At 41.6% G+C, this 70,882-nt stretch overlaps 6 protein-coding genes across 6 annotated transcripts in view; 2 read left to right on the top strand and 4 right to left on the bottom strand.

Annotated features, from left to right (window-relative positions):
• Positions 1-10,992: 10,992 nt before the first annotated feature.
• On the bottom strand, positions 10,993-13,661 carry LOC133712438 (IAA-amino acid hydrolase ILR1-like 4). Its single transcript, XM_062138545.1, has 5 exons — positions 13,189-13,661; positions 12,901-13,026; positions 12,362-12,676; positions 11,746-11,874; positions 10,993-11,634 (listed from the first exon to the last, which is right to left on the bottom strand). The coding sequence occupies exons 1-5, from the start codon at positions 13,549-13,551 to the stop codon at positions 11,197-11,199; spliced, it is 1,371 nt and encodes a 456-aa protein (XP_061994529.1). The 5' UTR covers positions 13,552-13,661; the 3' UTR covers positions 10,993-11,196.
• Positions 13,662-24,937: 11,276 nt separating this feature from the next.
• On the top strand, positions 24,938-27,932 carry LOC133712423 (vacuolar protein sorting-associated protein 32 homolog 2). The gene is made up of 8 exons (XM_062138527.1): positions 24,938-25,101; positions 25,240-25,348; positions 25,632-25,731; positions 26,412-26,497; positions 26,631-26,722; positions 27,085-27,199; positions 27,329-27,524; positions 27,648-27,932. Exons 2-7 carry the CDS (start codon positions 25,277-25,279, stop codon positions 27,518-27,520), a joined length of 657 nt encoding a protein of 218 aa, XP_061994511.1. The 5' UTR covers positions 24,938-25,101; positions 25,240-25,276; the 3' UTR covers positions 27,521-27,524; positions 27,648-27,932.
• A 1,736-nt stretch (positions 27,933-29,668) lies between these two features.
• LOC133712431 (meiotic nuclear division protein 1 homolog) lies at positions 29,669-31,791 on the bottom strand. The gene is made up of 10 exons (XM_062138536.1): positions 31,718-31,791; positions 31,402-31,482; positions 31,151-31,267; positions 30,974-31,012; positions 30,764-30,871; positions 30,592-30,654; positions 30,450-30,501; positions 30,280-30,324; positions 30,089-30,168; positions 29,669-29,955 (listed from the first exon to the last, which is right to left on the bottom strand). Exons 1-10 carry the CDS (start codon positions 31,718-31,720, stop codon positions 29,887-29,889), a joined length of 657 nt encoding a protein of 218 aa, XP_061994520.1. The 5' UTR covers positions 31,721-31,791; the 3' UTR covers positions 29,669-29,886.
• Positions 31,792-32,716: 925 nt separating this feature from the next.
• Positions 32,717-37,243, top strand: LOC133727050 (probable LRR receptor-like serine/threonine-protein kinase At4g29180). Its single transcript, XM_062154677.1, has 12 exons — positions 32,717-33,065; positions 33,297-34,328; positions 34,441-34,576; positions 34,664-34,735; positions 34,813-34,884; positions 34,959-35,039; positions 35,420-35,565; positions 35,725-35,945; positions 36,036-36,162; positions 36,249-36,308; positions 36,392-36,581; positions 36,666-37,243. Exons 1-12 carry the CDS (start codon positions 32,975-32,977, stop codon positions 37,123-37,125), a joined length of 2,688 nt encoding a protein of 895 aa, XP_062010661.1. The 5' UTR covers positions 32,717-32,974; the 3' UTR covers positions 37,126-37,243.
• Positions 37,244-46,590: 9,347 nt separating this feature from the next.
• On the bottom strand, positions 46,591-47,593 carry LOC133731618 (uncharacterized). Its single transcript, XM_062159028.1, has 2 exons — positions 47,539-47,593; positions 46,591-47,276 (listed from the first exon to the last, which is right to left on the bottom strand). The coding sequence occupies exons 1-2, from the start codon at positions 47,591-47,593 to the stop codon at positions 46,591-46,593; spliced, it is 741 nt and encodes a 246-aa protein (XP_062015012.1).
• A 22,661-nt stretch (positions 47,594-70,254) lies between these two features.
• LOC133731534 (transcription factor RAX1-like) overlaps positions 70,255-70,882 on the bottom strand; it is a 935-nt gene continuing 307 nt past the window's right edge. The window contains exon 2 of the mRNA XM_062158932.1: positions 70,255-70,882. This exon is cut by the window's right edge and continues 43 nt beyond it. Coding sequence (XP_062014916.1) covers positions 70,373-70,882 — 510 coding nt within the window. The 3' untranslated portion in view covers positions 70,255-70,372.

Here is a 70,882-nt window from a genome sequence, read left to right as displayed (position 1 = left end):
AGAAGAAGAAGAAGAAACTAGTGAAGAAGAAGAAGCTAGTTTCATTCATGAGCATAACCTCAAGCACTTTCAGAATAAGCTTGAGTCTCAGAAAATTCTCACTCTTGAGAAAATCAAGAAACTACTCAAGCAAAACATCGATGTAGACCCTCAGAAGTTTTGGGAAAAAGACCCAGTGGTCTGTGAATTAAGATTGTATGACATGAATGCCATCTGTCATGTCAAAGCTATTCCTCACTACAAAGAGGAAGACCAAAAAGAATTCAGAAAAGATATTAAAGATCTCCTGAACAAGAGATTAATTCAACCTTCCACTAGCCCTCATCATGCTCCAGCCTTCTACGTGAGAAATCATGCAGAAACTATAAGAGGAAAAGCTAGAATGGTGATTGACTATAGAGATGTCAACAAGAAGACTGTCAAAGACGGTTATCAAATTGCTCAAGTAAGAGTACTGATCAATCAGCTCAGAGGAGCCAAAGTCTTTTCGAAATTCGATGCAAAGTCGGGTTTCTGGCAGGTCAAAATGCATCCTAAGAGTATACCTCTCACTGCATTTGGAACACCACAAGGACATTACGAATGGTTAGTAATGCCTTTTGGTTTAAAGCAAGCTCCCTCAATCTTCCAGAGAAAAATGGATAATATCTTCAAACATGTTGCGGAGTTTTGCGTCGTCTACATAGATGACATTCTGGTCTTCTCCAAAAACAGAGAAGAACATATGAAACACCTCCATGAGGTTGTAAAGCTGATAGTTCAGCATGGAATCATCCTAGGTGAAAAGAAAATCTTCTTTATCCTTGATGAAGTTGATTTCCTAGGAATAAATATTAAAAATGGAGTAATAAAACTCCAACCTCATATCCTTGAGAAGATCTGGAAATTCCCAGATAGAATTCCTGATGCTAAGAGTCTAGAGAGATTCCTTGGTGTCATAAATTATGGGAGAGATTTTATCCCAAAAATATCAGGGTTAACAGCAATGTTATCTCCTAAAACAAGTTCTAAAAGAAAATGGAACTTCACAGAAGACGATGAGAAAATTATGAAGCAGATAAAAAATCTCTGCAAAAACCTCCCTCCTCTTCAACAACCAGAAGAGAATGATGAAATTATCCTCCAAACAGATGCGAGTGATAATTACTGGTCCGGTGTTGTTCTGGCAAAAACGCCTGGAACTAACATTGAAAAGATCTGTAAATTTTGTAGTGGCAAGTTCAGCCCTGCAGAACTGAATTATCCCACAGGGGAAAAAGAAATTTTGGCTGTCAAGAAAACAATTTTAAATTCTCCAGCTTTCCTTGGAAAACCCTTTACTGTCCGCACCGATTGTGCCAGAGTAAAGAATTTCAAAAATTTCAAACTTGATAAAGCTGTTGATAGAGGAAGACTAGCTAACTGGCAATTATTCATTAACCAATATGATTATGTTGCCGAATTAATTGCAGGAAACAAGAACTATCTTCCAGACGCCTTAACAAGAGAATTAGCCATGTTCAGCAAAAGAAATGATGACGACGACAAATGTCGCAATCCCAGAAGCAGAAGAGCTGGGAAAGAACATGAAACCAATGAGGATCCCAAAGAAAAAATCCTCAAGAGATTCCTGCTAAGTCCAAAAGGCTTAGCCACAACTGATCAATCCCAGGGTAAATGATTGACTAGCCCGTCTCAAACGGCAGACGGTAAAGGCTCATCAAGACCGTTGACGGCTGTTGCTTTGCCAAAAAGCAAACCTACTCCAACTGGAGTAATAAATGTTTTCAATTATGAACTTCGAACGTTCGATACTCCTGTGTTCAGAACTGGCAGGAGATTAGCTTACCACCAGAAGGCAATTCTGGATAATCTTTTATTTGCCTTTCAGGAAAGAAGCAGTGGTCTAATGTTTCCAGCTCTCTTTGCATTAGCTGAAGAACTATACCAGAATGCAAGACCACAGTTCGAAGAATTACAGCAGAGTGCTGTCAAGAAAGAAAAAATTCACTTCCTAGAAGATCCTGAAAGTGCTAGAGTCTCTATCATGGCACTCACTGAAGCAGACTGGTATAAATTCCACCATCTCATAGGAAGGCATAATTCAGAAGACCTTGTTCCTCCAACCCTCTTCATCATAGCAGGGCCATATGTTGGAAGATACTTGGTAAATGTTCAAAGTGAACATCCACAAGAACACAAGCTTTGGCTTGTTGAAAATGGTTTTGTCCATAATCTGTGTTAACGTTAGTGATCCGTGGGACCTCTAGTTAGCTATAAATAAAGAGAGAGAGAGATTGACACAAGATGTATAGTGGTTCGTCTCCGCATGAGCGGGAGACTACGTCCACTTGAAAGCTATACTAGTGTGTCGAGCCTTGCGGCCTAACAAGATTACAAGAGATGTAATGAATGTGTTGAGTTGTGGGAGGAGGCATTCCTTTTATAGATCAAGGAAGCCATCTCCTCTACTTATTCTTCGATATGGGACAAGCAAAGTTACTATTCTAGTCTATTTAACATGTAGAAAGCCATGTTGTGGAGTCATCTTGGCAAGGGCGGGAAGGTGGCTTCCCGGTGGCGGATTTGCGACTTCCGGATACCGATGCGTAGCCTGAACATAGGGCTACACGATGCATGTCTCGGTTGGGCCTTGCCATGTCTTGTGGATGTCCCAAAGTGGGTGTTACTTATGCTTGGTGACGTAGTAAATACTCCATATTATTGGAGGTATGTACAAGTCCCCGAAGTCCCCAAGTAAGAGGAGCTTCTTGGTTGGGGAGTTCAAATCATGAAGTCATCAAGCATAAGTAACCGGGCGGTACGGAGCCCCTACAAGTCCCCGAACTCCGTAAGCAAGAAGGGACTCGTTAACCTGCACAACAAAAAACAAAAAGCAGGCATACGTAGAATGCTCGTTGCATTGGGCAACAAATGTGAGTTGCATTGGTATGCGTTGGCATATATAAACGTATGAGGTGCGTGATACCTGTTGATGTATACACGCGAATGGCGAGGACGATCGATTTATGACGTACAAGCTCGAGAGCACGCATGGTCGTGTGAGCATATGGATTGCATATGATAAATGTAAGTTGTATGAGCGCTGCGAAGGTAAGCGTTTGTTTGGTTGTCGCTTGTATTAATGGAACGCGAAAAGAATTCAATTTGTCGGGAGCGACAAATGGTAGAAGAATTCCATGTTCCATTAACGTGTGGTGTGTCGAGTAGAATGCCGGGAAGGCGTGAGCGGGAAGCTCAAGGGGGATGAGCGGAAGCTCAATGGGATGCCGGGAAGGCATGAGCGGGAAGCTCGTGAGCGGAAGCTCAAGGGTTGCCGGGAAGGCATGAGCGGGAAGCTCGTGAACGGAAGCTCAAGGGGGTGCCGGGAAGGCATGAGCGGGAAGCTCGTGAGCGGAAGCTCAAGGGTTGCCGGGAAGGCATGAGCGGGAAGCTCGTGAGCGGAAGCTCAAGGGTTGCCGGGAAGGCATGAGCGGGAAGCTCGTGAACGGAAGCTCAAGGGGGTGCCGGGAAGGCATGAGCGGGAAGCTCGTGAGCGGAAGCTCAAGGGGGTGCCGGGAAGGCATGAGCGGGAAGCTCGTGAGCGGAAGCTCAAGGGGGTGCCGGGAAGGCATGAGCGGGAAGCTCGTGAGCGGAAGCTCAAGGGTTGGGCCCCTGCTAGGCCCGCTAGAGAGTCCCCGACTCCCCAGCCATGTTTGTTGAGGGGGAGCTGCACGGAGCAGAGGGTGTTGGGAAGCGATCCCAATCTTTGGTACCCAAGAGTCAGGGGTTAACTGCCGGATCAATGGCTGCCGTAGGCTGTGTTAACTAGTCCCTTGCTGCCGGATCAATGGCTATTATGAGGCGTTGCCTGACCGCTTGGCGGTTTTGGTCGTAGACCGTGGATGTGTACAGTATGTATTTGCATGAAAAAATGACAAACACATAGAGCAAGCATGTACAAGTAGTAAAGTGGCCAAGAACATGTCGTAGGCATGCTTAAGGGTCATGGAGACATGTATAGACATGGCAATAGCTCTAATTGAAAGAGCGTAAGAGATAAGATGTAGTTACTTATCTTATGCCGATTTGGAGCGAATTGGAGGCGGCCGAGCGTGACGCTCCATTGCGCCGGCGAAGTGCCTTAGTAGAAGCCGCGTTAATTGATGCGGTACTAAGTGACGGCGTCCCCTTAACAGAAGGTAAATGATTAGCATTCGTTCCATATGATTAAATTGATTAAACATGGGCCATAGATATGTAATGTACACATGTGTAGGACGTCACAGTAGGGATCATAGTGATATTGTTGCGTCGTATATATGCATGGCATCAATTGACATGTAAAGTCTAGAATTTCATGCGCATGTGCAGATGCAGGTTTGATTGAGTTGATCATTTGGAAAGGGAAATGACCCAATATGAAGAAAGGTACAATATAATTGTACAATTAAAGCAGCACAGTGTATGTGTACTAGTAATATATGCAGGATATAATAATAAGTGGAAATGGCAGTGACGTGCATGTGGGGAGCCAACTGATGATTGCAGAAATCATGCTAGTGAGCTACGCAGTTGGACAGTAGAAACTTAGTGAAATAAGTTTTAAATGAGGCCCATGTGCGTCACAGCCAGCTAAGCTAGCTGTACGGTGTCTATCATATAATGCGCATGTGTCAAACAATCAAGTGTGTATTTGACTAGTGTTGAGCGGCAGACGTGAAGCCAGTCGAAGAGCACATAGAAGAAACAAACCGTATAGAGAAAAGAACTTATCTTTCCAGAACTCAGAGGTTGGGCGTTCAAGCGTGCAGAGAGCGGTGAAGCTCGGAAGCCGAAGCTTGTTGTGCCGTTTAAAGGAAGTTAGCGGCGCCGTTTAATGGCAGCTAGCTGGCGGAAGCCATGGCAGCTAGGCCGGCCGGGAATGGCCGAAGTCGCCGCTGGTTTGTGGCTGAGTGGAGCTTTGGTGAAGCTCGGAGTAGCGGTAAACTCGGCAGAGATATGCTCGGCGGAGGAGGCTAGCGGTGCACAGTGTGGCGGAGCCTGCAGTGGGTGGAGAGCGCAACAGTGAGCTAGCGGAGACATGCCGGAAGAGTTCGGCGGAGATGGTATTTGTGTCCGGCGGAAGCTGGAGTTCGGCGGAAGCTGGAGCTTGGTGGCGAACGCTTCCGGCGGAGGAATGGGTCAGCGGAGGATCTGGGCAATGGCTGGCTGCCATACACAGCGGCAGTTTTGAGTCGGCGGTGGGGATAGGCTGCCCAGCAATGGGGCCTAGCGGAGGCAGCTCAGCGGTAGTGCTCGGAGGCCAGCGGTGGAGGTTGACGGTACCCTAGTCGGCTGGAGAAGAACTGTGGCCAGCGGTGGACGGTCTGGCGGTGTGCAGTCCGAAGGAAAAGAAGTGCAGCGCGGGGGTGGAAGCCCGCTGGAGGCCTGGAGCTTGCCCGGACGTGAAGCTCAGCGGAGGTTCGTCGTAGCGGGGCGGAGCTGTGTCTGTAGCGGACCAAATTCGAAGTCCGGCGGAGCGGTTCTGCCAGCGGCCCAGCGGAGGAGCGCTTCCTCGCAGCGAGCTGGGTGCAGCGGAGAGCTGAGGTGGTGCCTGACGTTGCCAGGCGCTGGGGTTGACTGGCGGAGCCTTGGCAGCGGAGCTGCAGGTCAAGCAGTGCAGCGGAGAAGAAGCTGTTGGCGCGCATGCAAATTTTGAAACTGGACATGGGTGCCCAGAAATTTTTTTTTTTTTTTTTTTTGGTGGTGCCAGCGTTGACTTTTGCGAGTTGGGCGTTGACCAAAAGTTTGATCAAGCCTGATGGGCGTTGACCGAGCTTTGACCGGGTGTTTTTGCAAGTTTTGACCACTCCATGGGCGTTGACTAACTCTGCTGGGCGTTGACCACGTGTTGACCAGCCTGCAAGGTGCAAATTTCTGCACACTCTGCTCTAGTTGCCGCCAAGAAACATTAATTCAAACATAAACTCAAAGAAGGAAGGAATTTCTTCAAGCTCCGCTGAGCAGACTTAGCTCATGGTAGGTGACGAAGCCATTGTGTTGGCTTCCCACAGACGGCGCCAATGTTAACGTTAGTGATCCGTGGGACCTCTAGTTAGCTATAAATAAAGAGAGAGAGAGATTGACACAAGATGTATAGTGGTTCGCCTCCGCATGAGCGGGAGACTACGTCCACTTGAAAGCTATACTAGTGTGTCGAGCCTTGCGGCCTAACAAGATTACAAGAGATGTAATGAATGTGTTGAGTTGTGGGAGGAGGCATTCCTTTTATAGATCAAGGAAGCCATCTCCTCTACTTATTCTTCGATATGGGACAAGCAAAGTTACTATTCTAGTCTATTTAACATGTAGAAAGCCATGTTGTGGAGTCATCTTGGCAAGGGCGGGAAGGTGGCTTCCCGGTGGCGGATTTGCGACTTCCGGATACCGATGCGTAGCCTGAACATAGGGCTACACGATGCATGTCTCGGTTGGGCCTTGCCATGTCTTGTGGATGTCCCAAAGTGGGTGTTACTTATGCTTGGTGACGTAGTAAATACTCCATATTATTGGAGGTATGTACAATCTGTGGACCAAAACTAATGATGATCTAAAAGGCTTGCCACCCATCATCGTTAATACAGTCAAGAATGTCAGAAAAACAGACTGTACGCTTCGTCTGAAGTTCAGATCCACTCCTCCAGAATGGATCCAGCAAGCAAATGGTGAGGTTGAATATATTGCTCCATATCACTATGTGAGAATTATTCCAAGACAATATCTGCAACCTGCCTGTGTTGGGTATAATGGCCAACCAAACTCTAGCATCCCATGGATGAAGGCCATGGCTCTGGAGTACATGAAGAAGATCATCTCTGAAGACCTCAGCAATACCTTCCTGGCAGCAGGAGAAAAGATTATTGTCACTGCTTACGATCACCCTGATGTAGTCAGCAGTGACCTATTCCTATCTCTCACCAGAAAAGAGATAGACTCAACAATGGCATGCATGCAGTGGATGGACAAACTTGAAAACGACAACCACTACAAGATGTATGTCGACACAGATGTTGAAGATAATGCTACAACAGTAAGGATGGCGCAGACCGACAACAACTCATTTGTCTTTGGCCACCACTCAGAGACTGATGACAATATGTAGCAGCTGGTGAAAGAAAAGCACCAAAACAAAAAAGCATTTGTTCCCTTTTCAAAAAGAGACTTTGCTTTTCAGAAAAGAAGAAGGTGAAAAACATTTCACCCAAATACTTTTGCTTTTCCCTGTCCGACCTCCATCATCAGGAGCACTCAGAAAAGCAGAAGATCACGGAGTTATCCTGTACATTGTATTGTTTTGAATTCTAGTTTGAGTTCCGCTCTCTATATAAAGAGCTTTAGTTTCATTTGTAAGGCATTCGAAAACGGAAACATCACTCCGATATTCGAAGAGAGCCATAGTAGTGTGCTTCCATTCCTATCTAGAAGTGAAGTAGTATGCTCCAGTACAAGTAAGTACTTGTTCTCATTCTTATGGATAGCTAAAACAGCTTTTGCTGTTTACCTAAGAATGAGGCTCTGAATGCTTAACATGTATATTATTTGAATAAATAAATTCGTGTGGTTGCTCACCCACTTCTTCAATTGTTATCAGTCAAATTTTGTTGTCATTATTTATCATTGTCATCATGTTCCTTCATGTTTCTTCATATGTATGTCATTATCCTAGATGTCTGTGTCTTATGGAAACCCAAAGTCATGTTTATATGATTTACCCAGAAAAAAAAAACCAGTTTTAGAACCAAAAATTAAGACAAAACAGCAGTGATTCCGCCTGTTAAAGTATCCGTTAGGCAAGTGGCCGTTAGGAGAAAAACTTAGGCATGTTGAAGGCTAGGTTTGTCTTGTTTTTGTCGTTTAAAATAATTTTTTTTTCTTGGTCAAATACTATTAGCATAACCACGGGTTATTATAGGATACAAATGACATTTAGATAAAGACCTATACCTTTTAGTATTTCCCCAAAGCTAATAGTGAAATACATAAGTGTTGGGCAGTTGGGAAAAATACAAGAGCTTTTTGGGTAAACTGGAAAAACCCCTTTTTTTTAATTGCTTTATCAGTATTTCATTATTTAGTATGATAACCTTCAAATGTTAAAAATTAATTATGACATCCATGTCCAAATTATATGCACAAAGAAAAAGAGAATCCTCTATTTCCGTTCCCAGTAAAAAAATCGAAATTTTCATTCGCTAGGGTTCATTTTATTTTATTTTTTTGATCGCATAGGGTTCATTCGCTAGTTCTTAATGTTTCAAAATATAGATGAAGAAGTATTGGGAGAAATATGAGAGCTTCTTAAGCCGATCATGTATACAGTAGACGACTGTATCATTCAAGAAGGTGAACCACTTGAGAAAATGCTATTCATCACGCGAAGGCACAGTTTGGTCTTGCACAACTGGTTCTAATACTGCTAATGGGGGAAGTGCAACTAAGGTTTCAGCAATAGTTACTTGTCTTCAATGAGGTGACTTATGCGGAGAAGAACTCTTAGATTGGGCTTCCATAAGAGGTGCCCCTTTGTATGAGTTTCCCATCTCCACCGCAGTTGTCAAGGCGCAGACCAAAGTTGAAGGGTTTGCTATAAGGGCCAACTCGATCCTGGCGCCATTTTCCTAACACGGAGCTCCGTCGAAATTGGGCACCTTTTTACATACAAGCAATGTGGCGCATACATCAAGCAAGGGTGGCTTCCTCGTCCAACTGATCGGATGGTACTTGGCTGCCCATGGCTCGATCAGCAGCCTTGCCTAACAAAGTTTATTTGTGACGAAACATGTCTCATGCTTCAAATCCTACTGCCAGTAATTCTATGCCCATGAGACATCGTGTTTGCTCAAACTGCTCTCTCTTGGTTCTCTATGATTTTTGTTTTCCAGAAGTACTGTTCACGACGGTTTCGCGTTGGGCTCCTCCTCCAATAGATCTCTTTGTTAAAAGTAGTAAAATACTCTATCTTTTTATTATTTTTGCGTTGATTCGTTGTTCATTTCATATTTCTGAATTTTACATCTAAAATTATTTGTGTGCTGTATTGGAGTTTTAGTTTGATCACATATGCTCTTATACTATTCAATTTATGTAAACTAGTGTTTCATCAATTGTTGACGTGACGAGTCCACTTAGACCAATCTTTAGTCTTGATGATGTAAAATAATGTGTTTCTTGGGTGATATATGTCCAAACTAGTTTAAGTGAGCTCGTCATGTCAATAATTTATGAAGAAATTGATGGATTAAATAAGAGTCGGCTATGCTTGATAAAATTGGAGAGTACAAGGCATATGCGATCAAATTAGAAGTTGAGAGACATAAACGATTTTGTGCGTAAAGTTTAAGGAGGTAAAATGAATTTGATGGGGTTAACAGGTTGACTATAATGAGGACTCTATGAAAACGTTTAAATCAACAGTTAGATAACTTATTGTAGAGCACTCATCCAATAGTTGACTTAAAAGCTAGAGTCCTCAAACAGTAATTTTTTTAAGTTCTCACTAGACATTCTTCCAAACTTAACATTCATTCTTATGATATACAGCTAATAATCGAGGGTATGTTGGACTATAATATAAAAAAAAACCGCCAAAAGATGTAAAATTTTATCAACATCAGGATACACTAGATACAAGTGCGAGAGGCCGCGAGCCAATATTTGACCCATACATAACCTAAGATAAAAGCCAGGAGACGAACAACTTTTTGTGCCCGACAGTATACGATCGAACCCTTAAATCAAAACTCGATGGAGATTTTACAATGCCTCCAACATTAGGCTCCTATGACATCATTACCCACCACGTACCCTGCAAAGTTATATAAATAATATCATGCCCCCGATATTGTATCTAAATCACTATGAAGAGTTGAAGACACAGTCAACAGATTTTCGCCTTAACTCGGAAGTTGCAATGTTAATCCACTGATTTTCCAGACTTATTGCAGTAGAGGATGGCCTCTTTTAGATATTCATCGCGTACATCTGGACTCATTGCAGAATTGGGAGAAGTCGGTACGCGTTGTGGTGAATGCACAAGCCTTGTAGTTCTTCTCTTGGTTGAGCCGGCATCATGTGGCGCCTTCCCTCCTTGTTTCTGTTCTTTTGCTGCAGGTGGCCTTAAATCTGAATCATCTAACATCCTTGGCTTGACGCATGTCCAAAAATGCTTGAAAATCTTCGTAAGACTTCCATGATTAGGCTTTGCCAAAGTGAGAGAACGTTGCAAAAAGCCGTGTTTTGGAACTGGTTGGTGAGATAGTGCTCCAGAAGAAGAATAAGAATAGCTATTTGATAATAACGAAAAGGTAATAACAGTATTAGTAGTAGTCGTACCAGAAGTAGAGGTAGTTTTGCTTCTCAAGGCTTCAGTGGGTTCGTATACCCCGCAATCCCATGTACTATCAAACGTCAACTTTATATCGCCCATGATCACCAGTATTATTTCACCCTTCAGATTTAACTTTTTACTTCTCTATCAGGGAGGGAACCAATGTGTTTGTTCATACATATATGCGCAAGCTCCAGAGTACTAGGTTAAGTCTAATTATTTACTGATGTAAATCTGGTAAGAAATCGAACAGTAATCAGTTACTTTATATTAATTGGAGATTTAGCAGCAATCTTGACAATTCATATGAAGTCCCTTGAGCTTTTCATGGTTGGGATATTGCTTGGAAACAGAATCTACTTCCATGGATTGATTAGCATGTGATTTTGTTTCCTTTCAGAGCTTCAATGCCACCAATTTTAGGAATGATTATGATATGCATCCAATTACAATTATTAAAGATTGAATATCAATAATTAGTGTGAAATCTTTTCATAAAAGACCTCATGTTTATTTCTTTTCTTCAATAAGATAGACTAGAATATCTCAAATCCTTGTGGGAAAGTTCAATCTTAAATAACGTGCATCTGATGTGGTAAATAGAGTGCCATTGGATCTTTGGTGATGTATCGGGACAGAATCTATTGAAGTAGAACTTGGGAAAATATAAAAGCATTCCTCAATTTTTCAAGATTGATGACTGCAATTGTGCGCATATAATCACTTCTAACATCAACAGGTTAGCTGAAATTATTTATACCAAGTCAGCTTTACATGCAAAAAAATGCACATAAAAATGGTTTTACATGAATAGAACCTTTACTACCGATACTAATCATCCTATCACTTCATAGCTCATCATGAAAGTTCCCTTTCATTGAAGTGGATTTCGTTTTTTGGTCTGCTGTTGAGGTAGATTTCGGTTGCTTTTCCAGGAGGTACCTGGCGGCCAGTGATGCATGGAATGCAGCTCCATAAGGAAGCACGTCTTCGTTTACTCTGAAATATGGTGAATGCATTGGTTTGAACTGTCCTTGAGAGTCATTCTTCATACCAAGAAAGAAGAAGTACCCTGGAATTACTTCTTGATAGAATGAGAAGTCTTCCGCCCCCATCAGTGGTTGCTTCTCAAATACATTCTGAGGGCCCACCAAATCGACTGCAACTTTCCGGAAGTACTCGTGCAAATCTTTGTCATTTACAGTTGCAGGGTAAAAGGGCTGCGCAATTTCATTGAATAAGACAGTTGCATTGCACCTCTGAACACTGGCTTGTCTAGTAATAACCTGCAACTCGATTTTATAGAATAACATTTATGAGGAACATTTCGTAATGAGAAAAATACCAGCACAGAATAATCTCAAGTTCAGCAGCCAGGATGTTTGATAAAAGCGTACCTCTTCGATTCTTTGTTTAAGTTGGATAAAGCTCTCCATTGAAAATGCCCTGAAAGTACCACCAATTGTAACAGAATCTGGAATAACATTAAATGCACCACCTCCGTGGAATTTTCCAACAGTCACAACCTGCAAGATATGCTTTCATGTAACCAGATGGATACAGAGTAAATAGCGCTCTGCTGGCAAAGAGGGGCCTAAGAAGCATATGAATAACAGTTGACATATAGCACGCTTTAAGGTTTAGGGTGGTGGGAAAGTGAATTGCTTTTCATTGCTTTCTATATTGGAAAAAGGAACTTGATCTGGGTAGAACTTTTACTTCAGAGATGAAATTAAAAATTTGGAAAGTCTAGAAAAGATCACATAGATTCTTCATATCACGACAGCATCCTAAGGACAATTATCTAAATGGGATGCTGGTTTCACAGGCAGACATGAAAAAACGTAAAGGGATCAAGGTTTCACATGCTACTTGCTAAGTGAAACAAGATGTTGCAGACTAACAATAACACACATGGAACTACACATAAAGGTATTTGAATCAAGCTGCAATTGGAGGGGAACAGAGACATGACAATGGCCTTGCGAGAATAGAGAGAAAGGGAGAGCAAACCTGTGAATCCAAGGGGTCGGCTTCACGTGAAACAAGATGTTGCAGACTAACAATAACATTGGAAGCAGCCAAGATTGGGTCTATTGTGTGCTGTGGAATTGCAGCATGACCCCCCTTCCCACTTATTACGGCTTCAAAAAATCCACTCGCAGCCAAAATAGGGCCAGGTCTGGAGGCCACTGAACCAATGGGGTGCTCAGCAGCGACATGTAACCCAAAGATGGCACTGACATGCTCCACTGCACCTTCATCTATCATTTTCTTTGCTCCTGAGCCTCCTTCCTCAGCTGGTTGGAAAACAAGAAGAACAGTCCCCTATATGAAAACAAGAAACAACTGAGAGAACTTTCATTGGGAGATGAGAACATACACTCCAGGACATTGATACGAGTATACCATATGAACAGGAACAGACTCAACACATGAAATTAGCTAGTAAAGCAAACATTCAGCCTAATGTGAAAACCAACTAGACAATGAAATCAATCTTCCAAAGAAAATGTATGAATTCATTTGATTTCAAACCCGCAAAAAGAGACCTGTAATTTGTGGCGATACTCCTGAAGTATACTTGCAGCTCCAAGAAGCATGGCAACATGAGCATCATGTCCACATCCATGCATCTTCCCTGGAATTTTACTCTTGTGCTCCCACTCCACACTCTCCTGCAACAGTAAACATTATTCCCATCTAGCTGAACCTCGAACCAATAGTAGCTAACAAAATTAGAACTGTTTAAGACACTAACCAATTGACAATAGCAAGCAACAGTAAATAGAAAAAAGAAAAGAAAAAGATGGTCAAAAAGCTTCAAACTTGCACTAAACCTGCATAGCCAAAGCATCCATGTCTGCTCTGATTGCAACAAAGGGTGGACCACCCGTCCCAACAAGGCCAACAACGCCGGTTTCAGCCAAAGGGTATCTGTAAGGGATGCCCAGCCGGTCAAGTTCAGCTCTGACAAGCTTACTGGTTTCAAATTCCTCATAACAAAGCTCTGGGTTTTCATGGATTTTCCTTCTGATACTCACCATACGATCGAAAAGCTCGTTTCTTTTAGCATGTTCAAGAAACAAGACTGGGATTTGAGCCAGCTCCACTTCTGGGCTCGAAGATTGGTTTGAGGAAATGGGCAGTGGCGTAATCATACAGAGTATGAAAATCAAAGAAACCCATTTGGGGAAAGCCATTGATGTTAAGAATGAATGATTGAATTTCAAGATTGGAGGGGTTGAATATTTATATCAGAATCAGAATCAGAATCAGACAGGGGGCTCTGAGACGAAAGGTAGCGGGTGAGTGAGTGGTGACCATGGGAGGGTATATTGCACGTGTTCTACTTCCAGAAAACGACTGTCGTTTCGTAGAGAACAATGTTGTTATTATGGATAGGTTGTCATCAAGGGTTACATCAAAAGTTTCAGCGATCGATACATTCTCTGAAAATTCAGAGGAAAAGTGGAATCCATCCCAATGTTTTTCAATTGAATGAAAATTTCATTTTTTCTCTAAATTTAGATTATTAAGAAAATAAATCATACAGTTGTGAATCAAACTTTTTCGAGAACTCGCTACAATAATTGAATAAGAAAACAGAAAATTAAGATCTATGGTCGTAGTTGTTTGGACCCAAAATGAACATTTTGGCCTGACAAGGCATGTGTTGGAGAAATTGAGCCAATGTCAGTGGCTCAAGCTATATATTGTCGACAAGTTCGAAATATATATTTAGAGGCTAAATAAAGCCTACTATGGAAGCATGAAAGCATGAAAAGTCAACTTTAGCACATTTTCCTACTTCGGCTAGGATAAACCGAGCTAAACAAGGAAGGAGGGGCGACAGACTAACCAAACGAAATTCAAATGCGCTGAAACTTTCCAGATTAAATCTAGAAAGCCCAAGGATCATTTCTTATGAAGAGTACCAGAGCTAGTTTTGAGTGGAAGGCCTTCAAACAATCAGTCCAATTTTCTACAGAAGCAAAACTGGAAAACTGGACCTGTAAGAGGTCCAGCAGCATTTCCGGCCCAACCGCATGGAATAAAGCTCTGAAACTTTGTCAGGATGATCTACACTCATAGTGGAACATTTTTTATGAAGAAGTTGAAGGCTCATTCTGAAGTCTTGTTGGAGAAATAATTGAAGGAATAAAGGGGCAGAAACTGACCTAAAACCAGCTTAATATTCACATGTTCATGTTTCCTACCCACATGAAGAAAGCTAGATGCTTTTCTTTTTTTCCTTGGATATATTTTTCTACTACAATCTCTTTAATAGATCATCATCACTTCCATGTTTCTGCACCTTCATGCTTTGCTTTCATTTCATCATTTCTCTATCTTTTCCATATTTTACAAATCACTTTCATACTCCACTTTCATTATTTTTCTTCCACTCATCATTTCACTCTTCTTTTTCTTCCCTATATAAACACCTTCTCCTCTCATTCTAGACACACATTCACAACATCAAAACATCTCTAAGATGATCTAAGTTCTCTCTAGAGCAACCTCTCTAAGAGCAACTCCTCTCCTTCTCTTTCTCTTACCGGTGATCACACTCCTAGTCCTAGTCTTCTCAGAAGCCGACTTTCAGTGCCACCAAACCCTCTGCCAACGTACTTCGGTCCTAGTCTCCTCGGGAGCCGACGGTAGTGCCGCAACCACAACGGTTACAGAACCAGCCAAGCAAGGGTAACGCCCTAGCAACCCAGCCAAGCTAAAGTCACGCTTTAGCAAGTTCTCCTCACTTCCCAGTGGTTCTCGCTCTGCTCGATCTACAACATCGAGTATCGATTGTGATTTTCAAGAAGCTCAACAAAAGTCCTCGCCACGAGGCACAAAGAATCCCGCGACGAGGTTGGTGCTCTCCTCGTCTACAATCGCTCAACAGAAGTCAGGTCAAGGGACACCCCCGACGACCGCACCCGACGGTGCTGGCACGCCCGCGCAAGAAAAGAGACTGTTGACCAGCTGCAACAAAATTGGAGCCAAACAGTAGTACGTACGAAGCCAATATGACGAGCCGGTGTTAGAGTTGAAATTGTCGACCCCTACATGCAAGATCAGATATAAAGAAACAGAAGAAAAGAAAATAGAGAACTATATTCTACATTATATATAGGGTAATTATCACAAATGGTACCTGAACTTATCATCTATTTTATCGATGATACCTGAACTTCAATTTAAATCACAATTAGTACCTGAACTTTTCGATTTTATTTCAAATGGTACCTATCACTAACTTCCGTTAATGTTCCATTAAAAACTGACATGTGCCAAACATGTGACTAATTTTTCAAGGATAAATTTGTAAAATTACATTTTTTTTTTTGTAATATCACTTATTTTCACTCATATTGTGGCAATATGGCTATAAAAAATGAGACTATCAAAAGAAAAAACTTTCAACTTCAATTAAAAATATATATGAATGACAGGAAAAAAAAAAGAATTACGAAAGTTTTGATAAGCTTTTGGTTTTAAATGTTTTATAGTTTGTCCAAAAAAAAAAAAGTTTTATAGTTTTATTTGAAATGTTTTGTCTGTATCTATAAAACAAATTAATTTTTGTTGAGATCTTGTTTTTAAATTTTAGGGGAAATGATCATTTACCCAATTTCAGCTTAAAAATTGCCCACTTGCTCCACCAACAGTTTTTTAACCTCATTTACCCAAAACACTCTAAGGGATTATTTCCCTAATACCCAATTAATTCTTTTTTTATTCTTTTTATTTATTTTTGGGACTTTTTTGCCCTTTCCTTCTTTCTCACTTAGAGAGAGAAGTCATCCTCCACCTTGCTGTGCACCGGTGACCAGTGGCCGGCCGCGGTCTCCGGTGACCGGTGACCGGAGTCCGGCGTCCAGTGACCGGAATCCGACAACCAGTCACCGGAATCCCGAATCCGACTGCCGGACTGGTGACCGGATCTCGTCGTCTGATTTTACTACCCCCCAATAATCATATTATTGCCCCCCAATAAACTTTTTATGACCCCCCAATAAACCTAATTATTTTGGTTGAATCTAGCAGCATTTTGTTGAAATGACCTGTAATAAATGAACCACAGTTAAGACATTATTGCGGGGCAATAATCTGTCTATTGCCTCCCAATAGACCACCCCAAAAATCACCAGTTTCTATCATTGATAGATTATTGTACTTTAATAAACTCAAAACAACATAAGACTTATTAAAACTCTAATTTCAGTGATTAATTAACCACAGTTAATAAATTATTGGGGGGCAATAATCTGTCTATTGCCCCCCAATAGACCACCGGTTTGACGTTGTCCGAGACCTGCACGCAAGCGAAGCCCAGACCCAATTCCGGCGTGGAGTTTCGGAGCTTCCCGAACTTCTGATAAACAAAACTGGCGAAGCCTAGACCCGATTCAGGCGTGGAGAGCTTCCCGGACATCTGACGAACAAAACCGACAAAGCCCAGAGGGGCTGGGATCGTGGAGTTGGATGGCGTCATCCTTTGGTGGTCCGACAGTGGGACAGAGCGGCGGCGGTGGAGGCCGACATCGACGGTGGAGTGGTGGGCGTGGTGGCTTAGAGAGAGAGAGAGCCTGAGACGAGGTTAGAGAAAGAGAAATCGATGAGGGGGATGAGAGAGAGATATGAGTGTAATTTGTTAATTAAAATGAGGGCAATACTGTCAAACACTGTTAGATTGGGTAAATGAGGTTAAAAAACTCTTGGTGGAGTAAGTGGGCAATTTTTGGGCTAAAATTGGGTAAGTGGTCACGGCCCCTAAATTTTATTTTCATAAGAGCGTAGAGATACGTACATTTTTAATTTTATTTTTAATTGAACTTATATTTTTATTAACATATTAATTGATCAAAATATCTAGTAAACAAAATTATTTTAATGGGTATTTTAGTCAAACTACTCTTGAATATAGGTCATGTGTTTTGCACATGTTAGCTTTTAACGGAACATTAACAGAAGTTAGTGATAGGTACCACTTGAAATGAAATCGAAAAACAACTTCAAGTTTTTGCAAGTTGCTTCACGTTGTTTTCAAACTTTTCCCTGGTATATGTTCGATGAAAAGAAACCCAAAGAGGTAATTGGTCGAAGTATTCATAAGATTCTTGAATGTGTAGGTGAGGCCAAAACTCTATGTGTACCTGAAAGGTTGCTTGAGGTAATTCAGAACTGATTATTACTACTCATTCGATTTCATGTCCCTTAACTAATTAACTCATAATTTATTGGAATTTTACGAATGTTAATGCAGATTCTTGACGATAATAAGAAGCTGCAACTTGTTGGTGTACAGGACTTGTTTGTAGATGCCAGAATTGCAAATTCCCAAACAATGGCCTCATACCTTGGAAGATTTCCCAATTTACAATTTCTTTCAATTAGATCGTTTTTGGAGAAAAGTCTTATTGATATAGAAGTAAGTTTCATCAGGTTCACAGCTGTATTCTTTAGTATGCTAATTATATATCATGATTCCATTGTTCTGACCAATTTCTTTTCATCTTATATGTTGACAGTTCAGAAGGTTGGAGGAGAACTCTAGATACTCAGAAAAGTACTTGAAATCCCAAGAGCTGGATTTTTTTCATCAAATAAAGACTTTGCACATAGGTCTTCATAAACGAGATCGATATGATGAAATTGGGATCATTCGTCAAATATTTACTCAAGTGTGCAGCAGTATTAGATGAAATAACCATCTACTATTCGCCTCAAGAGTTTCCTCAGCAATCAGAGATTGCTAGGGAGTTCATAGATGATCAGCAGCACTGCTCAACAAGGCTTATTCTGGAACCTACTTCATACATGTTCATTCGAGAAAGTTATCATTATCGGATGAAAAAAATAGTTGATTTCCTCACACTATTATACATCAAGAAGAACTCCCTATATTGATACCCCAAATGCGGTCTTTAATTAATTTGTTCTACTTTTAGGATATTTTTTCTTAATTGATTTGGTGACCAACATAATAAGGAAGATAATCTGATTATGGTGATTCAATTCCGTAAATATGAGCACTAGAGAATTTGTGCTGATTGCAAGTGACAATTGCCGCATCAAAGTAAACGGCTTCTGGTGAGTTGTGAAAAATGGAGCTCGCTGAATCAAAAATTCAAGGTGACTAACTCTTCAGGTGTTGGACCAACACTGATTGTGTTACAAGCTATCAGAAGAGCCTTGATCTCCTCCACCACGTAACCTTCTTCTCCCCAACACTGTTCAGTATTATTAGAGAAGCCACCTCTGAGCTGTTAACCTCTACCATCAGTGAGTTCTGTAGCTGGGGCCTGGGGGGAAATAACCATTTGCTTGTTGAGCAGAGGCTCCCCTGAGCTCCCCCTTGTTATTGCGGATAGCCGCTCCAAAACCTCTTCTTCCACTTCTAGGATCAATAGCCCCATCCGTTTTAAGTTTGTACATACCTGCCTGCAACAAATTAGCATTAATTATTATATCATTTGCTTATGCTAAGCATCAGATCGAGAAAGTACATGCATGCTAGATGGAGTAATCAGAAGAAATATCTGCTCCTACATCATCTGAACTTACTTGTTGAATGCCACTTCCATGCCTGAACCAGATTATGTGTGCAATATCTTGTTCCTTTCCTTCCTCTTCCATCGGTAATTACGTCAAACCCTTTAAAGTTTAGATCCATTCATCTCACAATTATATTAGAAAACACAAGCACCAATACTGTAGGAACAGACTACTAAAATTATCACTCCCTAAACAAGAAAGTTAATATGTCCAGAGAAATTCCAATAGAGCAAAGAAGGGGTTACCTTGGACCTAGCCTTTTGTGTGTCATCAAGATAAGCACCTCTATCTCAGTAAACTCAGGATCTCGATCAAATTCCTTTCCTTCTCTCCTCTACAAACCCACTCCTACTTGAACATCCATCATGAGCTCATCATCTTCATCTCTGTCATAACCAACTTCTCCTTCTCTCTCTTTAGACCGATTCACATGCATTATCGATCTAGTCTATTGGTTGATTATTTCTGGGTCTTCAACTTTATACCCCAACCAGCTTTTTGCGCTGACCACGCTCTGAAATGAAACTCCAAAGGCCCAAAATGGAGGGGAGCAGTTTGCATGGCTGGAAAGTAATGATAAGGGCTGCGACTTTGAAGAAAAGGTGAGCAGGTGTGTGGTATCACCATGTGTTGCCTATACCCGGCGGGTACGTTTCAGAAAAAAAGTATTGAAGATTCCTGGCAAAGAGTGGGGTTGTCAAGCCAGCGTAAATTTGTAACCAACAGAATGAACTGCTTCCAAAACCAAGCCTCAGGGATTTTTTAGGCTTCCACTATATTGTCTTTCACCCTGTGAATCTACACATGATGATACCAATATGATTTGTAAAGCAAGCAACTTCTCAGCAGACGCATAGCTTGCCTCCTCATTCCAGGAAAACAGGATTTCGTGATCGAACCAAGTCAAAAAGCAGCTCTAGCTACCATTTTCAATAAGGTAAGTCTTCAGAGAACTAATGGTGTAACTCATCTGCTCCCGAGAAGCTGAGGCTTGCACAGTGCCCCCAATTACCTCTACCTCATGATTGCACAATACGCAAATGGCTGCGGTTCTTGTGGTCTTGAAATCCATATGCCCCAGCAGGTGTGAGGCCCCAGATCTAGCTAGATTACTCTGGTGTCCCGATAGACTGAACCACAATTGATAAATAGACCTATATATGGAATCTGTACAACCGCAATATAGCAGTGATCAGTTTAAATTCTCCTGGGCCGTTGTCCCATCAGCCAGCCAAATAGACCATCCAAAGGAGACCAACAAGGCTTTGTCCAGCCCTGACGATTCAAAACGTACCCAAGCATAAAAAGTTACATTCTGCCAGATTACATACTGTATATGTTCTACGAGTTTCCTATAATTTTGAAATCACAAAAATGGCAGTGAGCTCATTAGTTTACTAAACTAGCAAATTGAACTTCACTCTTTCGGCGTTTCGGTTTCAATTATACAACATGTTTTCGGCATCAGAACAACTAGTAATTACAATGAATGGTAGACAGACGATACCGTTAATTATGAATCAGATGGTTGAGAAAGTTACTGACCTTGAGAGCCCTAACATGGCAGTCGGGGCTATGTGAGTGTGGCAGATGCAGTGTGGAGGAAGAATTTTAGTCAAGGATACAAACTAATGGCACATTTACTTACTTGGAATGAGAATGAAAATGGAGAGAATGGTTTCAGGGTAAAAGTATTCATGCATTTACTAACACATAAAGGAATCGGAATAGTTTTAGTGTAAAAGTACTCATACATTTACTAACACATAAGGAATCGGATAAAACGAAAACGCAATCTTAACTAGGAAAACAATAACGTTCCAGGTCTGAGGAGCTCTCTCTCCTCGTGTTTTTCTACGGTGGCCGCAAGGCTGAGTTTTCAAATCAAAATCACAGATCGTCCTTCCCTGATCTCCTTCCAATCATTTTCCATCTTTTCACTCATTTGGATCCCATCTCCCTTACCTTCTTCAACCCATTTCATCTCGAGCATCCACATGGGCGCCTTTGTTGATGAGATAGAGGTCTCGCAGCGGGTGGTGGATTTAATGCCAGCCTTCCCTTGGCTGGGTGGGCGTTTTGCTTCAGATGAGAAGATGGTGGCTGCTTTGGGTCAGATTGTGCAACTCTGCTCTTGCTCTTGGTTTCTTGATCCAGGAGGAGGCGGTGATGCTGGTGGAGGTGGTGCTGTCGGCGGCGGCGATGCTGATGGAGGTGCTCCTAGCCATTTTGTTCCAATGGTGGTTAGGGTTGTTTTGGGGCCCCGAGTTGTCTCAGCCCTAGTGATGGTGATGTTAGCCATGGCGGCATTCCAGGCTATGGCAATGGCAACGCAGAAGGTGTTGGTCAAGCCGGTGGTGTCGGCACTGTTGCTAACGGCGGCAGCGCTAAAGTCAATCTGCTTCTAGGGTGGCTAGGGTTTGATTCATGCCCTAGGATTATATTTGGGCTTGAATGTGGGCTTAGTAGCCCACTCTTGCTTTTATTTTAGTATTTTTGTTTTTCTTTTATTTTTCTTTTCATTGTGTTTTAATAACGAAACGGAGCTCGGTAGGGAGGGTTTAGGGTCCAATTGAGGCATGTTTTGAGTATTTCCCTACTCTCTTTCCCTACCGTTTGAGCGTGTTGTGTATGTCAGTACAAGGTTACGTTTAGGTACTCATTTTATCGGGGCCACACACGTGGCGGGTTCCTTTGTAACTTTGTTGGCCGGAGTAATGAAAAGTGTTCATGTTTCTTCTCAAAAAAAAAAGAAAGGAATTGGAATGATTTCAGGATAAAAGTGTTTATGCTTTTACTAACACATAAAGGAATCGAAATGGGTGTCGGTCTCACCTCCTTGTCAAGAATCGATTCCTGAATACTCAAAAATTTGATTACGAACGGGAGAGATGGGTTTAGGAACCAAAGCCTCCGGAATCAAGACCGATTCATTTCTTCTCCCATTCCAGTTGTCTCCGATTAATGATTTTTTTTTTCATTCCAAGTGGTGTTAGCTCAGTGGTTAGAGCACCCACTACCTAGGATCCAAGTCCTGGATTCGAGTCACTATGAGGGTAGGAGTGAAATCATTTGATCATCATTTAAAATATAAAAAAAAAAAAGTAAACGTACCATAAATGCTCACATGAATAGCCCGAGTGGTGCCACGTGTACGGGCCTTACTCTTCAAAATAGAAGAGGTGTTTTTAGTAGAAAGTAGATCATGTACTCCCTAGGGTTGGGCAAAGAACCCAAAAAATCGAACCGAGCAGATTTAGTCTGGTCTTTTTTTGTCAAAAATCTTTATTTCTGCCCTAGTTGGTCTACATCAATGAGTCTCGGTTCAATTCTCGAGCCTCATCATTAAAATCTTCGCTTAACTTACCAAATCAGCTGTTTGATCATATTTAGTCTTTTTCCTTTTCATCAAGAATTTATGTTTCGGTTTGCATCAATAAATCTCGGGTCGGTTCTTCAGCCTCGTCATCAAAATCTTTGTTTGACCGAAAGGCCCAAACAATACATGTTCAATTAAAAAAAAACTTACATATGTATCACATTTTAGGGTTGCTCAAAATTTATAAAAAATGTCAAAGTTTTATTTCGGAATTGACACAGAGTTGCTCACCTAAGGGGCAGTTTTTGATGGCTGAAAATAATTGCATAGTTTTTAAGTTGTTATAATTTTAGGCTTTAACTTGGTGTGTGTGTGTGTGTGTGTATACTATTATTAAGAGAAGAGGGTTTGTTAGCCAAAATCAAAAATTTTGACAGAAATGACCTTACAAGATTAAAAAACTTTGAGAATTAATTAAATCACAAGGACAATTATGACATTTACAAAATATACTTTTATTATAAAACAAAAAAAACAAAAAAAAAAAAACCCGCAACCCGCTTTTTACTTCCACTATCTCCTCTCTGTAATGACAGTTTTCTTTTTTATTTCTGAAAAAATAAAATAAAAAATACTTGCACATGCAGAGCATGTGTGGAGAATGACTAGTATATATAGGGTAGTGCTATTCACACACCTTTTTTCTCTATTCACACACCCTCTTTATTTTTCTATTACTTTAATTCAATTTTCTTTTAAAATTACCCTAATTACCCTTCCTTATAATTATGTTTCTTTTTCTTTTTTTCTATTTGGTAAGTCAATCATTCTCAAATCATAAACCCTTATTTTCCCGCAAACACAGAGGACTTTAAAACTCTTTTCGATTCCCTCTTTTCTTTTTCATCAAAAACTGCTCTAGCATAGTCATTATATCTCTCTATTATGATGCCTTGAAGTTTAATCATGATAGAACAAGAAACTTTAGACCCATCTTTTGAGAAAATTTTACATTTGATTTGCAATGGAGTCATGGAAAAAAAAAATGAGTTCAGTGATCATTCGAGCCCCGTTGAATCCATTATTCCTGGTAAGATTCTAACTGAAATTATTTGGTATATTCGAATCCATTGAGCAACTATAGAACTTTACAACAGCCTAATAATGATGGCCTTATGATTATAAACATAATTTGTTCTACTATATTATGCTAGTAGAACATAATTTTTTCCCGACACGAAGATTGCAACTCATTGCATTCAATATTATGTAGAGCATCTCCAAATTTTTGTGTACATTATCAGCTGCAATGTGGAAGCTTGTGGCTGAAGTGGATAAAACGCTGATTCCATATTTTTTTTTTGATTTGAGGTTGATGAACCTGGATTAAGAGTCATAAACAAACAAGCATTGAGTTTGGTACTTTGCAAAGTATGAGAACAAACTTTACAATTTGGATTCAGTTGGGTGAAGGTGATTACCTAGGAAGCATATTCTTTGTCTAATAATACAGGTCCTCTACTTAATGAACGTATTATTTTTCCTTCATTTATAGGTTAAAACAAATTGAATTATTGTATAATGATGTTTGATTTATGATTGAATTGCCAAATAGAAAAAAGAAAAAAGAAAAAAGAAAAAGAAACATATTTACAAGGGAGGATAGTTAGGGTAATTTATAAAAAAGATTGAATTAAAGTAATAGAAAATTAAAAGGGGTGTGTGAATAGAGAAAAAAGGTGTGTGAATAGCACCACCCTATATATATATATATATATATATATATATATATATATATATATATATATATATATATATATATATATATATACCCCGAGCCGTTGTCGCCGTACTTCGCTAAAGTGCAGACGTCGACGGTTCTGCTGCGTTTCAGGCGGTGACGGCGGCTCGGGGTATATATATATATATATATATATATGATCTATTTATCCCTTACAGTCTCTTAAAATTGTATCTTATTGGAGCTAAGATTTTTTTGAGGAGAATGAAAATTCATATATTCTCACGATATTACATACACCAGAGCCTAAACTCCTGAGTGCCGAAACACATTAAACATTGCTTTTGCCTCTTCGGCCTAACTTGAAAATTTGTCCTTAACAAATAACGTTCATTCTAAAATTGTCATGCACACTTATTAAAATGAATATTAACTGGGTTAACTAACTCTTGACCTAGAGGAAGCTACATGATCTTACCAATTGAACTAGTACATCTGCCTAAGACCGTAATTGGTGTACATCTAATTGATAATTAATATACACAACAATGATCGAAAAATCAAACACTACGAGTTTTCACAACGTTCAACATAGTTCTTCATCCAACTTCAAAATATGATACATTGACTTAAAAAGTTGAAATTTACAACAAGGTGAGAGAATATGACTGCCACAAATAACTCTCTTGTTATCTTTTTATTTGGTCAATAAATAACATTCTAAGTGTCGAATAAAATCAGAGGCAAACAATTGATACTCCTTCCACATCGACTCTACCAAAATGCAAAATCGTCGACACGGCAAATTTGGACGACCTTACGACGTCGTCTCGGCCTAAGACGCACTCAGCCGTCCACTACATGGTGATTGGTCCCCACACACCCCATCACGCCGCCACGTGGAAATTCATTACCCCAATCAAACAATTTAGAGAGAGAGAAAAGAAAAGGGAAAAGCAGCTTCCCTTCTCCTTCTTCCAACCCAACGCGGCTAAGAAATCCCAATTTCCCCTCAAAATTAACCCGAAAGCCCAATTCAATTCAGAGGCCTCTTTCTCTTCTTCTCTCTCAAAGTCCTAATCTTTCCCCAATCCGATCCCTCTTCCTCAACGTTGAGGCGTAAATTCCCAGGTACGGTTATGCATACGCCCAATCACGCATCACCTGTTGTTGTTGATTTCAATCTTTACTGCGGGATCTTGATTCGGCGGAATTGATTTCCGGATTAGGGTTTTTGCGCCGCGTTGACGTTTCTTTTTTTTTGTGCAGGAGATTGAGAGGGGTCGATAATCCAAGGGAAGCAACCATGTTTACCAGGCTTTTTGGAAAACCGAAAACGGAATCCAGTGCCCTAACCACCTTAGACAAGTTAAATGAGGTGTGGTGATCATCATCACTCGTCTCTTCTTTGTAATTCGAACAATTTTGTGGTTTCTTTTATTGATTGGATTGTTGATGCAATCGGATTATATGAGCGAAGTGAACTATTGATGTGAAGTAATTTTTTTTGGAACAAATGGGATTAGTTATTATGTTGAGAGACTTGGTGTCATGATGAACTTTGATTTTGGTTGGATTTGTTTACGGCTGTTATTTGTTTCTGTTTAGAAGTTGCTGATTGGTGGAAACGAATTGTGATTCTGTGGTTTGTACTTGTGCAGACGCTTGAAATGCTTGAGAAAAAGGAGAAAGTACTACAGAAGAAGGCTGCCGCTGAAGTTGAGAGGGCCAAGGAGTTCACCAGAGCAAAGAATAAACGATGTATGGATGCTACGTAATCTTCTTTTTCGTTTTGTTTTTTAATATGGTTGGTTATCATGTAATTATTGAATCACTTTTCTAAGTAATTTTTTTAATCTTTCCAGACAGAGGGACTTATATACACTATACACATCCTATTCGGTATAAAAGTTTTACTTTCTACACCTAGCTTTGAGGACATTAATATCTCTGCTGTAACATAGCCATTTTGTGGCGATGTTATGCTTATTCATGCTACAACATCTTGTTCGCTTTTACTGATTTTTAGTTTTGTCTAAATTCTAAAAATTGTTTCTTCTGTTATAAGGCATATTTTCTTACGGTAATCTGAGTAACAAACTTTTTCCGGAGTTCTTTTTTAGTTTTAACACTGTTTTTCACCACTAAAATAGTTTTTTAGCACTGGAGACTATCTTGTGATGTTAATGTTGTATTCAGTGCCGAAATCTTGTTTGTGGCCTGAAAGTAATGTTATGAAATTTAACATTCTAATTATAGATTTTAGATTGGTCAAATATGAATACTGATACTAGAACCTTTCTAGATTGTGTCTGCAAGGTTTAAGATCAGGAAGAAGGGCCATAGACTTTGATTTGGAGTCAAACTAAAGATGTCTACTCTGTAACTTCTCAATTTCTAGCTGTCTTTGACTGATACATTTAACCTTTTTCTTTTTGCAGCTGCTATACAATGTTTGAAGAGGAAGAAGCTGTACGAACAGCAAATAGAGCAGCTTGGAAACTTCCAACTCCGAATCCATGATCAGGTGATGTTGGAAATTGGAACTACAATTTCTTATGCTCTCAGTTATCTTTCGAAGAATTTATATTATCTGGACTTTTTGTTTTCGATTGATGGAATTTTGCTGTATTAACATAGGACGTGTATTGATTTTGCAGATGATAATGCTAGAAGGTGCAAAAGCCACTACTGAAACTGTAGATGCCTTGAGAACTGGAGCAGCTGCCATGAAGGCAATGCAGAAAGCAACGTATGTAGCATTTTTTTTATTTTGCCATATTTTGCACATACAAGATTTGGCTCTGATAATATGCTTAACTTTACACTTTCTAATCTACTCCAAATTCTTATATTCAACAACAAAACCTAATGTGTGATCTGCATTACATAGATCTGAACATAAAAATAGTGTTATTGCAAACCTAACTCTTACATATGTAAATGGAAGAACAAAAAGCCTCTAATCACACTAATCTCTTCGTTTGGATAACATTGTTGTTCCTGGATTTGGTAATCAAGATTTACTCCTTCACCTGGTTAGGATAGAAAACAAAACATGATTTGAGAATTATAGGTTTTACTGACATACAAAAATGGGTTACTTATATACAGGAACATAGATGACGTGGACAAGACCATGGATGAGATTAATGAGCAGACCGAGAACATGAAACAGATCCAGGAAGCTTTGTCAACTCCAATTGGTTCAGCTGCTGATTTTGATGAGGTTTGTATTATCTTAATGCCTTTCTTTATCTATGAAGGATCTGGCCTTTTTAGGACATATTGTTTTGTTTTCGTTGTATGTATTCAATATGTAGACCTACAGAAGTTGAGACCATTTTTGCTGTTGCAGGATGAATTGGAAGCAGAACTTGAAGAGCTGGAAGGTGCTGAGTTGGAAGAACAACTTCTTCAGCCTGCAACTACAGCGCCTGCAGCTCCAGTGCATGTCCCAGAAGGAAGGCAACCAACACGTCCTGTTCCCCAGAAGCGCACTGCCGAAGAAGATGAACTGGCTGCTTTGCAGGCTGAGATGGCACTATAAGCAGGTCCCTTTCTCAGTTTTATTATGAACTTTCCACGTCATCGATGTATTATTAAGATTTTCACATTTATGCAGTTCATCTTCTTTTGTATTGAGTTAAAGAGTTGATTTTGTTTTGTTTCTGCAGGTGCGTCTTCTGCAGAATGGAACCGAACGAATCTATGTAAAGAATTGGTCTGATTTTATGATGGAGTTATCTGCTCCTCTCGTGCATCCATATTGCTTTGTGGCTTCATTATTAAACAGATTGTATATAAAGGTGGGCATAAATTCAAACCGTGTCCCCTTTGCAACTTGTATTCTGAGTTTCCGAATTTTCTCCTTCCTTTTTCTTCTTACCTTTTTCAACTTTTCTCTTGGAACATATGTTCAATGTTCTGTCAAAGCATTAATGAATAGCTATTTTGTGATATTACCAAGTCGATAGTTCTAAATGATCTTTGAATTCTAGTTCTACATCAAGAAGACTCTGCTATCTTGCAGTTTCCCATTGGACTTGACTATTAAGTCTTGGTCTTTTGAGTTGGTGACCAGGTGACCCAAGTCAATAATGAGGAAAAAGATGCTTACAATAAATCATCACCTTGAGGTGGTGAAGTAACAGGCTTCAATTCTGAGTAGTTGATGAGATCCCCACTACAACGTAAGTCATTAACTTTCCATTGTTGAACGGTTGAACCTAAACTCTTTCTAAAAGAAGTCCCCATCTTAAGAGCATCTTGCATTGTTGAACCTAAACTCTTTCTAGATGGAAGTTTTCATCTTTAGAGCATCTCTTTCTTTACGTCTTCATTCAAGGATCATCTGGTTATGACCGTTCTCGGAAGCCAGTATGACGATCGTGAAGATAATTACATGGTCAATTTGAAATACATAGACCACATTCGGCTAGTTAATCAAGAAGGCGTCGGTTCTAGCATTGAAACGTAATCCTAGATGCTCAGGTGCAAGAAGAAAACAGCACAGTTCCATAGTTCGTAGTTGAAGTGCAGTGACAAACACGTTTTTTGGTTAGTTGGGAAGAGGATGCCCACACGTTATTAGTCTGGTTATTTTTTTGGCGAAATTGATATGCAAGTGCGTTATGCAGAAATGAATAAATTATCCTTTAATTTAAAAAGAATGGGAATTGATAAAATGGTAATAACAAATCAACAAGAATTAGACATAGCTAGCAACAGCATGAATGAACAGTCTTCTATAATTTGATTCTCCAAAAGAAGCTCCATCAGTGAATGATATAGGTGAGCACCAGAGCAAATGCCATTAGGGCATATGCAATTCCTTGATCAACTGCTACCCCTGCAAAGCATAAGTACAAAATCGATATCAAACACACAATCCATGTTTCTGTTTTCTAGCTCTTAGTGACTGACAGACGACTAACAGATCATGTAATCAGAGAAAACGAAAGAGAAAGAGAACGAACCATCACTCGTGGGGGCGGGAGCTGGTGCGAGGCTCTGAGCATTGATGGAAGGTAGTAGAAGAGAAATGGTGACTGCAGAGAGAATCGCCATGACAAAAAAGTGAAGTCTCAGCATCTCCATTCTTGATTCTATATAAGACACAATGGGGAAACGGGTTTTCACTTTCTTCTTCTTCGACACAATGTCTCTACGAAGATGTGGATGGGTGCAACTCTATATACCTCTCAAATTTATAAGGAGAAAGACTCGAGGAGGAAGACAAGGGACGCACTGGCTTATAATTAGTGCTAAATTAATGCTAATTAACATGGAAACTCTACAACCAATGGTGTTGATGGGTGCCACGTTTACGGCCGAGATCAACTGCACGTTAAAACTCCAGGTATTGTCGAGCTGTTTAAGCTGGACCTCAACAAATGAAACGGTATCCCTCACATGGATCAATCCTGGTTCCTAGTTGTAAATGAATGATATGACTCCAGTCGTACATATTCTCTATTATTTTGAATTTTAAAGTTCAAGAAAATGATTGAGCCGTTGGCATGGTGTAAATAAATTAATAGACACAGAGAATAAAGCTGACACAAATCCCATATCCAACAGCTAGAAGTTGGAATAAACAGATTTCAAAGCTTACCCTCTTCATAATAGATGGTTCTAAACTTTTGAATTCCTGTAAAATGACACAAATATAATAGAATATGTTCAAATCCATCTGTAAACCAACAGTTCAGGATTCCTACTAAGCATTCAAATATGCGCCTTTCTTACATGAACGATTTATAAGCCTGACCGATACAGCAGCATTCAAGATTTCAAGTGCAAACTCGGAATTATACTACGAACATCAGTAGAAATTCTGCTTGATTATTATGTCAACATCCTAAGAAAGCATAAGCCACGCTATATAATCCATAAGATTGGCTCTCTCAGCATCTAATCACCAACTGAGCTCAGTGGAACTGGTGACATCTCCAGATAGTCAAAGTCTTCTGTTATTCCAACCTGCATTCAAAATTAGAAAGCAATGTCTTAGAGGATAGAGAGAAAACGGGAAACTAGACAGAGATTCAATTGGGGCATGTGCTTTCAGTTGACAATACCAATGAGAGAATCATGTTTTTTAAGTTTGGTTTACCTCCTTGTACATATTTTCAAGCTGCTCTTTGGCTGACTGGAAGTTATTTGAGCACCACTGACGCACCGTGAAAATGTTGTCTGCAAAGTTATAAAACCATTGTTAGTAAAGACTTTAGAATACCTACTAGAGTCAAAGTCTCTGGATTAAAATCTGTGACCCAAAATATATATATGTCAAGGTCGTCATACCTGTCCATCGATTAGCTGCTGCATGGGCAACTTCAATTGCATTCTCTGCCAAACAAAATTCTAACACGGTCAGTAACTGCCAGTAGCTGTAACACCGAAAGTAGTTGGATGTTAAGAGAGCGACTCTCTGTGACTCTAATATCGTTGAAGGAATCAAAAGCAATCCTTACTCATTGCTTCCAAGGCAGCTGGATCATTATCTGCATACTGCCCCATCTCTTCCTGAGAATTACAACAGACTCCAGTCACAAAGTTGATCAAATTATTCATATTATTACTCAATGCATCACAAAGTTCAGAAAAGACTCCAACCTTCAGCTTATTGTACTTGAGCTCAATCTCTTTTAGCTCCGCTAAGGCCTCCTCTCGTTCATCCTGTAAAAAACTTGAGATTCATATCCATGATAGCCACACAAAACCACTCTTATATACAATGTAAATTATAGTTCAAGCTTTAGAAAAGATACAGCTTAAAACAACTCACAGATTCCTCTCGTCCCTTCTTCAGCGCATTACACTGGTCAACAAGTTCTACATGCCGCTTCTTACTGCTCTGCAGATCAGATTCAAGTCTGCTATACACAGTCCTTAGCTGCCCAAAAACACAACACATTAGCCTAAATATAGTGGTACAAATTTAAGCACAATCCTACGGGTATATTATTAAGATTGAAATCCAAGCCATCAAGTCCACCTGATTCCCAGCAGAGCTAGGGAGACTCCAAAAGTACACCTGAAACGTTAAAACCATATACATTACAAAACGCCGAGATAAACAAAAGAAGCATAATGTACAACTTGTTCAAATCAAACAAGCTCTGCAAATTTGCGCGGCACGCAAGAAAGAAGCCCTCAATTCAAATCTACTCACAGAGGTTCCAATCTTGTCTTTGAAAACGAGGTCATCATCCACCAAGCTTTGGATCACATCTTTCACAGACTGAGAAATAACACCTTTCTTCGGGCCCGACTTCTCAAGCTCCTTCAGCTAAAACCATCAACATCAACATCAACACGCAGTTACGCAATATATGAGATCCAAAACCAAATTTTCAAAACAAACACAACTGAAATCACAAAAGAATCGTAAACTTGGAGTCTTCCGAGGACAATTAAACTCACAAGAAAGAAATCCTGAGAATCGTAGAAGATCTGGAGCATCTTCTCACGCTTCTCCTCCAGCGAAAGTCCTCTTTTCTTCGACTGACCAGAAATTTCAGAAAAACGCTAAGATATTCAAAATTCATAGTTTCTATTTGAGAAAATAGCTAAATTTCATATGGAATTAGGAATCAAACAGATTCGTGTTGTTTGGGGCATTTTCTCAGTAACCTAATGAGCGAAATCAGGTACGAAACTGAGAGATCTGAGCCTAGTGATTACTGATTAAGAAAGAATAGTACGGCGGAATCGAAATTAAAGGAGAATTAGGGTTTACCATTGAAGCGAGCTGGATCTAGAAGACGACTCACTCACTCACGGCTTGTTTCTCCCCAATTCTGGAGACTGGCGGGAAATATTTATATCAGTTTCGAAAGTGGCCGCGTTTTTGCCAAAATTACTGCCATGCCCTTGTTGCTAAACGACATGCCGTTTTCATGGAAATACCGAAATGCCGTGCCCTTCCCTTCGAGAGTCTCTTAAGGAAAATTTTACAATACATTAATGTAGCGATTAGACTATATTTGATATAGAGGTAGATTGCACTCTATGCATAAGTAGACTAGCTTGACTTGATCTCAAATTAGTTTGCACTCCCCTATATCGAGCTAGTCTCTACCTCTATATGAAATTAGCTAGTTTACTTAATGTATGTATAGGTAACTTGTGTAACGTCGTAGGCGAATTTATTATAGAGATTACTAGGTAATCGGAGGACCTGGGAGCTTATTCTGTTGGGTGGTATAACGTTGTTCATGTAATGAGACAATTATGATAAGACAATCCACGTCTCTCGAAATCAATACCGGAGGTAGAATAATGGTTTTGACGTCAAGTTCTCATCCAACGGCCAATGTTCATTTCAAAGATGGGCCCTCTTCATTTACATTATTGATCATCCACAAAACTATGCAAACAAAACCTCTTTTCAGTACTAACAAACCAAGGAATGGAAAAATGGTAATGTCACAAAAGCCCAGAGATAAGGCTGCCAGCTCTAGATGCTAATAGTTTCTACCAAGTAGCTAGGTTCAATATATAGAATAAGCTTGCTTACCAAAAAATTAAAATAAAATAAGCTTGGATAAGTTCAGAAGACAAATTTCTCTTCTCCTTCATGGTTCATAGTACCATGTAATTTGACCTTTCATTATAAAAATTCGGATCACAATTATTATAAAGGTTTTAGGAATTCAGCTCCACCTACTTTAATTGCTCTTTAGACTTGTCTTTGCCTCCCTTGATTACTTTTCCTTGTCGGCTTAAGAATTGTTTTTTCATGCTAAATCAAAGCAATTAGTCACTATTTCTGCAGTGTTCAACTTATTAATAATGCACCTACCAACTCTAATGGTCTTGCAGTACTTGTATATGACCAAGTTGCTCCCCTAGTTTTGATATTGATGGTTCCCACATATATACCATGCAAATTATCCATGTGAAATAGAATAATGGCTTGTGCAAGTTTTGCAGTAGGTAGCAATCTAATCTGATATAGGTCTTCAGTATCAGATTCTTAGGCTCAAAGACGTACATGGACAGAGAAATGAAAATGTCAACTGCTGCCTTCCTCCTCCTGTATCTGATGATCTCTGCAAGTTCAGTTCACGCGCAGCGCCGAATAGGTTAGCATTTAATTCCTGACAAACTAAATACTATTGTACGTTCTTGTTCTTGCTTGTTGGAAGCAATCAGCTGCTTTGTCAAGTGGTTGATTGTGATCTTAGCCTTTTGCTACTGCTTCAATGAAATAGTGATGATGTTCTTCGATCTGCATAAAAGACAATTAATAGAAACAAATTTCAGCTCATTCTTTAGTTTCTAATACTTATTTGATTCTTTGTGTTCTTGTTCAGCCTTCATAAGCATTGATTGTGGAGCTCCCTCAAAGCTCTATGAAGACCCGGATACCAACATAACTTACTCACCAGATGACAATTTCATAGACACAGGGATAAGCCAGAACATCTCATCCGAATATATGTATCCTAACAATCCAAACTTGCCATTACCTGCCTCGGACCTTAGGAGTTTTCCTCATGGAAACAAAAACTGCTACACTTTAAAACCTGAAGCTGGGAAAGGTAGTTTGAACCTAATCCGAGCGTCTTTCTTGTATGGAAACTACGATGGAAAAGACCAGCTACCGGAGTTTGATCTCTATCTTGATGTCAATTTCTGGTCTGTGGTGACATTTGGAAATGCTTCTGATATTGTCATAAAGGAGATTGTTGGTTTTGCACAATCTGATGTCATAAATGTTTGTCTTCTAAACAAAGGTTTAGGAACTCCTTTCATTTCGGCATTGGAACTTAGACCGCTTAACAGCTCAAATTATGGGACTGCGTTTGGGACTAATGCATCATTAGTACTCTTTCAAAGACTAGACATTGGATCAAGCAATGGAACAGGTAGGTATGCAGAAGATGTTTATGACCGCGTTTGGTCTAATTACATCTCTCCTTCTTGGGATTCAGTGAGCACTTCTTCACCAATTACTACTGATGAAGATGGATATAGAGTACCTTATGAAGTAATCAAGACTGCAGCTAGGCCTCAGAATGGAAGCGAACCTCTGGAGCTGTATTGGAACACAACTGACTCGAATGCTCAGTTTTATGTTTATATGTACTTTTCTGAAGTGGAGCACCTTGAGAAAAACCAGTCAAGAAAGTTGAACATATCTTGGAATGGTGCTCCATTGTTTGGACATTTTGTGCCTCGTTACTTATATGCAGACATATTATCTAATTCAAAATCTTTGGTGGGAAAAGATCACCAGATTTCTATATCTAAAGAAGAAAACTCGACCCTTCCACCGATTCTCAATGCGGTTGAGATTTACCAAGTCATGCAGCTGGTTGAATCGCCAACTTCTAGTGAAGATGGTATGTCTTCTTTTGTTAAAACTCATAGCTAAGTTCAATGCTGTATCTTCTTACTTTTGAAGAATATGCTTCACATTGGTCTTGTTTAATTTTATGCTCTTAATAAATGCAGTTGATGCTATTATGAATGTCAAAACCACATATCAAATTAAAAAAACATGGGCTGGTGATCCCTGTTCACCTAAGAATTTCTCTTGGGAAGGTCTTAAATGCAACTACACCATTTCAGTTCCTCAGATTATTTCCCTGTGAGTCCTGGTAAACTAGTAGTAATGCAATCTTTCTTCTTTCTGTAATGTATTTCTTCTAAGCATAGTTCCTTTTATTGTGATTAGGAACTTGACCTCAAGCAATTTGAGTGGGATTATAGCTGCTTCCATTTCCAAGCTTTCATCATTGGAGTCCTTGTAAGTGTTATTTATTTACAAGTCTATAAATTAAAGACTCAGCAGTATACCTACTAAATTAAAGTACTTTGTCCCAGGGACTTGTCAAACAATAACTTAACCGGACCAGTGCCTGCATTTCTGGAAGAACTAAAATCTCTCAAGACTCTGTAAGTGTCATATGATTACATGATGAAATACTCATAGTTGTGCCAGATTTATATCACTAATAATTGAAATGCAGGAATTTGAAAGGGAATCAATTGTCTGGTTTTGTTCCAAATGCACTTAAGAAAAGATCAGATGCTGGATTACTTGTACTAAGGTACACCTTCTCATCTCAAACTGAGAAAACTTTCTTCTTGTTTATGCAATGAAGTGGTTTATGTTCTTCAGCATGTGATTAAAGAACAGAGGAAGAAATGGGTATAATATGTTTGAATTAGATGATTCCTTTACAGTACAATGCCTAGATTTATACATGGACTATATTCTATCTAAGGTAAGAACTAAATGCTTGATTTGCAGAATATATGGAATTGAAAGCATATACAATAAATTGATAACAATCAGTAAGTCAATACTCTTTGATTTAGGATCAGATATTGATTCATAGAGTGATTGACGTGTTGATCAATACAATGAACCTGGACTATCTTTCTTGGTTATCAGTGCTATATCTAAATGTCATTTTCTTCATTTCAGTGTGGATAGTCAAAATGTTTGTGGCTCAAATTCATGCAAAAAAAAGAAGAAAATTGTTGCTCCAATAGTTGGATCATTATTATCAGCACTAGTAGTCCTTATAGTTCTCATACTTGTCTGGAAGCTGAGAACAAAAAAGAACTCAGGTACTTAATTTGTTTACTTATCTGTTACTTCTGAACTGTAATGTTACCATGTTTTAATCGAACTAAACAAAACTTTATATGATTGGCATACAATGCATGAACAAGAACCTTCCTAATTAATTTTAACTCACATTTCATTCTGTACTGCTTGAGCTGTAGAAGGAGTAGAAACCTTTAAGAAAGAAGGAATTCCTATTGCATCAAAGAAGTGCCAGTTTAGTTATGATGAGGTTATAGAAATCACCAAAAATTTCAACACTGAAATCGGAAAAGGAGGATTCGGGGCTGTGTACCATGGCTACATGAAAGATGGCACCCAAGTTGCAGTCAAAATGCTTTCTCCATCATCAACTCAAGGACCGAGGGAGTTCCAAACTGAGGTTTGTCAGTTAGGATTCCTCGAAAAATTAGTGCAAGGAAAATGCTGGACTAGTTGGTTTTGGATTTGATGAATTACATTTCCGTTGCAGGCTGAGCTCCTGATGAGAATCCATCACAGAAATTTGGCCTCATTTATTGGATACTGTGATGATGCTGATAACCTGGCTCTTATATATGAGTACATGGCTAATGGGAACCTTAAAGATTATCTCTCAGGTAACTAATCTATGTTACATTAGGCTAGGCTAAATTAAAATAGTGAACATCAGAAAACAACTTACTGTCACAATTTATGGTTGCAGTTAAAAACTCAGGTATGACTTGGGAATTGAGACTTCGCATCGCCATAGATGCTGCACAAGGTTAGTGATCCTAGTCAAAATTCTATTCATTAATTTTAATTATTCCCCTTCCATTTACGCAGATTGTGAAATTTTGGTCACAGGGCTAGAGTACTTACACCATGGATGCAAGCCACCTATTGTTCACAGAGATGTGAAGACTGCCAACATTCTCTTAAGTGAAAACTTGGAAGCTAAGATAGCAGATTTTGGTCTTTCGAAGGTTTTTTCCAATGATAATGAAACCGACGTGGAAACCACAGTTATGGGGACAGCAGGTTATTTAGACCCAGAGTATGTCTCAGATTTCTCATTTCATTAGCATTTTGTTTATGTGAGAATATGATATAATGCTGAAGTGTTGCTTACGCTCTCCAGGTACTACAGTTCTCACAAGTTGAATGAAAAAAGCGACGTGTATAGTTTCGGGGTAGTACTATTGGAACTGATCACAGGCCAACCTGCAGTCATAAGAAGCGATGAACGAATCCACATTGTGCAGTGGGTGAGTCCTGAACTCCAGAAAGGGGATATAGCAAGTGTTGTTGATCAAAGAATGGAAGGAGATTTCGATGTGAATTCAGTTTGGAAAGCTTTCGAAATAGCAATGACATGCACGGCTAGAACCTCTCAACAAAGAGCCACCATGGGTTTTGTATTATCAGAGCTAAAACAGTGTTTGGAAATGGAGTTGTCGAGGAATCGAGAAAGAAATTCTGGATTGACTGAAGAAAGTAGAGATAGATTTGCAGCAGCATATAGTAGTTCACCATATAATAGTTCCATGTATACAGATTCCACAAATGCTGATTCCATGACCGGGCCATTTGCTAGGTAATAATATATTTTGGAACGAAAAAATTAGGTTTATACCTAATTTTTTTAAGAGATATTGGAAAAAAACACATACATTTGATAAAAAAATTCTACATCCAATCCACGTATGCAACTTTCTTTGTAAAGTGTTGATGTATAATTAATATTTTTTTGTATTTTTCTATGTCTGATTTACCCTTGGGCAACTTTTTTTTTTTAAAGATGTTGGGCCTATCAATGTTAGGCCATACTGCTATGCCCATTACCAAAAGAGTGAACTGGAGACCCAAGTAAAAGAGATGTTGGCTGATGGAATCATAAGGCCCAGCTATAGCCCATTCTCTTCCCCGATACTACTTGTCAAGAAGAAAGAGGGCACATGGTGATTTTGTGTTGATTATAGGTCCCTCAACGCCGTAACGGTTAAGGACCGATATCCCATTCCGGTAGTTGATGAATTGTTAGACGAGTTGAATGGTGCAAAATACTTTTCCAAGTTGGACCTACGATCGGGTTATCATCAAATAAGGATGCACGAAGAGGATTTCGAACTCATGTTGGCCACTTTGAGTTCATGGTCGATCATGCCATTTGGGCTTTCCAATGCACCTTCGACATTTCAAGCATTGATGAATCACATCTTTCGACCTATGCTACGTAAGTTTGTTCTTGTTTTTTTTTTTATGATATACTAATTTATAGTTCAAACTTGCATCAGCACATTATTCATGTGGAAGCTGTTTTTAAAGTGTTAAGAGAAAACCAACTCAAGGTCAAGTTGAGTAAGTGTTATTTGGCAAAGCCCACGATGCACTATTTGGGTCATGTCATAAGTGAGCATGGAGTGGCAGTGCACCCGGCCAAGGTCCAGTGTATACTTGACTGGCCCAGACCCAAAACCTTGAAGGGACTACGAGGCTTTTTGGGATTGGCCGGTTACTGTCGTCGGTTCGTGAAAGACTTTGGCATGTTGGCCCAACCCTTACACAGATGCTAAAGCATGACAGTTTCATATGGTCAGCTGCTTCTGAGTAGGCTTTTGAAAACCTCAAGAGGGCAATCACCATGGCACCTATTAGCTTTACTAGATTTCACAAAGCCATTCACAATTGAGACAGATGCAAGTGCTAAAGGAATTTGTGCTGTTTTGACACAAGACAAACACCCTGTGGCCTTTCTCAGCAAAGCCCTCACAGAAAACCATCAAGTAAAGTCTACCTATGACCGTGAAATATTTGCCGTCCTATTTGCAATTGAAAAGTGGAGACCCCATCTATTAGGGAATTCCTTTACAATCAAAACAGACCATCAAACACTCAAGCATCTCCTCGATCAAAGAATCTCTACCCCAGCTCAACACAAGTGGCTCTCTAAACTATTGGGCTACAATTACACCATTGAGTACAAAGCAGGGAAGCTCAATACAGTACCTGACATCTTATCAAGACAGCATGAGCTAATGGCAATCCAAACAGTTTCAGCACCGATCTTTGATTGCATCCACCATATTGAAAATCCCTGCAGAAAAGACACCAAGGCCAGCTCCACCATTCAAGCACTTTCCCAGGGTCAGAACACAAAAAAGAAATTTTCACTTACCAATGGCAGACTCATATACAAGAATAGAATCTTTGTCCCAGGAACTTCGGATTGGCGTGCTAAACTCCTGCATGAGTACCATGGTTCACTGATGGCAGGTCACTCTGGGTACCTGCAAACGCTGACTCGTTTATCCCGCAACTTCGCTTGACCTGGAATGCGGAAGGAGGTGAAACTCTATGTGGCCTCCTGTGATCAATGCTAAAGGCAAAATTATGAGGCCATACATCCCCCATGTTGGTATTTTAAAAGATTTTAAAATATTTAATCTAATTTAATTTGATTTTCAATTTTCAATTTTCAATTTTCAATTTTCAATTTTCAATTTTCAATTTTCAATTTTCAATTTTCAATTTTCAATTTTCAATTTTCAATTTTCAATTTTCAATTTTCAATTTTCAATTTTCAATTTTCAATTTTCAATTTTCAATTTTCAATTTTCAATTTGTAACTTATGCTTTTAATCCTATAATTATTTGGGAGTTATAGGAGTTTCATTTTGGGATTTAATTTTCTGATTTTATGGTGTGTTTTATGATGGAGGTTACATGAGATAATTGGAGCCTATAAAAGGCAACAATGTTTCCCAAGTTGTTAACAACAAAAGGGTTATCTCTACTCCTCATTTACATACTACCACTTTGATTACTACCTTCCATATTTTACTATTATTTTGGGCAACGGTTCTGTGACTTGGAGATTCTATCCGACTGTGAACGTGCTCATAGCGGACTTTTGGTTGCTTGTATTGGGGTCGTATCTTGGAGTCTTGTAGACCGTCAGCACCTGCACGTAGGGAGGCTACAAAGGCTTTAGGACAGCGTCTTTTGACGTGCTTCACCATACCAGGCTTGTTTTCTCACTTTGGTTTTACTATATATATATATATATATATATATCCTATCCAGAGCGATGCCTCGCTCTGAAATTTTAGAGCGAGGTTAGGGTTTAGGGTCACTTTTCGGTCGCATTTCCACATCTCGACCGTTCAGTTTTTAGCTACTAATGTATAGATCATCTCTGCAAAATTTCAACCAAATTGATGGTCGTTAAGGCATTGATAACTGCCTTAAAGCTAGTACGGTTTAGGTTGGACAGATTCAGTTCGTCCACTGGTTTAAGTGAGTTAGATACCTTAAAGATCATCAATTTGGCTGAAATTTTGCATAGATGATCTATACATTAGTACCTAAAAACTGAACGGTCGAGATGTGGATATGAGACCAAAAAGTGACCCTAAACCCTAACCTCGCTTTGAAATTTCAAAGCGAGGCCTCGCTCTGGATAAAATATGTATATATATATATATTATCTATTAGCCTATCTATTTTTATCTTAACTTTTCTTTCTTTTATTTTACCAAATTTATTTTCTATTTTAATCAATTTTACAAAGAAAAAAACCCAAATTTTTACAACAATCTAAAGCCTTTGTATGTTAAGTTTCTTTTAACCGATTTTAATCAACTATCTACTTCACTTTAGACCTTTTAAATTGCTGTTACAATTTTATACTTAATTGGTTGTTTTGCTTTCTACAATCAAATTGACAATTCGTTAAGAAAATAGTAATTATTGTGTTTTCTATTATATATATTCAATCATTTACTATCAGCTTTTATTGATATCATTGTTATTGTTAGCTTGAATACATATATTTTCGGAAAAAATATAGTTTTAATCACTCAACTTTCGCTTGATTGACACTTTGGTCCCTCATGTTTATAAAATCTCACTTTAGTCACTCAAATTTAACTCCGACTATCACTTTAGTCCACCGGTGAATTTTTCCAATAAAAAAGGTCACATGACGCCTCTCATGCCATTTTTCAAGGGTTATTTTAAGATGTTGAAGAGATGTGAGACCTTTGGTTTGAATATAGGTTGAAATTTTCTAAAATTATAGGACGAAAATAACCCTTAAAAATGACATGTTAGGCGTCATGTGACTTTTTTTATCGAAAAAATTCACTAGCGGACTAAAGTGATAGTCAGAGTTAAAGTTGGATGACTAAAGTGAGATTTTATAAATATGAGTGACCAAAGTGTCAATCAAGCGAAAGTTGAGTGACTAAAACGATATTTTTTCCTATATTTTCTATTAAATGTTTAGTCCTTGATTCAAGTTAGGAAATCTCAAATAGACTTGTATTTCAATTTTCAGAAATATTTGCATCTCTTTGATTGTTGGAATTAGAATGGATACCATAGAAACCAATAGTGTGAAACCTGGAAAATTTGATGGCCAAAACTTTAGGAGATGGCAAAAACAAATGAGGTATTGGCTAACCGTCTTAGGGTTAGTTTCCGCCTTAGAAGATACAACTAGTGAGACTCCTTCAAAGAAAACCACACTTACAATTTCCACTCCCACTAGTGAAACACAAAGCTCAAAATCCACCACTCCTAAGATGACAAAAGATGAAATAGAATATCATTGTCGCAATAGGATTCTCAGCACCCTTTCTAATGATCTATATGATGTTTATCGTGATACCACTAGTGCAAAGAGCCTTTGGGAAGAGTTAGAAGCTGAGTATGGGTTAGATGATGCAGGCATAGATCGTTTTACTGTGTCAACCTTTAACAGCTACAAAATGGTTGAGGAGAAAACCATGAGTGTGCAAATCCATGAGTTTAAAGACCTCTTAAGAAAAGTATAGTCAAAGGGAACCAAGTTTACCGAAGAATTCAAAGTGTCTTACCTCATAGATAAACTACCCCTAGTTGGTCAAACTTTGCCAAGAGTCTTAGGCACAAACAAGGAGAGTTGACCTTAAACAAAGTGTTCAACAACCTTAGGGTAGAAGAGAAGCATAGGTTAGAGGAGCAGATTGAAGAAGGAAAATCTAAGGTGAATCTAGTGGATAATTCAAACAATAGGAATAGGTTCCAACGTAGAAAGAATTCCTTCAAGAGAACCAATAGAAACAATTCCTTCCACCAAAACCAAAATTCCTTTCGTCGAGACTTCAACCATAGGTTCCATTCCCACCCTGTACTTACATGAGCATTTGCCAAAGCATAATTAGTTATAATGAGCCACGCTCATGCTACTGCCAGCGGTACCAACTACCACCAACGGTGTGACCTACAGAAACACAGCCAAGCAGGCTACCGCCTGAGCCCCGGCTCACCCCCAAATCACCGCTGACGCGCCACCACGCGCCGCGCCCAAATAGCATCAGAAGCTCCACGATTTGGGAACTGAAGCATATCAGTCCCATATCGAAAAAAAGGAAGAGGTCAGCCTCTTCCCCACCTATAAAAGGTTCACTCCTCTCTCCTCATTAATTACGCATTTACTACTTACCTACTATTATTCTGTCAACATAAATACATTGACTAACTTAGGCATCAGAGAAGAGAAGACCGCCCAGCGCGGTCTCCCTCTGACGCCCTTTGTATTTTACTTGACAAGTAGCGGAAGTATTGATTACACCACAAGTAGCGGTCCGCCCATCGGACCAACGTCAACCAAGGTTTAGCCACCGCTGAATCTTAGACATTAACATTGGCGCCGTCTGTGGGAATCCTTGAACAAAAGACCATCCCACCACAACAACCACCATGACTAACAGTAGCGGGGGAAACGCTGAAGAGCAGGCGGACCAATCCACCAACCCCGCGACTAACGTTAACTCAGCTGTTAACGTTAACCGAGCACTATTCAACACACCGATCAACCCTAGCGTGGAACCTCAGGTCACTCCCCAGGTCCCGCTGACACAAACTACAGCAGAGACCCGACCAGGCAGCAGTCGCCCACCAGGCCAAGACCTCGCCGCTATGTATGAGCTGGCATTGGCGGACCTCCACAAGGCAAACAGGGAGAGCGAACAAGAGAGTAGAGAAAAGGACGAGGCCCAAAAGCAAGTGGCCACGCTGATGTCAAGATTCGACGAACTGAAGAAGGCGCTGGAGGCAAACGCTAACCCAGCGCAGAGCGAGCAATCGCAGAGCACCAGACGTAGTCGACCCAATACCGACGGCTTGGTACCCGCACCAATCATGCAGATGCAGGTACCACTGAACCCACCAGAACTATTGGGAATGGGCCCACCTCCCCTGCCCCGACTAATGTTGGAGCAGGAGGCGGAGTCACAACTGCACACCAACCGCTCTGCAGCTAGGGCTAGAACCGAGGGTAATCCGCCTGCCCCTAGGCGGGAGCTGGCGCAGCGGAACCTCCAGGCGGGACCCGCTGGCGACGCAACCGCCCTAATCCTGGAAAGGATGCAACAATTAAAGCAAAGGCTAATCTGGGCGGAGGCAGGCGCCCCAGCGCCAATCCCAAATCCGCTCTTTGTGTCCAGGCCAAGGCCATTCACCGCCAGGATCCTGCAAGTCGTCAGACCAGTACACTCAAAGACACCAAAGATGTCACATTATAGCGGCATGACTGACCCCTTCGTCCATATGGACACCTTCAAAAAAGTCACCAACAACAAGGGATTTGATGACGCCACCCTCTACCAGTTGTTCAGCGAAACGTTAGATAGCGAGGCAATGAGCTGGTTCTTTGAATGCCCACCGAGATCCATCGACTCATTCCACGCACTATCAAACTCTTTCCTTTCTCGGTTCATCCTGTTGGCCGCCTGACATCACAACACAAGCCAGCTGTTCAACGTCAAACAAGGTGCAGAGGAAACACTGAAGGCATTTGTCACCAGGTGGCGAGCGGTGGCGTCTCAATGTCGTGATCTAGATAAAACAATGGCACTGTGACTTGAATCATAAACTCTCGCAAGCGTACGAATCGTGTCAAGTAAGGGAAGTATTTGGACCTTAGTTTATCGTACCTCGGGGATTAGGCGTTGGACCTAACCAAGGTAATTGGCGGTAGGATACTAAAAGCACACAAGAAAAATAAAAAGTAAAATAAAAAACTATAAACAATCAAGGCACCAAGCCTTGGCAATGCTCGGCTTAGCTCACACCAAGCCTATTCAAAGCCACTAACTTGTAGCCTCAAGATGGGTATACACAAATGAGTCGATGGATTTAATATTTGAGAATTGATTCAAACTTAACAAAAAGTAATAAAATGCAAAGCTATTAATAAAAATGCAAGGAAATTAAACTAGAAAAGTGTGAACAATATAATGAGAATGTCGGGTGCTAGGGAGGTTCCTTCACCCAAATCTCATGTGTCGGAAGCTAATCTAATGTAGATGCAAATTTCCTACTTTGGCAGTAGTCGTATATGTATATTAGGTGCTGGGTGGCTATTCTGATTGCGAAGAGAGGAAGAGATGGATAAGGCAATGTGTGGTGTGGTCTCGGTGTTGTCTCTGAAGAAAGAAGAATCAGCTGCCACGTGTCACATGATGGATGGTGGATGATTGATCATGTGCAACCAGAAAGAAAAAAGAATCTGAAGGTAGGGGCTGCACGTGCTTGCCAATAATCATGCTTAATTAACATTGTGCTACTACCCTTGATCAATTAAGTAATTAACCACTTGATTAATTATCTTAATTAATCAAACTTCATTTCTTTCTATTTTTTCTTCTCCTCTTCTCAATGTACTTCGGCACATATTTTTGGAGGCAATGAGATCACTTTTTCATTGGCATTGACTACGGTTGACCGGCATTGACCTCATCGTCTTTTTGTCGAACATTCCAATCTTCACCATATTCGCCTCATTCTATCTCGTTTCCGCAACTTCGTTTATTTTCTACAATAAAAATAAAAATGTATTAATTACATATTAATTGACATGGGGATTTGCTTATTTATAGTGTTTTAGATATAATTACACACATATAAATGCGTGTAATCACACCCCACACTTGAACTTTGCTTGTCCCCAAGCAAACTAAATGTAAATTAATAGCCAAAAATCTATTAACTCAAACACATATGCTCAAACATAAAGAAAATGTGGTATTAGCCTTTCCAACCATAACCCTCAGAGAACTAATTATGTACATGACCGTGAAATAGATGTAAGCACAACATAGGAATTATGAATTTGTAAGGCAATTAAGATGCACATGTGAGAAATGCTCAAGTATATGCATGTGTTGACCACGTGTCAAATCAATCCACCACAATCAAATAGGCATATAGAAGACCCAATATAACTCACTAAACTCACATAGATTCACTACATATTACCGCTCAAGTGTTTAGGGGCTATAAGTGTTTCACTCAAAAGCAATTTCACAACACACGCCGCCATATGCTTGCTCTTCGATCTCATCTCCGCTAGGTAGCTCACAACATTCAAGATTAAGAGGTCTTTTATTTGGTTGTAATGGGACTAAAGGCAAGTGGCTAATAGAAATGAAGGATAAGGAAATACAAAGTCCATGTAAGCCGGTGAAACAACTCTCTCTTGTAGAGATATATGACTTTTGTTTTCGAACGCTAACTCACTTACTCTAAACCCAATGTACAACCCACACTAAACTATATACAATACTTTACTTTCTTTCTATTTTTGGATTTTCTTCTATTTGACTCTTTTTTTTTTCTTTTTTTTTTTTTTCTTTTTCGAACACTTTTTTCTTTTTCTATTTTTTTTTCTTTTGAACCTTTTTTTTTTTTTTTTTTTGGGTACTTTTTCGAAACTTTCTTTTCTATACAAAAATCACTCACCCCCACACTTATTCTTTTGTAACCTCACACTTTTGACTTTTCTTTTTCTTTTGAAGCACTCAAACATAAAGTCATTCTCTCGAATCGCTTCACCAACTACCATGGAAGGGTAGGATAAAAGTGTATAGGCTAGGTAGGAATTTGTGGTGGTAATGAACAAAAAGGCTAAAACATATAAATAGGCTCAAAGTGGCAATCTAGTGGTAAATATTTTTGGGCACATGCTTCTTTGGCCATGGTGGTATATAGTCCTAATGCCTCCATCCTTTCTATCATGTCGCAAGCTAAAAGTAGCCTCGAGAGGTCTCAAGCAAGTTCTAGATACGCAATGTCATGAAATTGTACACACATGAAGAAAAAGTGAATGAACAATGCATACACTATAGATATAGGCACAAAAGCTCACAAATAAGGGCATGCAAGTCAATCAAATCATCTATATGCTTCTCTAATTATGATGAACCAACCTAACCATAGGCTATGTGCACACATATAGTCAAGCATAGATCACATATGCACTCAATTACAAAACAAATTCAAAGTCCTAGATCATGCTCAATCTATCCACAATCACAACAAGTTAAGTCCATGGCTCGTCATTGGGGTTGGAAAAGGCATTAACCACTAAAATATAATTACATAAAGCTAATCTAATCTAATTTTTTTTTTTTTTTTTTTATAGGCGCCCGAGCCCTCACCCCCACACTTAAAACCAACATTGTCCTCAATGTTGTAAAGTGAGCTCGAAAGCTAAAATCCGTATCGGATTTAGGCATGAGAGTGAAGTCCGGGCGAAAGCACAAAAATTAACTGCGAAAATAAAAATCTAAATGCCGAGTAAAGTTACGGAAAACCCCCTTTGTCGACCCTCAATTGCTCACGACCTTCGGAGAAGACCAATATGAGACACCACTTCAAGGCACAAGGCCTTGATTTCCTTAACATATGCTCCATAATCGCTCTAGGTGCTCATGAAAAGATCAATTCCATTGAGAAATGTGTAGTGTCCAAGAGCAATGCATCACAAATAGCCCATTAAGGAATAAGGACAAGGGTCCTCCATTAAGCTCATGGCCTTCATCCCATCAACTCACAACCCAAAATCATCCTCCATGACCTCCACACTCCAAGCACCTCCCAACCTCCCAAAAAGATGGCTAAATAGCCTTATTGATGCAAAATGAACAATAAAAAGCATCACAAGTAATGCTAGGGTTGCCTCCCTAGCGAGCGCTTTGTTTAAGGACTTCATTGCCGGTCCATATGTCATGGGTGAGTCAAGGGACATCTTGGAGGGTGATCACCTCCTCTTGAGAGTCAAAGGTAGAGTCCATATAGGGCTTCAATCGGTGCCCATTTACCTTGAAGGGTTCCCCACCATGAAGATTCTTGATTGTGATAGCACCATGAGGGAAAACTTCAACTACCTCAAAAGGTCCACTCCACCTAGATCTCAACTTCCCGGGAAATAACTTGAGCCTAGAGTTGTATAGGAGAACCTTTTGCTTGGGAAGAAATGTCTTCTTCACCAAGTGTCGATCATGTATCACCTTGGTCTTCTCCTTAAACAATTTGGCACTTTCATATGCCTCTTCCCGAATCTCCTCCAACTCACAAAGATCAAGCTTCCGCTTCTCACCACTTGCTTCCAAGTTAAAATTCAAAAATTTGATAGCCCACATAGCCTTGTGCTCAAGCTCGACCGGAAGGTGACAATTTTTTCCATAGCACAAGCGGAAAGGAGACATGCCAATAGGGGTCTTATATGCGGTCCGGTAGGCCCATAAAGCATCATCAAGTTTAATGGCCCAATCCTTTCTAGAAGAGTTGACCGTCTTTTCTAAAATCCTCTTAATCTCCCTATTTGACACCTCTACTTGACCGGAAGTTTGAGGGTGGTAAGGTGTGGCAACTTTATGCTTGACCCCATATTTCCTCAACAAAGCATCAAAAGTCCGGATGCCTACACATGACACAAGGAAGCCGGGGAGGAAGAAAATGTACTTCCCGGAGGTGCACAAGGAAGGAAGACCTCTTTATCTCATTCTACATCTTCAAAGTCTCAAGCATCTAATTCTTCATCGGCACCACCTAAGCATGTGCATTTTGGTCCGGGAAGTTTAATCAAACTTCATTTCTTTCTATTTTTTCTTCTCCTCTTCTCAATGTACTTCGGCACATATTTTTGGAGGCAATGAGATCACTTTTTCATTGGCATTGACTACGGTTGACCGGCATTGACCTCATCGTCTTTTTGTCGAACATTCCAATCTTCACCATATTCGCCTCATTCTATCTCGTTTCCGCAACTTCGTTTATTTTCTACAATAAAAATAAAAATGTATTAATTACATATTAATTGACATGGGGATTTGCTTATTTATAGTGTTTTAGATATAATTACACACATATAAATGCGTGTAATCACACTGGCAGCCTTCAAGCAAGGACTCCTAAATGAACCATTTCTCTATCATCTCAATTATAATCATCCAAATGTTGCGTATGACCATGTCATAAGCGAAGCCGTCATCCATACACAGGCAGAATTCATCACAAATGGAGAAACCCCACCATCACCGCCAACGCCGGCAAAGTCCACTCAGCCTTCCTCCAGCCATCAGGAGACCGCTAACAAAACCTCTGCTACACCTCCAACTGATAAGAAGAGAGTGTGGCAACAGGGCAACTACCTGAGCAAGCGGCAAAAGGACCAGCATTACCACAAGGGCAACTGCTCATCCCACAGGGATAACCGTAACAAACAGACGGAGTCCTCCCAGCGGTACGCAGTGTTTACGGTCCTCACAGCCTCGTATGAAGAGATATACGACCAGTGCAAAGACCAGATCCCACCACCACCCCCAAGAAAATACCTGAGAGTGGGAAAACCAAGAAACACCGACAAGTGGTGTAAATACCACGAGGACAGCAGTCACAACACCAACAACTACAACGCTCTCAAAACGACAATTGAGACTCTGTATCGTGATAGTAAATTGGAACAGTTCAAGGTGTGTCAGCCGCCACCTGTGGTCGCCAACATCGAGCCCATGCGCCGCATCAACACTATCGACGGCGGTGCTCCGATCACCAACATGTCTCATAGGGCAAGAAAGCGCTACGCACGCGCTAACCACCCCAAAAAAAATTGCAACATCCGTTATGAGAGATCCGCTAAACTCCCATAGTCTGGTTGGGAACCCATTACCTTCTAGGAGGAAGAATAGCGCGGAGTGCATCTACCCCACGACGATCCATTCTTGATCTTGATCGACACCATGCTCAATAAATGGTCCGTGGGAAGGGTCCTTGTTGACAGCGGATACGTTGTCAATGTCATCTTCAATGGATGCTACAACCAACTCCAGTGGAATAGAAAGTTACTCCAAGATCATGAGCCACTGCTCAGCTTCTTCGGTGACGTCACGCAACCACTCGGTTCTGACTATATGCGACTAGTTATCGGCGCTAGTCCATGCACAGCGGAGATACATACAGACTTCATCGTCGTTGACTGCTTCAGTTCATATAATGCCATCATCGGTCGACCGGCGCTCAACAAGCTAAAATGCATCATAGCCGGATACATGCTTCTCATGAAGTTCCCCACACCCAACGGGACATGCTGTGTGAAGGGCAGTCAGCAACTGGCACGGGAATGTTACTCAACAACTGTGGCACGGTCGACACGCCGCCATGAGATCCTAACGGTGGGAAACCATGCACCAATGCCAAATATTTTTGAAGACCCTAGGGATGACGAGGGGAAATATGTAAAAAAAGAGCCTGTCAACCCAGAGACATCCTTGAAGGTTATCAGCATCTCCGACGAGCACCCCGAGCGGACGGTCCGCATAGGTGCTCAACTAGCCCCAGAGATAGCGGCAGAACTCACTCAGTTTCTACGTGACAACGCCGCCGTATTTGCATGGTCCTACGCTGATATGTCGGGCATCTCCCCTGAGATCATCACGCACAAGTTGAGCATCAAGCCATCCTTCTATCCGGTCAAGCAGCGGCGAAGGGCCTTTGATGAAGAGAGATATCGAGCAATAGGGGAGGAAGTTGCCAAGCTCCATGGCATTGGGTTCATCCGCCAAGTCAATTATCCTCAGTGGATTTCCAACCTGGTCATGGTTAAGAAACCTAGCGGAAAGTGGCGGATGTGTGTAGACTTCAAGGGTCTCAACAAGGCATGCCCCAAGGATAGCTTGCCGCTACCACGCATCGACCAACTGGTTGACGCTACAACGAGACATGAGTTGCTCAGCATGATGGATGCCTTCTCAGGATACAACCAAATCAAGATGCACCCCGGCGACCAGGAATGCACTACCTTCACAACCGACAAGGGCCTATATTGTTACAACGTCATGCCTTTCGGTTTAAAGAACGCTAGGGCAACATACCAACAGCTGATGAACGCCATGTTTACGGAACACCTTGGCAAAATAATAGAGGTATACGTGGACGACATGTTGGTCAAAAGCATCAAGGCCAGCGGACACGTGGTAAATCTCCGCATCATATTCGCCATTCTCTTGGCCTATGGTATGCGCCTCAACCCAGAAAAATGTTTCTTTGGCGTCACCGCCAGCAAGTTCTTGGGATACATCGTCAGTAAACGAGGCATAGAACCTAACCTTGACAAGGTGCAAGCCATCCTCAACATGAGGTCCCCGGAATGGAAGGTGCACGTCCAGAGCCTCCAAAGTAAACTGACCACCCTCTCTCGATTCATCTCCAGACTCACTGACAGATGCCTCCCATTTTTCAAAGTTCAGAAAAGGACCCACAAAAAAGAAATTGACTGGACCCCAGACTGTGAGGCGGCGTTCCAAAGCTTGAAGGTGTACTTGGCAGCGGTCCCACTTCTTTCCATTCCTGTATAGGGTGAAGTACTGTACATATACCTAGCTGTATCCCCATCAACGGTAAGCTGCGCCATTGTACGACTAGAGGGCCAGGAAGAGCTCCCAGTATTCTACGCCGGCAAAGGCATGAACGGGGCGGAAACAAGATATACCCCCCTGGAGCAGCTCACTCTCGCACTCATTGTCGCCGCTAGACGCCTCCGCCAGTACTTCCAGGCCCACACAATTCATGTCTTAACAAACCAGCCGCTGAGGCAAGTAATGCAGAACCCTGAGCACTCCGGGCGCCTCACCAAGTGGGACATCGAGCTCAGCGAGTTCGACATCGACTACAAGCCAAGGACTGCCATGAAAGGCCAGGCGGTGGCAGATTTCATCGCTGAGCTCATTGAGCGTCAGGATGAACCCAACCCAGAGGCAGAGGCCAGCGTAGAAATGGTAACCACTGAGGAACCAGCCGCCTAGCAGCAGTCAGACTGGAACCTCCATGTGGACGGCTCCGCCTGCGCCAAGGCCTGTGGCGCCGGAGTCATCTTGACAGGGCCAGGAGGACTGAACGTGGAATACGCGTTAAAGTTCAATTTCACAGCTTCAAACAACATGGCGGAGTATGAAGCGCTCATTGCAGGCTTACTCCTCGCCATGGACTCAGGGGCTGACAGCGTCAACATATTCAGCGACTCCTAGCTAGTCGTTAACCAGGTCAACGACAGTTTCCAGGCTAAGGACTAGCAGTTAGCGGCATACTTGGGGTACGTCAAGACGCTTCTCAAAAAATTCAAATTTCACACCATCACACAAATCCCCAGGGAAAAGAACGCCAAAGCTGATTCACTGGCAAGAATAGCAACCGCTCAACCACACCAAAGTCCAGTAGACACAAGGGTGGAATGCCTTGACAAGCCAAGCATCACAAAAACCCTAGCGGAGATTTTCAACATTGAAGTCAATCCCAGCTGGATGGATGAAATCATCGAGTACAAGCTCAATGGAACGCTGCCAGCAGACAAGGTCGAAGCACAGCAACTTAAGCGGAGAGCAACCCTCTATAAAATCCAAAATGGCAAGCTTTACCGCCAGGGATTCACCCATCCTAACTTCCGGTGTCTCACCCTAGAAGAGGGAAAGGCTGTTCTAGCAATGATACACGCAGGGGAATGTGGAAAGCACTCCGGCGCCAGATCTCTGGCCAATCGCACAATGGGACAGGGCTACTTCTGGCCCACGCTCGGCGACGATGCCAGGAAGGTTTCCAGGTCTTGCCACAAGTGTCAACAGTACGCTGACCTCCCCCATGCCCCGGCGGAACCCCTGTCAATCATCATTGGCCCATGGATTCACTCTACTTGGGGCCTAGACCTACTTGGCAAATTCCCAACCGCTAAAGCGCAGTTCAAGTACATCATTGTCGCCATCGACTACAACAGTAAATGGATCGAGGCGGAACCGCTAACGGCAATAACTATCGCCAAGGTAACTCACTTCCTCTAGAAGAACATTTATTGCCGCTATGGCGTCCCCCACACAATCATCACAGACAACAGCACACAGTTCAACAACAAGGAACTCATATCTTTCATCGCTAACCTGGGCACCAAGCTGAGTTTTGCATCCGTCGCTCACCCCCAAACCAACGGCCAGGTCGAAGCAGCAAACAAGATAATCAAGAAGCTGCTAAAAAAGAAACTCGACAACGCCAAGGGTTTATGGGCGGAAAAGCTCCCGGAAGTTCTGTGGGTCATCAGGACTACCCCAACTTCCACCACCGGTGAAACACCATTCTGTATGATGTTCGAAATTGAGGCCGTCCTACCCATTGAAGTCACCCAACCTACCGCTAGGGTCGAGGACTACTGCTCCAAGACCAACGGCGAAGGCATCAATCTCGACAAAGACCTCCTCGAGGAGAAAAGCCACAAGGCCCATTTGCACAACTTGCAAAACAAGCAACGGGTATCACGTTTCTACAACGCCAGAGTCAAAGCCCGGAACCTCCAACAGGGGGACTGGGTAATGAAGGAAGTTATTCCACCGCCAACGGCATTCCGCCCAACTTGGGAAGGACCATACAAAATAGTGGAAGTCGTTAGCCCCGGCACCTTCTACTTAATGGACAAGGATGGCGTCACAACAACCCACCCTTGAATGCCGAACACCTTCGGTATTATTATAAATAGTCGTGCCGCTACCCAAGAGCATCTTGACTTAGGTAAATTTTTGTTCAATATTTAGCTAAGGGAAGCTACCCAACGGGTACAACCCCGCTTTTGTAAACGATGATCTGTCAGCTATCAATGAAACGAGGAATTATTCAAACCATTGTCACCAAGTCCAGCACAAAGGATAACTGGCAACGCCAACAATATTCAGCGGATGACATCTGCTACATCGTGCACTTGGAACAATTTTAATTCCTTTAATGTTTAAGTGATTAACAAAAGCAACGTCAAACCTCTAGCGGTATATCAACATTCAAACAACGCAATCATGCTATCAAGCAACATCCACACACTTAGCAAATTTCAAAGAAACGGTACTGCGTATATTCAGGGTCGGGACTCCCCGCCCAAAAATAGTCTTACAAAAATGGGTCTAGATAAAAAAAAAAAAAAAACGCCACAGCGGCAACAAAAAAAGTAAAAAGGCAACATCTTCAGGGGTTGTTGGTGGCAGCACCGCTTTGGTCACCATCAACCGGTGGCTATTGAGTGGCCATGCGACTTGTTTGGTCAGAGCCATGGGCAGTAGGGCTCGGCGTCACCATGGTGCCATCTGCACGCGTATGAGCCGCCAGGAAATCGGCACGCGACACCTCAGACTGGGTAGGCGGTGGTGTCTACTGAGAGTCGTCCGCCAGACCATGTTCGCTCTCACCGCTACCAGAGCGCACACCCTCAGGCTGACCAACGGCAGGTCCACCTGCCTGCACGAGAGGCTGACTCGACGTACTAGCAGACTTAGACGCTTTGACCCAGTTTATGGCGTCTTTCTTGTTCAGCAGGTCCAAGTTGGCAGCGGAGCCTTCGCCGCCTCTGTCAAAGCTTGCTTGTACACCGGGGACTGCTTGAATGACTCCACGGCGGCGGCCTCTGCGCGGCTCCTCTCAGCTTCCAGCCGGGCAACCTCACCCTTCAACTTTTTTATCTCTGCAGACTGGGCGGCAGACTCCCGCTGAAGGATATCAGCCCGCTTAACCTTGGCCGCCAGCTTCTCCTGCAGCAGAGCTATGTCTTGCTCCAGCTTGGATATGTGGTCGTTCCGCTCGAGGTCCCGCTCAATGGCGACATTCAACTTGCCGCGGGCATCCAACACGTCACACTCTGCCTTGGTCAGCCGCCGCTCGACATCCGTCAGCTTGTCTTTTACCTCCCCCAACTCCCTCTGGAGACCTTTGATCTCCTCCCTCAGCCGCCGCTCAACCTGAGATTGGTTCGACGCCGCCAGGAATAGCTCGTGCAGCCCAACGGATAGATGTCCAAACGCCGAACTGAATGGCGACTGCTGAACAGCCGTCGAGCGAACGGTCCCATCCAGCCCGCCGAACCCGAGCCGCTCGCAGAGATCGATGGAACAGGAACTCCCGCTCGGGATCGGTCAGAAACTTCGCATAGGCAGAGAACGAGTCCAGACTGCCCTGCGGCACCTCGCCAACGACAGCCACAAGCACCGGCTGTGAAGCCTACTTAGTCTTCTTCTGTTGGCGGGCCCCGATGGTCTCCGCGTCATCCGTCTCATCTTCCTCATCGTTGTCGTTCTGTTGCCGCTTCCTTTGAAGAACCGCTCGTGTGGCACCACCGGCGACATGCCTCGAGGTTACCTGCAGCTCCAACCCCGTAATGGTAACGGTTTCCCTCCCCAGCACCACCCTCTCCCTCTGGGGCCCACGCCGATTGGCGGGTGCTCTCTCCTTCCCCTTCTCAGGCGCGGCTTGTGCCTAGCTCCCGCTAGCAGCTCCGCACACGGTGCGAGTCTCCACCTGCACCATGGTCGGACCGGAGGCGCCAAGATGTGAATGATGAGGCATTGGCATCACCACCTGAGTCTCTGACCGGCTCAGCGCCAGTGTTTGTGGATCGACAACGGTTTGCTGCGCTGCCAGCCCAGCGACATACATGCCCTCCAGGAAATTCTGTATTTCCGCGCGATCCATGGCCTTGTCAAACGCTTAGCGGCTCGCTTTGTTACCCGGCGGTGTATCTAAACAAGCACAACGCTAGTCAGCATAAAAAAAACTGAAGTCACAAGTTAGCGGGAGATACTTACCAAGGGCGCGCGTCAACTGCAGGTTGACCAACAACTCCCAATCGGTGAGCAGGCGTAGGTCAAGAAGGTTGCGGTTCTGCTAGCAACCTTTAATCCTTGCCACGCGGCACTGTTCCTCGCGCTTCAAGTTAAAGCGCAAACCCGCTGTACAGAAAAGCGACGATTAGAAAAAAAAAAAAAAACAAAAACAAAAGGCATATCACAAGCAAAACCGCCAAACTTGGTCAGCGGGGACTGGCGACAACCTCGGATGGGTTGGAACTCCGACTTAATCCTAAACGTCGGCGCCCCTTCATTTACTTTGGCATCATACTCCCACCCCGTGGTCGCAACACAGAAGGTCGACCGCCAGGGAGACATCAAATCCTTCAAATTCTCGATCAACTTAGGTGCACCCTGGCGGCGGGTGAGATTCACCTGTCCGCTACACCCTTGTCGCCTCACGTAGACAAGGTCGTAGAAGTGAAGTACCTCCGCCACGGTTGGCCCTTCACAGCTAGAGAGAGTTCAGCGCCATCAGTAACCGCCACATATTAGGGCAAATTTGCCCAAGGGCAAGGTCGAACTCACAAACCAAGATTTGGAGGTTTAGCAGCAGCGGAAACGTCACTCCCTGGCGGAAGATGGCCTCATGGAGGGCGGCGTGCCCCGCTGGCAAAATCGACGCTCTCTCATCTCTCGTTGGCGAACGCAGCTTTACTACGCCAGAGAGGCGGAATACCCTCTTCAGACGATTTATCGCCGACGCAATCATGCGACCGCCTGCCTCGTCAACCGGTACACCATCAGCAGAGACACTATCTCTTCCCCGCCAGCTTCTCCCCCATCAGCAGAACCGCTAGCGGCGCTATTACTAGCTAACCTGTCCTCGCTCCGCTGGCGGGCTGCAGTTTCCTCCCTCGCCGTCGAACTCTCTGGTCGCCCACCTCGAGCCATTGCTACGTCCCAAGGTATGGTTTGTAAAGGTTCGATGTCTATCGGTTCCGACAGTGAGGTTCCTGCAGGAGCAGACAGACGCAACGAATCAATAAAAATCCTATCTGCAGCGTTCAGCAACACGTCAGACACGGAATCCTCACTGCTCAAGATCTCTACGACGCTAGCCATCACAAACCCTAAAACCCAAGTCAGTCAGTTACAAAACGATCTAAACTATCCCTATGTCAGATTTCAGCCAAGAACACCAAGAACAGTTACCCAGAAACGACCAAAAAAAGAACACATGTATACATACATCCAAAACCCAGATTCAACCATCTAGAAAATCCAAAAACCTCAACTCTCTGCCACAAACACCTAACCCCATCCCCAAAACCATTTTGCACCCTCGGACACACATTAGAATGGCATCATTCACTCCAAATAGCAAAAAATCTCAACTGACAGAAACAGCGAGCAAACAAATAGGCAGAGGGCTCAGATAACCAACTTGAAAGATGGGAACTCTGGTGCGCTTGATGGTGCTCGTCTTCGCTTCAAGAGGTCTCCGTCCTCCAAAGATCAATAACTTCACACGAATTGCAAAACCTTCTTCTCGGATCTCAGAGCAAAGCTTAAAGGCGACGATATTAGTTCAAAGTGTAGAAAGTGTTGAACCACTCGGTTTCCCTCTCTTTTATGTCAACATCAAACAAATCTAAGCCGTCCGCTGAAAAACGACATCACATGACAGCGATACACGTGCCCCACGATCGCACTTACTCTCCGGATTAACCGAGGCGACGCCTCGGATGCAAATTCCATAATTACTCGAATTAATGGCAAAGATACGGGCATGCTGAGGAGACATTATCCCACACGCTAACCCAATGCATGATGGCCACGTGTCGGGCGCCGTCAGACGAAGCGTTTATCCGAAGTAACCGTCAAAGAGGAAGTTCACCAATCGTCGAGACAGTCTCCGCTAGGCGCAACACCGCTAGCGGGACTTCTCCCCTTCTTCCATAATTACTCGAATTAATGGCAAAGATACGGGCGTGCTGAGGAGACATTATCCCACACGCTAACCCAATGCATGATGGCCACGTGTCGGGCGCCGTCAGACGAAGCGTCTATCCGAAGTAACCGTCAAAGAGGAAGTTCACCAATCGTCGAGACAGTCTCCGCTAGGCGCAACACCGCTAGCGGGACTTCTCCCTTTCATCTTGCAAGCAAGTCTCCGCTAAGCGCAACACCGCTAGCAGAACTTCTCCCATTTTCATCTTGCAAGCGAGACAGTCTCCGCTAAGCGCAACACCGCTAGCAGAACTTCTCTCTTTTCATCTTGCAACAGTCTCCGCTAAGTGCAATACCGCTAGCAGAACTTCTCCCTTTTCATCTTACAAGCAAGACAGTCTCCGTTAAGCGCAACACAGCTAGCGGAACTTCTCCCTTTTCATCTTGCAAGCGAGACAGTCTCCGCTAAGCGCAACACCGCTAGCAGAACTTCTCCCTTTTCATCTTGCAACAGTCTCCGCTGAGCGTAACACTGATCGCTGAGCTTCAAGCCAGAAGGTCCCCGCGACGCTTCTTACCGCTTTTTGTCAGCAGAGGAATTTCCGCTGTTAATGTTAGAGTCCGCGGGGGTCTCTAGTTAGCTTTAGAGAGAGAGAGTGTGACACGAGAAGTATAGTGGTTCGTCTCCCGCCTTAGCGGGAAACTACGTCCACTTGAATGTTACACTAGTGTGTTGAGCCTTGCGGCCCAAAGGGATTACAAGAGATGTAATGGGATGTATGTTTAAGTGGGATGTATTGAGTTGTGGGAGGAGGCATTCCTTTTATAGGTGAAGGAATGCCCTTCCCTTACATGGTTTCTGATGTGGGACTCAAATATCACTATTCTAGTATAGAAAAGCTATGTTGTGAGGGCAACTTGGCAAGGCCGGAAAGGTGGTTTCCCGGCGACGTATTTGCCACTTCCGGATACCATGGCGTAGCTTGAACATAGGGCTATGGGATGCATGTCTCGGTTGGGCCTCACCATGGCTTGTGGGTATCCCAAAGAGGGTGTTACTTATGCTTGGTGATGTAGCAAATCCTCCATGCATAGTGAGAGGTATCTACAAGTCCCCGAAGTCCCCGAGTAAGAGTAGCTTCTTGGTTGGGGAGTTATAAGCATGAAGTCATCAAGCATAAGTAACCGGGAGGCACGGATCCCCTACAAGTCCCGGAACTCCGTAAGCACGAAGGGACTCATTTAATCTTGCATAATGAGACAAAAAACGCGCATATGTAGAATGCTTATTGTATTGGTTACCGTTCGTATTAATGGAATACGAAAAGAATTTGATTTGTAGCGAACAACAAATGGTAGAAGAATTCAATATTCCATTAATGTGTATGAACATGTAAAATATTGGTAGTTGTATATGTGGATCTTATGGTCATATAACACGCACAATAGATAGTGGCAAGTGTAATGGGTGTCCATATAAAATTGTGGGAGTAGTCCCGGTGACATAGTATGAAGCGTTTGTGAACTTAGGGCTTAAGTAAAGCATGTTGGACATGATCGAGCAAGTTGGGTGTAGTTGAGTGTGTAGGCGCTGTGCGAGCATGCGGGGCATGACCCAAGCGCAAGTCGTGGCCATACTCAATACCCAAGCGAGTCGCAACCCGAGCAAGTCGTTTATCCGAGCATGTTTTAACTAAGTCGTAAGTGTCACAAGCTTCTAGATGAATGTCACATGTTTATTTAATTGAGTTGCAATTAAAATAGAAGCATGACATATGTGTATAGCATGTACTTGTAGTAAAGTTGCTAATAACATTTTTGCATTTTGTAAACATGCTTAGAGATCATTGAGATCGATATTTGAAGCATGGCATATCTAGCATGTAAGGCCTAGAAAGTGTTTCCAAATGTAAGAAATGTTGTAGGCATGCTTTTAAAAGTAGTAAAAGCATAGCCATGGCTCTAATTGCAAGAGCATAAAAGATAAGATAGTGACTTATCTTATACCGATTTGGAGGCTAGCGGAGTTGGCCGAGCATGGCGGTCCATTACTTGTGGCGGATAAAGTACTCAGATAATGTCCGTCAACTCGTAGTTGAGGTTGAATGCTTAATAGAAATAATTGAATTTCCTTGAAACAAAATAGGTGATTAGTACATTAGTGTGTAAAATCAACACTAGTATTTATGTTTGTTTGCGGTAGGTCACGTAGGAGAAGTACAAATAAGCAGGTAATGCTAGCGGTTGAGTTGGATCATGTGTACTTATGTGTGATAACTACCGCAATAGCACATGCATAGGTGTCCATAAGTTGATAACAAGGCACATGCAGCTAATACACAACTGGAGGGATATTAATTAGCATGTTCATGCGCAATAGTTTACATAATTGATTTCTACAGTTAAGTCATATGTGGGCATGCTCTGTTAATCAAATTGAATCATACATACCATCCCAAGTAATTGAGATGCTATATAGGACAAGAAAAACTTATGACACTAGTTATCAAGTGGCGGCATACATGCACAACTAACACGTAGGCCTAATTGGCAAGGCATTAGATATGTGCTTTTACTTGATAATTAGCTTATATGTCCATAGCGGATGGGGAAGGCACAAGAAGTCCATGTACAAACATATATATGTGTGAAGTGTTTGTGCAGGCAGGTGTCGCCTAACTTATGTAGAAAGCGGAAGCACGTGGTGCTTGGGCGATGGGGGCACAGACATATCATGAAGACATGAACGTAATTAAACATGAAGGTATATGTATGTGAAGGCAGCAAGCACTTAAACATGTGTAAGCTATGTGCATGTAATGTGTCTGACGACCCCACTATCGAGACATGTGACTACGGACATGCCCCAAACATATGTGTAGGCTATGCATGTGGCTATGTATGCATAGGTGAGCTGCATGCTTGCAGGGTTGCCCACGTGTGTTAGGTACTCAAGTGATATGATTGTAGTTTTCAGATGGCCATGTGTAGCTTGCAGTGATTTATGTTTATAAATGAATAAGAAACCAGTCCATGTCAAAGAGACTTATCTTTGGGCGGGAGATGCAATTGAGAGGACCAGAAGCTCCATTTTATCAAATGCAAGTGCAGCGGTCGCCGAAGAGTGGGCGGTGAGTGAAATGAACACAAGAGTAAGGGGTTCTAGCCAGCGGAGGTCTCGACACGTGAGGCCAGCGGAGACCCAAGGTCGCCGGAGACTCAGAGAGAGGCGGAGACAGCAGGCTGCTTACTTGCTCAGCGGTGATGCCCCGGTGTTGAAGTCCGGCGGAGAAGCTTAGCGAAGGCTGCTTGCTTGCTCAGCTCAGCGGTGATGCCCTAGTGTTGAGGTTTAGCGGAGGATCTCAGTGATGGATCCCGGCGAAGCAGAGCTCGGTTTGGTTAGCGGAGCTTGTCCGCTAAGCTTTGGTCAGTGGTGCTGTCCATGGCCGGCGGAGACAGTCCGGCGGAGCGGAGCTCGGTGCTCGGCGGAGTTGGCTAGCGGGGTTTGGATAGCGGAACTGTTCGGCGGAGCTCGTGCTCAGCGGAGGTTTTGAGTTCGGCGGAGCTTCGGGTTCGGCGGTGCTTGAGCTCAGCGGAGGAAGTTGGGCGGTGGTGATGGAGTTTGACTAGCGGTGATGCTCGGCGGAGCTTGTTTGGCGGTTCGTTTGACTTGATATGCTCAAGGTGATGAGTTGCTGCACTTTGGACGATGACGCGGTGCGTCGACGCTGTAACTGGGATGCAGCGAAGGTTGCTGCAGGCTTGGCGGTGCACTGAGGTTAGCGGAGCTTTGATCGAAGGACATGGAGGTGGTTCTTGTTGGCGGTGCCACAAGAAGCAAGGCTGGAATTTGACGGTGCCTCATGGTGTGCTTGGCGGAGGTTTGGGCCAGCGGCGGTGCTACTAAGCGGAGGAGCAAGCGCAGAAGCTCAGCGGAGCGGAGGTGATGATTGAAGATGGAATGGTGTCCAAAGCAGATCTCTGGGTGTCCAGAGAAGATTTGCCGCCAAATTTTATTTATTATTATTTTTTTTTTTATACCGCTAGGATGGGATTTTTTTTGTAGGTCAGCGTTGACTTTTTCAGATGGGCGTTGACCGGAGTTGACCAGCCCCAATTTGATATTGAACGAGCGTTGACTTCGTTTTGACTTGAAACCTTGCAACCTTGCAAGCACTGGGAACAAATTTATGTTTGAATTTTTTTTTTTGTTACTGCCAAGGACAGATAGCGGCGGATGTAAGGCTTGATTGAGAATACAAGTCAAGGAAGGTCGAGTCCTTCTAGCGCCAATGTTAACATTAGAGATCCGAGGGGTCTCTAGGTAGCTTTAGAGAGAGAGAGAGTGTGTGACACGAGATGTATAGTGGTTCGTCTACCGCCTTAGAGGGAAACTACGTCCACTTGAATGTTACACTAGTGTGTTGAGCCTTACGGCCCAAAGGGATTACAAGAGATGTAATGGGATGGATGTTTAAGTGGGATGTGTTGAGTTGTGGGAGGAAGCATTCCTTTTATAGGTGAAGGAATGCCCTTCCCTTACATGGTTTCCGATGTGGGACTCAAATATCACTATTCTAGTATACAAAAGCTATGTTGTGAGGGCAACTTGGCAAGGCCGGAAAGGTGGCTTCCCGGCGACATATTTGCCACTTCCGGATACCGTGGCGTAGCTTGAACATAGGGCTACGGGATGCATGTCTTGGTTGGGCCTCACCATGGCTTGTGGGTGTCCCAAAGAGGGTGTTACTTATGCTTGGTGATGTAGCAAATCCTCCGTAATTGTGTGCTAGAATTCCACCAGGTTGTCATCGAACCCATATAGCCCAGGTCCAATAAGTCCCCATATCCGAGAGCTTCACGGAAACCCCTCATCTGTCTTTTAGATCGAACTGGACCATCAATCTTCTCGCTGCTATTCCAAAATTTGTTACAATCACCTATCACCACCCATGGAAGACAATCCAGATCGCTCAATCCTCAGAGAAGTTGCTAGGACCGATCCCTCTCTACGGTACGTGCAAAACCATAAAATCCCGTTAGCGTCCACAGAGGATCATCCGGACCACCGCCAATCTGCAAATCAATATGATGGTCAGAAACTGTCTTTACTTCCACCTTGATTTCATCATTCCAGAACATGGCAAGCCCTCCTGATTGACCATTGCTCAGCACTTCCTGATAATTCTGGAACCCTAAAGTGCGATGCAGCTTTTGAAAATCTTCCATACGTGAGATTTTTGTCTCACAAAGGAAGACGATTTGGGGCCGATTCTGAGAGATCAAATCCTTCAAAGCCCGTGAGGTGGTATCGTTGCAAATTCCTCTACAATTCCAACTAAGTATGTCCATACTCATGGTCGTCCGATCGTCGCTTTCTAAAACCCTAGAAAGGAAACCCTAGGCCGAAGAGCACTAGGTCAAGACAAAAATGACTTTTTGGGGCACAACATTTGCATGTGGTGAACTAATAATGAGGTAAAGAAAATAGACAAAAAAATAAACATTAAGAATAAAATAATTACTCTTCATTTTTTTCTCGCATATCGCAAAAAGACCATTCTTGTTGATTAGAAATTAATTTTTGAACCCAATACCTTGTGTCTGATATTTTTTTTTTGCATAAGAAATTTATATTGTCTGATTAAGGAATAGATATGTAATTAAGATCTATAGAGTAATTAAATCATTGAAATTGGTAATTTAATTTATTTTAAAGATAATAATTTGTTTGAAAATTATATGAGTGAGGTTATTTAAGGAACTTGGGTGAGGTTTAGTGAGTAAATTTAGTATTTAAAAATTTAGTAGGAGGTGTAAAAAGCATAGGAGGTCCAGTGAGTAAATTTGGAAGTTCCAATATATATATATATATATACGGACGTGTTCCAAAGAGGACATCAGCACTTTCGCTAAAGTGCGGACGACGGCGCTACAGCCCAACTCACGCCACGACGGCGCGGCGCGGCTTGCCGGAGGGAGGCCAAGGGTCGTGCGGAGGGGTCTACGGTCGAGTGGAGTCGCCGGCGACGGGTTTTCCGGTGCTGCACAGAACCTGCAGTTGCAGGTGAGGTGGCTGCCGAGAAACCGGCAACCCCGACCTCCTCCGACCTCGAACAGTGCCCAGAAGCCGTCTGGGATGCTTCCGGCCTTCTTCCGGCCCGATTCGCGCCGCCGTCAACGCCGGAGCTGGGTTGCAACGCCGGCGTCCGCACTTTAGCGAAGTGCGGACGTCCGCTTCAGAACCCGCCTGTATATATATATATATATATTGTAAAAGTAAAATGGAATTTGAATTAGTCTACTCATTCATTTCATAGTCCCTTTATATAGGGAGAGAATTACAACAGAAATATCAATTACAATGATGACATTAAATGCTGATTGATCTGTAATTCATGCTGATAGATGGTAATCGCTAATTCCTTGATTCCCTCTCCGTCAGTCACTTTGACGAAGGCACATAATGTGCTTTTCCTTTAACACTCCCCCTTGTGCCAAGTCAAAGACGAAATGGTGCATGAGTTGTTGCCTCACTAAAAAGCTTGCCAAGTAACAATAAAAACCCTGTGAGACAAAAAATACACCTTGGTCGAAGGAAAAGAGCACAACGCACCTTTTACATTTGAGGATGACATGTGTGTGTTAGACTCCCTCTGACGTCTACACCTCCCCCTGATCCTTACATTAATCAAGGGAGCTTGGAAAGTCTTTGCATTCCTATGCTTTTCACATGTTTCTCAAATATGGCCTTAGGCAATGATTTGGTGAACAAATCTGCCACATTCTCCTCAGACCTTATTTGATTCACTTGAATCCTGAGGAGGGCCTGTTGTTGCTGATTATAGAAAAACTTTGGCGATATGTGTTTTGTATTATCACCCTTCCTATATCCTAGCTTCATTTGTTCGATGCAAGCTGTATTATCTTCATAAATGCAAGTAGGCTCTTCAGTGGTAGAACTCAAACCACTAGTCCCTCGAATATGTGTAATGATAGCTCTTAACCATACACACTCACGAACCGCCTCATGTAGAGCAATGATCTTTGAGTGGTTCGAGGAGGTAGCCACAAGGGTTTGCTTGGTTGATCTCCAAGATATCGCCGCGTTCCCAATGGTACATACATAACCAATTTGGGAACGACCTTTATGTGGGTCAGAGAGGTACTTAGCATCAGCAAAACCAACCAAAACGTCATTTGGCTTTTCGGTGTAGTGAGTGGCGCTTTCGCCATCAACATTTCCTTTAGTGATTGCAGTTCCATCTGTGGTCCCTCTTGTCTCTCTGTAGGAAAAAAACAGTCCCAAGTCAATGGTTCCTTTTAGGTATCGAAAAATGTTCTTGATACCATTCCAGTGACGTTGTGTTGGCGCTGAGCTAAATCTAGCTAACAAGTTCACTGAGAATGCAATGTATGGTCGACTACATTGGGCTAAGTATAATAATGCGCCTAATGCACTTAGATAGGGAATTTCAGCTCCCAACACCTCTTCGTCATCTGCCTTTGGACCGAATGGATCTTTCTTTGCATCCAAACTTCGACCGATCATGGGAGTGCTAGCAGGATGCGCTTTGTCCATGTTAAATTGCCTGAGAATCTTTTGGACATACGCAGACTGGTGGATTAGTATTCCACAAACTCAATGTTCTAGTTCAAGGCCTAGACAGAATCGAGTTTTCCCAAGATCCTTCATCTCAAATTCGGATTTCAAGTAGCTCGCGGTTTCTCTGATTTCATCAAGAGTACCTATTATGTTCATATCATCGACATATACAGCTACAATTGCAAATCCGAAACTTGTTTTCTTTATGAATACGCAGGGGCACAATTCATCGTTCTTATATCCATTCCCAATCAAGTAGTCACTTAGACGGGTATACCATATCCGCCTGGATTGTTTCAATCCGTAAAGTGAGCGTTTCAACCTAATTACAAACGCACTCCGTGGTTTAGAGTCACTTGACTTGGGTAATGTAAGGCCATCAGGCACTTTCATATATATCTCTGAATCAAGATCCCCATAGAGATATGCAGTAACCACATCCATGAGCTGCATTTCCAGTCCTTTGGAAATTACCAAGCTAACTACGTAGCGGAACGTTATAACGTCCATTACGGCAGAGTATGTCTCCTCATAGTCAATTCCAGGGCGTTATGAGAAACCTTGCGCCACAAGGCAAGCCTTGTACCTCAGGACTTCATTCTTCTCATTACGCTTTCTGACAAAGACCCATTTATGTCCTACAGGCTTTACACTTGGTGGGGTTAGCACTACCAGACCAAATACCTGTCACTTTGTCAGAGAATCTAATTCTGCCTGGATTGCTTCTTTCCTTTTAGGCCAATCTGCTCTTTGTTGACATTCTGCAACAAAGCGTGGTTCGATATCATCGTGCTCTATGATTTCTTGAGCAACATTGTATGCAAATACATCATCAATGTGTATGGAATATCTTTCTATCAACTCATACGCACTCTCATAATCCATTGAGATTTCTTTGTTCTCTGGAATCATTTCAAACATCGGAGCGTCCTCCAGTATTGATCTCAAACATCGGAGCGTCCTCCAGTATTGATTCATGGACATAACTATAATCAGAGACAATCTCATTAGAGGGATTCTCTACATTGATGATTAATGGATTGGTTTGTGCCTTACTCGCCCTCTTCTTCCTTGGGTGAGTGTCAATCGAACCAAGTGGCCTCCCCCTCTTCTTTTGGGGAGCCACGGCCTCAACCACACCTTCACTAAGTGTAGTTGCAGCGCCTGTATCTGCAGCGTTGTGCCCCTTGTTGGGGACTTCTAACCTTGCAGGCACATTTGCAGCTGGTATATATGATCTCGTCACTTTTGCGATATCAGTAAACGCATCAGGCATCGAATCTGCTACGTTCTGAAGATCGATTATTCTTTTCACTTCACTTTCACATTGTGAAGTGCGGGGATCAAAATGAGATAGAGTGGGGACAAACCACGACAATTCTTGTCGTTCCCTTGGAAAATCCTTTTTCCTATCTCCCCCTAACGACGGGAAGACTGTCTCATCAAAGTGACAATCCGCAAATCTAGCGGTAAAGAGATCGCCTGTCAAGGGTTCCAAGTAGCAAATAATTGTTGGGGATTCATATCCAACATAAATACTTAATCGTCTCTGAGGACCATTTTGGTGCGCTGTGGGGGCGCAATAGGCACATATACTGCGCAACCAAATATGAGTAAGTGTGAAATGTTAGGCTCATATCCAGTTACCAACTGGTACGCAGAAAATGGTTGGCTAGCTGTGGGTCTGAAACGAATAAGTAAAGCTGCATGCAATATTGCATAACCCCAGGCAGATATAGGCAGGTTGGTGCGCATAACCAATGCCCTAGCCTTCATCTGTAGCCTTTTGATGGTGGCTTCTGCGAGACCATTTTGTGTATGCACATGGGGTACAGGATGCTCTACATCGATCCCAATAGACATGCAATAATCATCAAATGCTTTTGATGTAAACTCTCCAGCGTTATCAAGCCTTATAGACTTGATAGGGTGATTAGGGTGGTGAGCCCTTAAACGTATAATCTGTGCTAGGAGTTTTGCAAATGCAGCATTTCTTGTGGACAATAAAGCGACATGTGACCAGCGTGTCGAAGCATCCACCAGAACCATAAAGTACTTGAATGGTCCGCATTCTGGATGGATAGGTCCACAGATATCTACTTGTATCCTTTGTAAGAATGGAATGTTTTGTTTTGTGTCTTTAGCATAGGAAGGTCTCGATCCTGTTTTTGTTAAAGATCAGGCTTTGCAAAACGAGTGATGTGCCTTTGAAATAGTCAATGAGGCATAATGGGAGGGAGGTAGTGCTTCTGGTACTTCAGAAGGCAGTGGCTGCATTTGAGCAGTACTAGGATCGACACCTTGTAGTGTGGATTTTTCTCTCATTTTATTTTTCACTCGAAAGAAGGGATGTCTACATGAGTTCTTTAAAATACGGATCATCTTGTCACGACCGGGGTGCCCTAGGCGGTCATGCCAAAGCCTGTATGAGTCAGTGTCCCACATTTCATTGTTGGTGACAGCATAGGATTCAATGACCCGAATCGTAGTGAGGTATAGTCCACTAGATTGACTCATAAGTTTCTCTAAAATGTGTTTCCTTCCATATTCATTAGAGGTAATATAAAGGTATTCTTTTCTCTTGGTTTATTTGCTCTGAGCGTGCTGATAACGTGTCAAAGTAAAATGGAATTGGAATTGGAATTGGTCTACTCATTTCATTTCATAGTCCCTTTATATAGTGAGAGAATTACAACGGAAATATCAATTACAATGATGACATTAAATGCTGATTGATTCGTAATTCCTGCTGATTGATGGTAATCACTAATTCCTTGATTCCTTCTCCGTCAGTCACTTTGACGAAGGCGCATAATGTGTTTTTCCTTTAAGATATATATATATATATATATATATATATATATATATATATATATATATATATATATAACACCATGATTCAAGCTATACATATACTAGTTCAGTTCTATAGATCATAAGAAAGAAGTTCAAATTTGTTGTTGTGAACTTGCGTATCACCTATCATTTGTGACCATATTCTCTTTCTAATTTTTGGGTTAGTATGGTATCTACTAATAAGGTATGTTATTCATGAGATTTAGTTTTTCAAATATTTTCTTTTGTCATCATTGTGCCTTGAATTTTCTTATGGTAAACTATCTTGTTCTAGGTATATTGTTTTCTTTTCCTTGAACTTTTCCTTTTGCATATTGTCATATTAATTTGATAGTTGTTCATTCTCAATTGTTACCTAATAGATAGGTATATGCACATAGGGATAACTGATAAGTTAGAGATTTTCAACCCATGAAATATGGTCAACTGGCAATTATATAATACCTAAGAAAGAGATTGATGTGAAAAATGATTCGAGTAAGTAGGTTGAAGTGAAAATTCCTAGAAGTGAGGTTAACTAAACACACTCGTCTAATCTTTAGGTTGTAATAAAAAAATAAAAATAGAAAAAACCTATTAGCTAGGTTAAAAACTTAAACATCTACCTTTGAGTCAGGTTGCAAGTAAATGGATGGAAAACAGAAATAGAAAACACAAAATCTCAAAATCTATAAGCTAGGTTAAAAAAAAAAACTATTAGCTAGGTTAAAAAAAAACTATTAGCTCGGTTAAAAACTAAAACCTCTACCTTTAAGTCAAGTTGCAAGTAAATGGATGGAAAACAGAAATAGAAAACACAAAATCTACCTTTAAAATAGAAAGTTTAAATTTCACATTCATTTAAATCTATAAAATCTTTGAATTCAAAAAAATAAATGTAAATAAAATATCCATAATTCTAGCAATAATGATGAGTAGAAGGAAAACTGCTGGAATAATGGGACCAATAAAAATTCTATTAAGGAGGACGTTAATTTTGCTAGTTGACTAATATTTATTAGATTTAAATAGTGGCAATATGTGTAATTTTTAGAAAAAAAAAAACAAAAAAAGACAATATTTTATCCTGGTTGGCAATAATTGAGTGTAGATTGAAAAAAAAAATAATAGGTAGGTTTTTTCCATTAAATTTTCTAGGAATTGGGTTTATAATGAATTTCCCCATTTTGGAACATAAGTTTCTCTATAACTCCATTATTTTGGTTCCTTGCTACATAAGTCAAGCTTCTGATTTTTGCATACCGGTATTTGTAAATTCCTTATAGGCTTCATAGGGCAAACTAGTATAAGATTCTTCACACTCAGGCCAAACTCAGCATTAATGTGTATTGTTTTTCCGTTTCTTATAAACCAATAAATGATTGTTCACATATGACGTCGGATTATTAAAGCTCTAATCTAAGCCACTTTTTTTCAACAATCTCCACATTGGCATGATTTAAGCTAATCTCTAATTCTTATGTCCATATTACTCTTCAACTTTAGAATGGTGAAGCATTACACACATATCCGACTAGTGACATTCCCCCTGCCTAGAAGGCCAACGGCTATGGGACGGATTGTTACCATATGCCCAGCCTTACCATAAGTCTATTACTGGGCTTGGTTCTACTCTTGGTAACTAAATATATAACTCCGATGGGATTAGTAAGACCCTAATCTAAGCCACTCTTGCAACATGGGATGGTTTTCAAATAAATCCCTAAATAGTCTCAATTGTATCATGATTTGCGGACGTGTCTTAGAGCATCTTTAGCATACTCTCTATTTTGACTCTTTAGCTATTTTGGAGAGCATGTTTAGCTTTTTATATATTTTAATAGCTGCACCAGACTCCTAAGTGGCTCTCTATTATAACTTTTAGCTATCTCGCTCCTAAATATAGAGAGCGAGATGAGGCTCTCTATAATTTAAAACATTCATTTTAAGTTATTTTATGTAATTTATAAATACATTTAAACTATTTAATCTTCATTTAAAAATTAATATAAATTCAAAACTAGCTAAAATAGATAGCATTGATACAGACGTATTTCTAAAGTGGATAGCTAAAATGACTTTTTAGCTACTTTTGCTAAAATTTAACTCAAAAATAGCTAGCATTGCTAAAGATGCTCTTATCTATTAGTCTGCATAAAGAAATATACATCATGATCATGCCTGCATTGACCTGAAAAACATTCACTATTTTTTATGAACTGCTGAAGGCTTGGTTACTCCCCAGACTTGACTGTTGCACTTGGCCAACACGATTCAAATAGGGTTGCTGAAGACTTCTATATGAATCAAATTGGTCAAGAAGCTATATATAGTAGATTCAAACCATCACGAAATTTCTAGGAAGCAGAGAACAGGTTGAACAAAGGTTATATATAATGGAGTTCACACAAGGCACTTAGTGAATCAAATTAAATACTCTATTATAAGCAATAAAGCTGCATGTTCTATTTGTCACTTCCAGCTAGAAGAAGGGAGGGCATTTATTTTTGTCTAACCTTTTCAAGTACGGTCTACCATTTTTCCCAATAATAATACTATAATAGTAACCAGACACTAATCACACTTGTTACTTTTGAAATGGTCAATGTTCAAAGTGACTATCCATGAACACTTTTGACTAGGGATACTTTCTGTTCATATTGTGGCCTAGCTATAAGGATGAAGCTGTGGTTTTTACACTGGAAATTAGCTTGAAGATTTAATGTGGATGATGTGGATAAATCATGACTTTTTCATGACTACCGTGGAATATTCAATTTGTTTAAAATTCGACATCTTTGAGCTTTATACATTGAACATTCATTTATTATTTTTAAAGCAGTCATCTAGAATGTGAAAAATAAAATTATTTATTAACGCATCGATTCATAAAGATAAATCGGCTTTATATAAGATAGACTAGCTAGCTTGATGGCTTGATGCAGTAGTAGACTACTGCACCATGAACCTTCCACTACACGGAGATGATCTTTGGTGCATATAGAGTTAGTCTACACATTATGTATCAACGCATTAATACACGGAAGGGGATCCCGACCCTTTGAATGATGTTAGCATTATGTTACGCTGCAAGGACCTCGCTTCTGTTTGTGCCCTGCTCACCAAGAAACTGACGAAAACTGGTAAACTGATCATTCAAAGGGTATGAATTGAACTCCATTACATTAATGCACAAGGACACAAACACACATAGGGTCTTTATCAGATGGAGACGTTTTCTTCACTATGAATTGGCTGCCAATGCAACTATCGTGAACCACTGACTAGTCATAAGCAAACAGTTAAAGAGTATTTGATTCTTATTATGAATATGTCACTTGCACAACCGAAACATTTTACGTGCAGAAAAAAATATGTAGACTAATTCAACATTTCAGAACACTACCTAAATCCATGATTGGTGCATACATTACCGTTAATAGCAACGTTATCTGGGTCTTCTTTCTCCTCTGAACTTATTTAATTGCATGTTATTACAAGATAGTTTGTGGGCTTGTGGCGGTTTGATAGATAGGAATGCGCCTAATGACCAAAGCCACCCAGAAGAAAATGATCACCAGGAGGAGTTTTGAATCCGAAGTCCATAAGGAACTCGCTGTTAACGTAATTGATACCTTCATATCCAGACCACAAGGAGCAATGGTACTGATCCAGCTGAGCCAGACTGGATGAACTGGGAAGACTTGAAACTCCCTGATGAGATAGTGGAATACTGAAACTGTTACTTTCACTAGTGCTGCCAAAATCAGAAACTTCCATAGGCTTTGAATCAGAATGATTGCACCAGGGTTCAAAAGTTTGCTTTGGTTGATCAAAACTATGCACCGAACTTATGTTCGCTGCATATGGTAATGTGCCACCTAAACAAGATGAAGTCTCAGGGCCATGAGGGGTTTCGATTTTGGGAGGAACTGGAGCTGAAAACTGAGCAATGTTGTGATCACATGTCTGTCTAGTAGCCACAATGTTATTTCTTGCAGCAACCGCCAGCAGCTTTTTCTTCAACTTTGTGTTCCAATAGTTTTTCACATC

The sequence above is a fragment of the Rosa rugosa genome, chromosome 1 (assembly GCF_958449725.1).
Source record: "Rosa rugosa chromosome 1, drRosRugo1.1, whole genome shotgun sequence".
NCBI classification, from domain to species: Eukaryota; Viridiplantae; Streptophyta; class Magnoliopsida; order Rosales; family Rosaceae; genus Rosa; species Rosa rugosa.
Note: the sequence above shows the minus strand (reverse complement) of the source record. Positions and strands in the feature narration are given on the sequence as shown.

Coding starts and splice junctions, on each gene's coding strand:
- LOC133712423 (XM_062138527.1), top strand. CDS start 25,277: ATGTTTACCAGGCTTTTTGGAAAACCGAAAACGGAATCCAGTGCCCTA. Junction 25,349..25,631: donor CCTTAGACAAGTTAAATGAG/GTGTGGTGATCA, acceptor GTACTTGTGCAG/ACGCTTGAAATGCTTGAGAA. Junction 26,498..26,630: donor AACTCCGAATCCATGATCAG/GTGATGTTGGAA, acceptor TTGATTTTGCAG/ATGATAATGCTAGAAGGTGC.
- LOC133712438 (XM_062138545.1), bottom strand. CDS start 13,551: ATGGCTTTCCCCAAATGGGTTTCTTTGATTTTCATACTCTGTATGATT. Junction 12,677..12,900: donor AGTATCGCCACAAATTACAG/GTCTCTTTTTGC, acceptor GTTTTCATATAG/GGGACTGTTCTTCTTGTTTT. Junction 11,635..11,745: donor TTAAACAAAGAATCGAAGAG/GTACGCTTTTAT, acceptor ATCGAGTTGCAG/GTTATTACTAGACAAGCCAG.
- LOC133731618 (XM_062159028.1), bottom strand. CDS start 47,593: ATGGTGAAGATTGGAATGTTCGACAAAAAGACGATGAGGTCAATGCCG. Junction 47,277..47,538: donor GAGGTCAATGCCGGTCAACC/GTAGTCAATGCC, acceptor TGTCATGTGTAG/GCATCCGGACTTTTGATGCT.
- LOC133712431 (XM_062138536.1), bottom strand. Junction 30,325..30,449: donor AGCTGCCTTGGAAGCAATGA/GTAAGGATTGCT, acceptor TTTGTTTGGCAG/AGAATGCAATTGAAGTTGCC. Junction 30,169..30,279: donor AGCAGCTAATCGATGGACAG/GTATGACGACCT, acceptor ATAACTTTGCAG/ACAACATTTTCACGGTGCGT.
- LOC133727050 (XM_062154677.1), top strand. CDS start 32,975: ATGGACAGAGAAATGAAAATGTCAACTGCTGCCTTCCTCCTCCTGTAT. Junction 34,885..34,958: donor CTAAAATCTCTCAAGACTCT/GTAAGTGTCATA, acceptor ATTGAAATGCAG/GAATTTGAAAGGGAATCAAT. Junction 36,309..36,391: donor CGCCATAGATGCTGCACAAG/GTTAGTGATCCT, acceptor TTTTGGTCACAG/GGCTAGAGTACTTACACCAT.